The following is a 72089-nucleotide window of genomic DNA, read 5'->3' as shown; positions in this document are numbered from 1 at the left end:
GTTTTCACCATTCTGGAGGTTTTTCCTACATATAGAAGAGGGCAAGGGCATTGTATCACATACACAACACCCTTGGTTGTACCGTCAGATACACCTCGTAATTGAAAAATCCGCCCAGTATTCGGATGGGTGAAGGAGGAGGACACAGAGGTGTGGCTGCACATAGTGCAGTGGTCACACGGACTGTGACCCCCAACCCCCCTTGTGTCTGTCTCATTCCTGAAAAACCTAGTATGGACCAGCTGATCACGGAGGTTCCTACCTCTCTGAAACGTAAACCGTAGGGAACCATGAAACAGAGAAGATAAAGATAAATTTTGCCAGTGTCTGCGTATCATCAAAGCAATGGATTTACTGACTGTTGAAAAAGGTAAGATACAGTTGTAAAAGCTTTCGTCATCCTCCGAAGACGGAGAAAGAGCCAATCACGATTGGTGTATAAAGCCCGTTTAAAGGCTTTTTTCACCACCCAGGAGGGATAGCCTCTATCCAAAAACCTCTTAGTCATTAACTGAGCTTGATATACAAAATCCATGCAAGATGAACACAGACGCCGCAACCGTAGGAACTGTCCAGTGGGGATATTGTCCCTTAGGGGTTTAGGGTGACAGCTGGAATAGGATAACAACGTGTACCAGTACAGGTACCTCCCCAATATCCTCTTCAGTAAATACTGAAGCAAAGAAATCATTTAATCTTTCCGCGATGGCCTTATCTTCTCTAAAGTGCCCCTTTAACCCCTCGATCATCTAACGGTCCAACTGACTCCCTCACAGGCTTTCTGCTTCGGATATATTTAAAAAAAGTTTTTACTGTGAGTTTTTGCCTCTACAGCCAACTTCTTTTCAAATTCTCTCTTAGCCTGTCTTATCAATGTCTTACATTTAACTTGCCAATGTTTATGCTTTATCCTATTTTCTTCTGTTGGATCCTTCTTCCAATTTTTGAATGAAGATCTTTTGGCTAAAATAGCTTCTTTCACCTCCCCTTTTAACCATGCCAGTAATCGTTTTGCCTTCTTTCCACCTTTCTTAATGTGTGGAATACATCTGGACTATGCTTCTTTACTTTTGTAGCTGCTCCTTTCAGTTTTTTTCTAACAATTTTTCTCATTTTATCAAAGTTTCCCTTTTGAAAGTTTAGCACGAGAGCCGTGGATTTGCACACTGTTCCTCTTCCAGTCATTAAATCAAATTTGATCATATTATGATCACTCTGAAAACCCCGGGACTTACGCGAGTCCCGGGGCTCTGCACGCGCCGGTAGGCCTATGTAAAATAGGCGCACCGGCGCGCAGGGCCCTGCTCGCCTAAATCCGCCTGGATTTAGGCGGATTTAGGCGAACAGGGCTCTTAAAATCCGCCCCTAAGTAAACTTGATTAATAGCCGTTAATGGACTTCTCCTCCAAGAACTTATACATTCCTTTTTTGAACCCAGCTACACTAACTGCACTAACCACATCCTCTGGCAACAAATTCCTGTTGGACTCTATGCCATCCCGGACATAAAGCGCCACACTGCCTCCTGGGTGTTCCTCTCTGTCATTGCGATATAATTTAGTACCTCGGTATAGCACTGTCCCATTGGTTGTCCTCCTTCCACCATGTCTCTGAGATGCCAATTAAGTTTATCTCATCATTCACTGCTATACTGCTATATGTCAGTAAAGCTATACTATATGCTATATATATACATATGCTATACTGCTATATATATATATATATATATATATATATATATATATATATACATATGCTATACTGCTATATGTCAGTAAAGCTCCTGAGGGAAGTCCCTCTGATCTATATTGGGTCTATAGACATTCACCAGGGTAAACAATTCCCCCAACAAAGTGCAATCTAGCACCACATACCTACCTTCTGGATCCAGCTAATGTCCTTCAACTTCAAGTTCTATAACACAACCAGCTCATTTAACTGTTCGTTGTAAATATTTAAAATGCTATTAACCTTTTCTTTTTCCTTCCTCTCCCAGTTTAAGCATCCCTGTTTTTTGTAACTGCTTTCTTCCGCACTACAGTTCCAGTTTGTTTTTTCTTTCTGTGCACCACTGTTTTAATGTAAACCAGCATGATGTGATTTTATCATGAATGCCGGTATATAAAAACCTTAAATAAATAAATAAATAAATATACATTCTAATTCTCCCATCTTACTTCTTGCACTTCTGGCATTAGCATACAAACATGTATTTTCATTCTGCTTTTTAATTGATAGGGATAAGTTAGAATTTTTTAGCTCAAGTGAGTTTTAGTTACAGGCACTTGGACTACTTTTCTTATTATTGGAACCTCACTGTCGGGATGCCCTAATTCTAATGCATCATTAGTATCCTTTGAAGATACCTCTCTCTGAACCATGCGCTGCTGAGCGACTGTCGGCTTTCCCCTTTGTTCTAGTTTAAAAACTGCTCTATCTCCTTTTTAAAGGTTTGCGCCAGCAGTCTGGTTCCACCCTGGTTAAGGTGGAGCCCATCCCTTCGGAAGAGACTCTCCCTTCCCCAAAAGGTTCCCCAGTTCCTAACAAAACTGAATCCCTCTTCCTTGCACCATCGTCTCATCCACGCATTGAGACTCCGGAGCTCTGCCTGCCTTTGATGACCTGCGCGTGGAACAGGGAGCATTTCAGAGAATGCTACCCTGGAGGTTCTGGATTTAAGCTTTCTATCTAAGAGCCTAAATTTGGCTTCCAGAACCTCCCTCCCACATTTTCCTATGTCGTTGGTGCCCACATGTACCACGACAGATGGCTCCTCCCCAGCACTGTCTAAAATCCTATCTAGGTGACGTGTGAGGTCCGCCACCTTCGCACCAGGTAGGCATGTTACCAGGCGATCCTCACGCCCACCAGCCACCAACTATGACGGCCGACCTAACCCTTCCCTCCTGGGTAGTAGGCCTTGGGGAGATATCCTCAGTGCGAAAGGACAATGCATCACCTAGAGAGCAGGTCCTTGCTATAGGATCCTTTCCTGCTGCACCAGGTTGATGCTCTCCCATTATGAGACCTTCTTCCTCCAAGGCAGCACCAGGGCTGCCAGACTGAAGTTGGGACTTGGCTACTATGTCCCTGAAGGTCTCATCTCTCTGTCTGCCTCAGCTCCTCCAGGTCTGCCACTCTAGCCTCCAGAGATCGGACTCGTTCTCTGAGAGCCAGGAGCTCTTTGCATCGCATGCACATGTACAACTTCTCACCGGCGGGCAAAAACTCATACATGTGACACTCGATGCAAAAGACTGGGAAGGTCCCCTCTTGCTGCTAGGCTGCTGCCTTCATCTCAATTTTGTTCAGTTCCTAGTTAAGTTTTAGATTGCTATGGGAGTAGGAATGTGTCTAATTAACGTCCTGAAGATGTTCCAGACACACCATGTCACATCATTGATCCCGAGAAAATAGTTGTGGCTGGGGAAAATAGTTTCCCAGATGCTAAGGAAAAAGCTGTTAAAGTGGGCCCAAGACTCACAGTTGTCTGGACACCCAGGAAAAGCCCGTACTCTCACTTCCTTACAGCGATACTATTGGTGGCCGTCTATGAAGAAGGATGTCCAAGTGTACGTGGGATCATGCTCTATATGCACTAGGCAAAAATCTCCTGCCGGCTGTCCTTGGGGCCTTCTCCAGCCATTACTGGTCCCCGACGATCCATGGACGCACATTGCAACCGACTTCATCGTCGACTTACCATTATCAGAGGGGAACAATACTATATGGGTAACTGTGGAATGTTTTTCTAGAATGGCACACTTCGTGGCTCTTCCTGGAGTACCATCTGCCCCAGAACTTGCCAAACTATTCATACAACATATCTTCTGTCTTCATGGTATGCCTAAGCACATCATGTCGGACCGTGGGGTTCAGTTCACCGCCCAGTTCTGGAGGGCACTGTGTCGTAAATTTGACATCACATTAGATTTGATTTAGGCATATCACCCCCAATCTAATGGACAAACGGAGAGAATAAACAGAACCCTCAAGCAGTTCATCCGTGCCTATGTCAACTCCAGGCAGAATGATTGGGCGGAATTACTACCATGGGCAGAATATGCCTTGAACTCACATCCGGCATCTGCTACAGGAGCCACTCCTTTTCAAATTGTTTATGGCCATCAGCCACTTCCACCACTTCCTATACCATTGTCTGGCACGTCACCAGTAGCCCAAGCTACCGCTTATGAGATTCATCAACTCTTGGCTCAAACCAAGGATAGGAAATAGGAGTATACTACCGTCCACCTGGTCAAGATGGTGAGATGGACAGTGAAATGCTAGGATAAATTAGGGAAGCTAACCGAAATGGTAGTGCAGTAATAATGGGAGACTTCAATTACCAAATAGAGCAACAGAAGCAAAGCCTTGCACTAAGCAAGTATTCCACAACACAACGTGCAAGGAAAAGATATACAGTTCCACAAATGTATAAAGTATAATAGTGCAATTTTATTCTCACAGTCAGTCTTAAGCCTTTTGTATCACAGATTCAATCGTATGTCAGGGATTCGTCCCACCTTATATCCATTTTACAGAATTTTCCAGTTCCCCCAGGCGATTTCTTTTTTGTGACCCTTGATGTGATTTCTCTTTACTCTCATTCCGCAATCTGAGGCTTTACAAGTAATTGAGGATATTTTGGAAACCAGACCCGCTCTGCACCGAGTTTCCACCTCATTCCTGACTAAACTTTCTGAATTAGCCTTGACAAAAAATTTTTTTGTATTTGATCAGATCTTTTATCAACAAATTAAAGGTATTTATTTATTTATTTATTTTTAGATTTTTATATACCGGTGTTCCTATATGAAATAAAGATCACATCGGTTTACATTGAAACAGAACATGAAAATTGCCAAAAGGCATTACATAGAACAAGGTTATGAAACTTGGAACAGTGTACATAAGTTCAAAATTTAACAATAACGTTGTAACATTGATGACCAAAAGATAAAGGAGAAAAAAAAAAAGACTTAAACAATTAAGTTGACAGGTCTTATTGAGCATAAAAATTATAACGTATAAGTAAAGGTACTGCCATGGGGGCCACTATGGCCCCCAGCCTGGCGTGTCTCTATATGGACCGTTTTGAGACTTCTTTTATATACCCCTCAGAATGGTTTTCAAGGGTATCATTATGACTACGGTATATAGATGATATTCTGATTATCTGGACAGGATCTGATATACAATTCTTTTTATTTTTTGATTGGCTTAATTCTTTAAATCCCCATATCCAGTTTAATTTTTGTATTCATTCACTGCAAATTTCTTTTCTTGATATTTTAATTAGTGTTGAGAATAACCAATTTGTTACCACCTTATTTCGTAAACCTACTGACCGGAACACGTTACTGTCTTATTCGAGTTGTCACCCTAAACCCCTGAGGGACAATATTCCAACGGGCCAGTTTCTTAGACTGCGCCGTTTATGTTCATCCCGCGTTGATTTTATACACCAATCACAGATCATGTCTCAGAGATTTTTAGACAGAGGGTACCCTCAGCGGGTTGTCAAAAAAGCATTTAAGAGGGCATTATATATTAACCGGGAGTGGCTTTTCCTTCCTTCTCCTGAAGATGATGATAAATCTTTTAATTGTGTATTGCCCTTCTCGGTTATAAGCAAGTCTATATCTTCCATGATCCGCAGACACTGGCATAATCTAGCTTTATCTTCTTTGCTTCAGGTGCTTTACGCTTTTCATTCCGAAAACGTAACCTCCGTGATCAACTTGTACATACGAGGTTTAGCAGGAATGCGATGGTAACTCGGGGGACAGGGTGTCACAGCCCTTGTGGTCGCTGCACAATGTGCAGCCACACTTCTGTTATTTCTGCCTTTAAACATCCTGACTCTGGACAGATTTTTCAACTTCGTGGGGTGTCTGATTGTACAACAAAAGGGGTTGTTTATGTGATACAGTGCCCGTGCCCTCGCTTGTACGTGGGCAAAACCAAAAGAATGGTGAAAACTCGTATTATTGAACACTGTTCTATCATTAGACTTCTAAGAGTTGATGAACCCCTCGTGTCCCATTGGATCCACTCGAGCCACTCTGTCCCTGACCTGTCATTTTTAGTCTTGGAGATTGTTCCCCCCTCAGTGAGGGGTGGAGATTATGCTGAGATGTTAGGGAAGAGAGAACAAAGATGGATTTTTACTCTTAACACCATTCATCCTCACGGGCTTAACAAAGATATTGAATGGCATTTATTTGGTTAAAATAAGGGGGTGGGACTATCTTTGATGCTCTCGCGATGGCATCTGTTTTGGCGCCAAGGCTTCTTCTTTAAATGAGTTGACAGGGTGAGGGCGCTCGCGCTCCATGGTTCAATTTAAAGGTATGACCTTACACTTCAACTTTGATGTTATAGTAGCCTCTTATGTTCTGTTCCACTTTGATTTTATATGTTTGTATTACAGAATTTATAATCACTGTGGTCCCTCCCGATGCAGCCACCAGCGAAACACGGGACCATGTCGGGGGACTGATACTAACCTGTTTATTTATACACTTGTGGAGTTGCCGTCTTCTACTGACTGTGAGAATAAAATTGCACTATTATACTTTATACATTTGTGGAACTGTATATCTTTTCCTTGCACGTTGTGTTGTGGAAGACTTCAATTACCCCAATATTGACTGGGTAAATGTATCATCAGGACACGCCAGAGAGATAATGTTCCTGGATGGAATAAATGATAGCATTATGGAGCAATTGGTTCAGGAACCGACAAGAGAGGGAGCAATTTTAGATCTAATTCTCAGTGGAGCACAGGACTTGGTGAGAGAAGTAACGGTGGTGGGGCCGCTTGGCAATAGTGATCATAATATGTCAAATTTGATTTAATGACTGGAAGAGGAACAGTGTGCAAATCCATGGCTCTTGTGCTAAACTTTCAAAAGGGAAACTTTGATAAAATACCATTCTAAAAGCACAGTCCAGATGTATTCCACACATTAAGAAAGGTGGAAAGAAGGCAAAACGATTACCGGCATGGTTAAAAGGGGAGGTGAAAGAAGCTATTTTAGCCAAAAGATCTTCATTCAAAAATTGGAAGAAGGATCCAACAGAAGAAAACAGGATAAAGCATAAACGTTGGCAAGTTAAATGTAAGACATTGATAAGACAGGCTAAGAGAGAATTTGAAAAGTTGGCCGTAGAGGCAAAAACTCACAGTAAAATCTTTTTTTAAATATATCCGAAGCAGAAAGCCTGTGAGGGAGTCAGTTGGACCATTAGATGATCGAGGGGTTAAAGGGGCACTTAGAGAAGATAAGGCCATCTCGGAAAGATGAAATGATTTCTTTGCTTCGGTGTTTACTGAAGAGGATGTTGGGGAGGTACCCGTAATGGAGAAGGTTTTCATGGGTAATGATTCAGATGGACTGAATCAAATCACGGTGAACCTAGAAGATGTGGTAGACCTGATTGACAAACTGAAGAGTAGTAAATCACCTGGACCGGATGGTATACACCCCAGAGTCCTGAAGGAATTAAAAAATGAAATTTCAGACCTATTAGTAAAAATTTGTAACCTATCATTAAAATCATCCATTGTATCTGAAGACTGGAGGATAGCAAATGTAACCCCAATATTTAAAAAGGGTTCCAGGGGCGATCCGGGAAACTACAGACCGGTTAGCCTGACTTCAGTGCCAGGGAAAATAGTGGAAAGTGTTCTAAACATCAAAATCACAGAACATATAGAAAGACATGGTTTAATTGAACAAAGTCAGCATGGCTTTACACAAGGCAAGTCTTGTCTCACAAATCTGCTTCACTTTTTTGAAGGCGTTAATAAACATGTGGATAAAGGTGAACCGGTAGATGTAGTGTACTTGGATTTTCAGAAGGCGTTTGACAAAGTTCCTTATGAGAGGCTTCTAAGAAAAGTAAAAAGTCATGGGATAGGTGGCAATGTTCTTTCATGGATTACAAACTGGCTAAAAGACAGGAAACAGAGAGTAGGATTAAATGGACAATTTTCTCAGTGGAAGGGAGTGGGCAGTGGAGTGCCTCAGGGATCTGTATTGGGACCCTTACTTTTCAATATATTTATAAATGATCTGGAAAGAAATACGATGAGTGAGATAATCAAATTTGCAGATGATACAAAATTGTTCAGAGTAGTTAAATCACAAGCAGATTGTGAGAAATTGCAGGAAGACCTTGTGAGACTGGAAAATTGGGCATCCAAATGGCAGATGAAATTTAATGTGGATAAGTGCAAGGTGATGCATATAGGGGTAATGATTCAGATGGACTGAACCAAATCACGGTGAACCTAGAAGATGTGGTAGACCTGATTGACAAATTGAAGAGTAGTAAATCACCTGGACCGGATGGTATACACCCCAGAGTTCTGAAGGAACTAAAAAATGAAATTTCAGACCTATTAGTAAAAATTTGTAACCAATTACGAGGTGTATCTGACGGTACAACCAAGGGTGTTGTGTATGTGATACAATGCCCTTGCCCTCTTCTATATGTAGGAAAAACCTCCAGAATGGTGAAAACCCGCATAATCGAACACTGCTCCAATATTCGGCTTTTGAGAATTGATGAATCATTGGTATCTCACTGGGCTCACTCCGGCCATACCATTTCAGAGCTTATCTTTTCAGTATTGGAGATAGTCCCGCCCCCGTTTAGGGGAGGAGACTATGCTGAATTGCTGGGTAGAAGAGAGCAAAGGTGGATCTTTACGTTAGACACGATTCATCCCAGAGGCCTGAATAAAGAAATCGAATGGCACCTGTTTGGTTGAGTGATTGGGGGTGGTGATTGGTCCGAGGATCTCACGATGTAATCTGATTTGGCGCCAATCCTCTTCTTCAAAAAGGTTGACAGTGATGAGGGCATTTGCGCTCCGTGACTTATGCAAAAGGTATGTACAGATAGAATGATTGTTATTAGTAATAAGTAGCCGTATGTATGTTAGTTTCACCAATGCTATACGTTTGTATTGTAGATTATACTGATATTGTGGTCCCTCCCGATGCAGCCACCAGCGAAACACGGGACCGTGTCAGGGGACTTATACAAATTTATTTAGATGAATGTGGAGTTGCCATTTATTACAGTTGTGGAAATAAACATTTACATGATATACTTTAACTCTGGTGGAACTATTAGATTCATCCTTGCACGTCCATTTTGGGGTAATTGAAATCTTCCATTATTATTGCACTGCCAAATTGGTTTGCTTCCCTGATTTCTCTTAGCATTTCATCATCTGTCTGACCATTTTGTCCAGGTGGTATTATACTCCTATCACTATACTCTTACCCAACACACATGGGATTTCTACCCATATAGATTCTACTGAGCATTTAATCTCTTGTATGATCTTTATCTTGTTGGACTCTATACCCTCCCGTACATAAAGTGCCACACCCCCACCAAGTTGATCCTCCCTATCATTGCGATATAATTTGTACCCTGATATAGCACTGTCCCATGGATATCCTCCTTCCACCAAGTCTCTGTGATGCCAATTATGTCAATCTCATCATTTGCTGCTATACACTCTGGGGTAGATTTTTTTAAAAAGTACGCTGGATTTTATAAGATACGCGCGTAGCCACGCGTATCTTCTAAATCCTGGATCGGCGCGCGCAAGGCTGCCGATTTTGGGCAGCCTTGCGCGCGCCGAGCCGCACAGCCTGTCACTGTTCCCTCCGAGGCCGCTCCGAAATCGGAGCGGCCTCGGAGGGAACTTTCTTTCGCCCTCCCCTCACCTTCCCCTCCCTTCCCCTATCTAACCCACCCCCGGCCCTATCTAAACCCCCCCCTACCTTTATCCACGGATTTACGCCTCCCGGAGGGAGACGTAAATCCACGCGCGCCAGCGGGCTGCTGGCGCGCCGAGACTCAACCCGGGGGCGGTTCCGGAGGGCGCGGCCGTGCCCCCGAAACGCCCCGGGCCGAAACCATGCCCCAGGTCCCGCCCCCGAAATGCCGCGTCATCGGGTCCTGCCCCCTCGACACGCCCCCGACACGCCCCCTTCCAAAAACCCCGGGACCAAGTGCGTCCCGGGGCTCTGCGCGCGGCGGCGGCCTATGGAAAATAGGCGCGCCGGCGCGCAAGGCCCTGCTCGCATAAATCTGCCCAGGTTTACGCGAGCAGGGCTTTTAAAATCCGCCCGTCTAACTCTCACATCTTACTACTTAGACTTCTGGCATTGGCATACAGACATTTCAAAGTGTGTTTTTTGCTTGTTTTAACAACCTGCTTTTCAGTTGTTTGGGATAATTCGGAAATCATTAGCTTTGGTGATTTTTTACATATAGGTATATGAACTATGTTTGCATTTATTTATTTATTTATTAACTTTTATTTACCGACATTCGTGAAACACATCATGCCGGTTTACAAAGAACTCAGGCGGGAGATACAGTAAAACAATATGACATTAAAACAATATAAGAATTATTAACAAATATGAAAACAAAAACAGAAGCAAAACAAAACTGAAACAAAAAATAAAACTATAAACTATAAAACAATGAACCAGGGGAGCAGAAACTTTAAGGGAGAAACAGGGGAAAGGAGAGGAGGGGGAGGGTAGGCTGGGGGGTAGGGCGAGGGGAGGGAGGGTATTTAATTTTTTTAATATTTAATATTTCCATTTAATGGAACCTCTCTGTTGGGATGCCCTAACTCTCCTGTTTCATTAGTATCCTTCAAGGATACATTTCTCCGAACCATGCGCTGCTGAGTGACTGTCGGCTTTCCCCCTTGTTCTAGTTAAAAGCTGCTCTATCTCCTTTTTGAAAGTTAGCGCCAGGAGTCTGGTTCCACTCTGGTTAAGGTGGAGCCCATCCTTTCGGAAAAGTCTCCCCTTTCCCCAAAAGTTTCCCCAGTTCCTTACAAAGCTGAATCCCTCTTCCTTGCACCATCGTCTCATCCACGCATTGAGACTCCGGAGCTCTGCCTGCCTCTGGGGACCTGCACGTGGAACAGGGAGCATTTCAGAGAATGGCAACCTGGAGGTTCTGGATTTCAGCTTCCTACCTAAAATCCTAAATTTGGCTTCCAGAACCTCCCTCCCACATTTTCCTATGTTGTTGGTGCCCACATGTACCACGACAGCTGGCTCCTCCCCAGCACTGTCTATAATCCTATCTAGGTGACGCGTGAGGTCTGCCACCTTCGCACCAGGCAGGCAAGTTACCAGGCAATCCTCACGCCCACCAGCCACCCAGCTATCTACATTTCTAATAATTGAATCACCAGCTATGATGGCCGGCCTAACCCTTCCCTCCTGTGCATTAGCCCTGGGAGACTTGTCCTCAGTGCGAGAGGACAATACATCACCTGGAGAGCATGTCCTTGCTACAGGATCACTTCCTGCTACACCAGGGTGATGTTCTCCTACTGGGAGACCTTTCTGATCCAAGGCAGCACTGGGGCTGTCAGACTGGATTTGGGACCTGGCTACTATGTCCCTGAAGGTCTCATCAATGTATCTCTCTGTCTGCCTCAGCTCCTCCAAGTCTGCTACTCTAGCCTCCAGAGATCGGACTCGTTCCCCGAGAGCCAGGAGCTCTTTGCACCGAGTGCACACATACAATCTCTCACTGGTGGGTAAAAAATCATACATGTGACACTCAATGCAAAAGACTGGGAAGCCCCGCCCCCTCGCTGTGGACATCCAGATGCTCTTGTGTTAGGACAAGCAAGTCCAGCATCTGATGGTCTTTGCTATCCGCCATCAGCCTGCAGTCATCTGCCATCTGCACACAGCTAATCTCCTTGTTGCGCCCGTCGGTCGCAGATGGCTGCGACCTTTGCTGCTCACTTCTTTGCTACCCACAGCTCCTAGTCTGGGGAGAATGGCCACCTCTGCCTCACCACGCTGATCTCCAGGGCGTTCCCGGGACGGCATTGGCGCTCCCGGCAGCCGTCTTTCTTCTGGGGTTACCTAAGGCACACGTACGCCTGCCCCCATTTTGACCATGTCATGGCGGGAACCTCGGGGGCGTCCTCACCGCATGACATCATCCACTCACAGTACTTAAACCCAGCTGACCTTCCAAGCTACGAGTTAGCAAGGATTCCCATCCTGCTTAATTCTGCCATTCTGGGACTTCGCATCGCTGTTCCTACGCTCCTGGCTGAATGTTCTCAGTACCCACTCCTCGGGGTCCTTGTCGCACTCAGGGCTATCCACTCCTCGGTGAGCCATTTCCTTTTGCCTCACTTCCACTACCCCGTGAGTCTCTTTGCCATTCCTTCATCGGACCTCCTGTGCTTTCCACCTTGGCTACCATGTCTGCTCTGAGTGAGTACTGGATCTGCTCTACATCTCTGCTTCGCTCTCTGTGTGGATTCTCTGGTTAGCCCGCACTGCGGACCACTACCGGATACATTCTGCACATAACTTCTTCAAGAGGAAGTATCCTCCGGGTTATCCCGTGCTGCGTACCACTACCGGAGACAGCCTACACTACGCTTCTCCAAGAGGAGGTTTCCTCCGGGTTACCCCGCACTGCGGACCACTACCGGAGAGACCAGCTTGCAAACCACCAACTCAGGACTGATTCTTTTTTTTTTTTTTATTGATAATTTTAAGGTAACAGAATATTGATACAAAACAGTGAGTTATGGCTAATACAATGAGAAACCATACACAAAATAAACTTTCAAAAAGAATGTATAATACAATATAAGGAACTGCAGAATATCTACTGTCAACGACTGCAATAAACAATAAACTTTATCCTGTTACAAGTGAGTTTTGTCTTTATGTCCAGAACTCCCTCCCCCCCCCCCCCCCCCCCACACTAGAGTGATAGGGTATCAGCCATAACGACTAACAACTACTAAGCGCTACTAGGTAGCAATCTGCTGCATTTGCAGGTTATCCATGGTTGCCATTGGGTGTCAAATTTAGACATTTGATTATGTCTCACTGCAGTCAATTTGTTTAAATAACAGACCTTTATCAGTCTCGTCTGCACTTGCCTCAAGGAAGGAGCATCTACCTGTTTCCATTGGTAGGCTATTTCTGCCCGTGCTGCCAAAAGCTTTTGGCGGATAAGATACATAGACGGGTATGTTGGTGATGTTGCTGAGACATTAATAGAAAGAAGGCCGGGTCCCTGTTAATACGGACACCAACTACCTCGTAGATCAGCTGTGTTATACCATCCCAATAATGTTTAATTATAGGACATTCCCACCACATGTAGATAGGACCCCTCAGCCCCACACTCTCTCCAGCAGGGTCTGGTAGGCTTGGGTAAAATCTGTGTAACTTGACAGGGGTGATGTGCCATCGATAAAGCATCTTATTCTGTTAAGGCCGCCGAGAATGAGCATTTCCCGATAGATGTGAAACAACGGCACCACGGTGGCGGGGATATAGTAATGTGAAGATCCTTTTCCCAGTGGTTGATATGTGCTGGGGGATGTGAAAGATCAGCGTTGAAGAAAGCATATATCCGAGATATCAACCTTTTAAGTGTCCCTGCTTGGTCACCATAGCCTTCAAACAGTGATTTCCCCCTGGTTAAGTCCATTTGAACATATTTCTGGGATAGATAGTGCCGCAGCTGGCAATAAAAGTAATGATCCGAGGCAGGTAAATTGTAGTTTTTGCCTGAGCTCTGAAAAATCCATTAACTTACCGCTGTACCAAAGATGCTCTAAGCGAGAACATCCTTGTCTCCCCATCTCACTGCCCTGCTTCTAGAGGCACCAGGCAGAAAATCTGGATTATAAAATATCGGAGTCCTAGGGAAATATTGCCTGTGACCCACCAATAAAGTCTTCCATTGGTCCCTTAATTTCAATGTGAGAGCGACCGAGGGGATGGCTCCCGTGTCTTTCTGTCTGTCCTTACTTGGTAGCCATACTTGGGAGGCAGGTGACATCCCGCGTAGCAGGTCCGTTTCCAACCACACCCAGCGCTTATTTGTCCCCTGGTTATGCCAATCAATTACCGTGCGCAGTTGGGATGCGACATAATAGCATTGAAGACATGGATCACTCAGACCTAGAAACAATGCAGCCCTGCTCACTGGAGGTGGGCGTCTTATTTTTTTTAATTATATTTTTATTCATTTCACCATTACTACAAGTACAATCCACAAATGATCAAAATAAATTTACAAAGCATCAAATTTTAACCTATGAAATATTCCTCATATTTTCACTTAAATGAATGTATAATATTTTAGGCAAAATAAAGTAATAGGGGCTTGCAAAAAGCGGTAAAGGAAATTAATTACATTTGCTATCCTAGCAACTTAGCTGGCTGGCAGTACAGTGGCCTCTTTCTACAATGCATCCAACTTATCAGTAATTTCTTACGGGTGGCCTTCCAAAAACTTATGCACATCTGCAGGTTCAAAGAAAACATATCTAATTTCTTTCTATGTCAATATACATTTGCAGGGATATTTAATAACAAATTTACCACCTCCTCTTTCTACTTCAGATTTCTTCCTCCTCTCTTGCGTAGTTCTCGATAAGTCAGGATAGACCCATATCTTGGCACCATAAAACAATTTTAATCTATTGCGCATAAAGAGGTAGATTTTAAAACTATACGCGATCGCGTACTTTTGTTCGCGCACCAGGCGCAAACAAAAGTACGCTGGATTTTATAAGATACGCGCGTAGCCGCGCGTATCTTATAAAATCTGGGGTCGGCGCGCGCAAGTGGGTGCACATTTGTGCAACCTGTGCACGCCGAGCCCAGCGCGCGCTGCCTGTTCCCTCCGAGGGAACTTTCCTTCGCCCTCCCCCCACCCTTCCCCTCCTTCCCTAACCCCCCCCCCCGGCCCTATCTAAACCCCCCCTTACCTTTATTCCATGATTTACGCCTGCGAAAAGCAGACGTAAATCTGCACGCGCCGGCCGGCTGCCCCGCTCCGTGTTTCGGTCCCGGGGGCTGGTCCGGAGGCCGCGGCCACGCCCCCGGAACGCCCCCGGGGCCGAAACCACGCCCGCATCACCGCCCCCAAAATGCCACGTCACGCCCCCGAAATGCCGTGTCATTCTGCCACGCCCCCGACACGCCCCCTCCCGCCCCTTTTAAAAAACCCCGGGACTTACGTGCGTCCCGGGGCTCTGCGTGCGCCGGCGGCCTATGCAAAATAGGCCGCCGGCACGCGAGGGCCCTGCGCGCGTAAATCCGGACGGATTTACGTGCGCAGAGCATTTAAAATCCTCCCCAAAGTGTTTAAACACCAGCTCTCTATCCGTTATCAAGGTAAATGAGACAAATAATGTTCTTCTCTGTTTAATATCAGTTTCTGAAGGTGGTGGGCATCTTAAACTGAAATAGTTTCTGTTGTCATCTCCGAAAGGTGAGATCAGGCACTGCCATGGGTAGTGTCTGAAACAGGTATCCTAATCTAGGTAGAATATTCATTTTAATAGCGGCAATTCTACCAAGCCAGGATAAATCCGTACGTTCCCACTTTTGAAGGGCCACAAGAATTTTCCCCCAGAATCCCTCATAATTTCTCTTATATAAGTCAGCAAGGTTGGGGCCTATTTTCACTCCGAGGTATTTTAATGCGGTTTGTACGATTTTAAAAGGAAACTTCTTTTTAATCTGCCGTAGGTGGTCGCCAGGGAGGGTGACATTCAGAAGTTCAGATTTATCCATGTTCAGTTTGTACCCAGAAACCGCACTAAAAAGTTTAATCTCCTCTATCAACGGCCCTAGGGAGTGAGTCGGCTGGGCTACAGTGAACAAGCTGTCATCCGCAACCATCGTGAGTTTGTAACCATACCCTCCTACAGAGATCCCCTTTATCTCCGCCTCCCCTCGAATTTTCAGGGCCAGGGGCTCTAAATATAGCGCAAAGAGTAGGGGTGACAAGGGGCAGCCCTGCCCAGTGCCCCGTTCAATCCCAAAGGATTTTGAATATCCCCCAGTTACCTTAATACAGGCACTAAGGGAGGAGTAAAGCCTCTTTTTTTTTCAGAATCATTTTTATTTCCAGGACATACAAGTCAGGACACCAAGTGAGCAAAACAGCAATAACAATAAACTGTGGGACAACGTCCACCACTCAGGAGCCCAACCTGCACGCCCTTTTCTTCAGTTAGGGGCGGATTTTCAGAGCCCTGCTCGCGTAAATCCGCCCAAAACCGGGCGGATTTAGGCGAGCAGGGCCCTGCGCGCCGGGAAGCCTATTTTACATAGGCCTCCCGGCGCGCGCAGAGCCCCGGGACTCGCGTAAGTCCCGGGGGTCTCCGAGGGGGGCGGGCCCGGTCGTCGCGGCGTTTCGGGGGCGTGTCGGCAGCATTTTGGGGGCGGGTACGGGGGCGTGGCTACAGCCCGGGGCGGTCCGGGGGCGTGGCCGCGCCCTCCGTACCCGCCCCCAGGTCGCGGCCCGGCACGCAGGAGGCCCGCTGGCACGCGGGGATTTACGCCTCCCAGAGGGAGGCGTAAATCCCCCGACAAAGGTAAGGGGGGGGTTTAGACAGGGCCAGGCGGGTGGGTTAGGTAGGGGAAGGGAGGGGAAGGTGAGGGGAGGGCAAAGGAAAGTTCCCTCCGAGGCCGCTCCGATTTCGGAGCGGCCTCGGAGGGAACGGGGGTAGGCTGCGCGGCTCGGTGCGCGCCGGCTATACAAAATCCATAGCCTTGCGCGCGCCGATCCAGGTTTTTAGCAGATACGCGCGGCTCCGCGCGTATCTGCTAAAATCCAGCGTACTTTTGTTTGCGCCTGGAGCGCAAACAAAAGTAGGCTATTCGCGCGCCTTTTAAAATCCGCCGCTTAGAGCGCAACCACAAACACAACACATCCCCCCTACAAATGTAACCCATACACACACCCACATTCATACTTCACACACCCTTCAGTCCCTAATGAGTCCCCCGCCTTCCCTCGGGAGTCAAAGTAATAGAGACCCTACGGCCTCGTAGAGAAAGTGCACCGTAGTGTCCACAGTGCTACCAGAGAAGGCGAGGGGAGCAGTGTCGCTATTAAGAGTCAGCGCCAGGCTGTTTGACATCCAGTTGCTGTTAAACCGGTTTGTATATCCTGGGGTAGTAGAAGGAAGCAGGCAGACCAATAGTCACAATAAGATTTATCATACGGGCGTGAGTGTGCGAGAACGGCACCGCTACTTATCTATTTATTTAACCTTTTTATATACAGACATTCGTTGCACATCACATCTGTTTACAGAGAACAGTTAAAAGTGAAGGGAAATTACATTTCATGGTTTAATGGAACAAAGTCAGCATGGCTTTAACCCAGGGCAAGTCTTGCCTCACAAATCTGCTTCTCTTTTTTGAAGGAGTTAATAAACATGTGGATAAAGGTGAACCGGTAGATGTAGTATACTTGGATTTTCAGAAGGCATTTGACAAAGGTTCCTCATGAGAGGCTTCTAGGAAAAGTAAAAGTCATGGGATAGATGGCGATGTCCTTTCGTGGATTGCAAACTGTCTAAAAGACAGGAAACAGAGAGTAGGATTAAATGGGCAATTTTCTCAGTGGAAGGGAGTGGGCAGTGGAGTGCCTCAGGGATCTGTATTGGGACCCTTACTGTTCAATATTTATTTATTTATTTTATTAAAGGCTTTTATATACCGGAGTTCATGCACTAGTGCATACCACTTCGGTTTAACACGGAACAAGGAACAGAAAATTACATCAAACAGATTGAACAATTAAACAAATATACAATTACATCCAACAATTGGGGTATAAATAACATGGCTAACTAGTAGGAACTTAGAGTTAGAGGTGAAGGAGAGAAATAGTACCAAGTGGTAATAGAACAATGTTAATAGCTAAATAATAAATATAAATAGTAAATACAAGTTCTTATAATAAATACAGGTGTTTACAGATTACAGTCTTCATGAAAAGTTTACGTCTACAGAATAGGGTCAAGTAAATAAGAACTGGCGGTTATTTCTATAGGAGTGAAGACTTCAAAAACTAAGGTTACATCTGGATTAAGAGGTATTGGTGTAGCATGTTCAAATATTTAATGATTTGGAATTGTGAGACCAAGGATAAAATTAGGAGTTGTTTGATATGATTATAAAAGCGAGAATGATTCAAGTTCTGGGATGTGGTTCTGAGCTAGACCTTTAAGTGTAGGCTTTTGTAAAGAGCCAGGTCTTGGAGTTTCTTTTTGAATGTTCGAGTACACGTTTCGAGGCGAATGTCCGTGGGAGGGCATTCCAATGAAGGGGGCTGGCAGTCGAGAATGCACGTTTCTTGAGTGAGGACTTGGCTGAAGGTACGTGTAAGGGTGCCTAAGTATCTGTTTCTGATTGGTCGTGAAGACTCGTGTAGGCGAAGTGGAAGGCTTAGATCTAGCGACGTTTGTGAATGGATGTTCTTGTGTGTTATAGTTAGCACTTTGAAAATGATTCTGGATCTGATGGGGAGCCAGTGTAAGTGTTTTAGTATGGGTGTTATGTGTTCACTTCTGCTGGTGTTAGTAAGAATCCTTGCGGCGGAGTTCTGCAACATTTGTAGAGGTTTTGTGGTTATGGTTGGAAGGTCTATAAGCAGAGAGTTGCAGTAATCGATTTTGGAAAATAGTATTGTTTGGAGGACTGTTCTGAAGTCCTGAAAATGCAGGAGAGGTTTCAGCTTTTCAGGATATGTAGTTTATAATAGCATTCTTTCGTTGTGTTCTTGACAAATTCTTTGAGGTTCAGCCTTTTGTCTAAGGTGACCCCAAGGTCTCTTACTTGAGTGGAATTGATCATTGGTGGTGAGGTTAGGTTGTTGGTAGGCTGAAGGTTCTCATCTGGAGTGATAAGCAAAAGTTCTGTTTTGACGTATTAAGTACTAGGTTAAGGCTAGATAGGAGTGAGTTTATGGACTGTAGACACTTGTTCCAGAAGTTGATGGTGCTGGAGATGGAGTCAGTGATTGGCAGCAGAATCTGAACATCGTCCGCGTATATGAAGTGTGTGACCTTAAGACTTGAGAGTAGATGACATAGGGGGAGAAGATAGATGTTAAAGAGGGTGGGGGAGAGAGAGGATCCTTGGGGAACTCCGAAAGAGGATTTGACCGGGAGGGAATCCTTGTTGCTGATTCTGACCTTGAAAGTCCTATTGTGTAGGAAGGATCTGAACCATTCCAGGGCTGATCCTGAGATGCCTATGTCTGAGAGCCGGTCGATCAGGATAGAGTGTTTTACGGTATCAAACGCAGCTGATAGGTCGAGGAGAATCAGGAGGTATGGGGTCTTTTTCTCCAGACCTACGAGGACTCTGTCAGTTAGAGAGGTTAGGAGGGATTCCGTACTAAGGGATTTGCGGAATCCGAATTGGGCTGTTGTGAGTATTTTATGCTCTTCTAGGTATTCAGATAACTGTTTGTTGACTATCCTCTCCATAAGTTTGGCTACAAATGGAAGGTTAGCTATGGGGCGAAAATTAGCTGGGTCTGTAGGGTCCAAGTTGGGTTTTTTGAGGAGAGGTTTGAGGGTGGCTAGTTTCAGGATGTCTGGTACTAGTCCTTGGGTTAGCGAGCTATTAATTATCTCTGCTAAGGGCTTCGCTATGATGTTCGGAATGGTGAGTAGGAGTTTAGAAGGGATGGAATCTGTCGGGTGAGTGGAGGGTTTCATCTTTTTGAGAGTCATTTCTATTTCAAGTGAGGAGATAGGTTCGAATGAATCTAGGTTTATGTTCTGGTTGCGTGAAGGAGTGATGATAGAAGGAGGTACTGTGTTACTGGTTGCCAGAGGGGCCATTAGCTTGAGAATTTTGTTTTCAAAAAAATTGAGCAAGTTCTGTGCATCTTGATTGTGCTTGATCATCTGGGATAGTTGGTGAGGTGGGTTTTGTGAGCTCTGAGACATATGTGAACAGCGCTTTGGGATCAAAGGAAAAATTGTGAATTTTGTGGGCATAAAAAATCTCTCTTTGTGCGAAGGATGTTGTTTCTGTAGTTGTGCATGAGGGTTTTGTACTCATTCAGTGTAGTGTTGGAAGGATTCCTCCGCCATGCGTGTTCTTTTTTTCTCAATTCTAATTTGATGGTTTTTAGTTCCTGCGTGAACCATGGTTTTTTGGTTTTGCAGGCTGGGTTGATCTCTTTGGTTTTTTGGGGGCAAAGTTTTTCTGCCACCTTGTTCGTAATGTTGTGCCATGACGAGGTGGCTGTTTCTTCTTCTGCGTCTGAAAGGTCAAGATTGGCGAGTTCCGAAGATAGGAGAGAGGTGAGGTCCTCTCTAGAGCATGAGTTCCTGTAGTGAATTGTGGTTTTGGTGTTTGGAGATATGGGGTTGTCCTTGATACAGAGATTAGTTGTTATCATCAGGTGATCTGACCATGGGATAGGGGAGCATTGTGGTGGGGAAGATTGTGAAAGGCCTGAGTTGATGAATATAAGGTCCAGAGTGTGCCCTGCTTTGTGTGTGGGACCTTTAACAATTTGAGAGAAGCCCATAGCCTTAAAAGAAGATAGTAGCATATCGCAATTAGCGGATAAAGGGATCACGTCTGTGTGAATGTTAAAGTCCTAACCTCTTTAGTCTTTCCTCATATTTCCTCATATTTATAAATGATCTGGAAAGAAATACGACGAGTGAGATAATCAAATTTGGAGATGACAAAAAAATGTTGAGAGTAGTTAAATCACAAGCAGATTGTGAGAAATTGCAGGAAGACCTTGTGAGACTGGAAAATTGGGCATCCAAATGGCAGATGAAATTTAATGTGGATAAGAGCAAGGTGATGCATATAGGGAAAAATAACCATGCTATAATTACACAATGTTGGGTTCCATATTAGGTGCTACAACCCAAGAAAGAGATCTATGCGTCATAGTGGATAACACATTGAAATCGTCGGTTCAGTGTGCTGCAGCAGTCAAAAAAGCAAGCAGAATGTTGGGAATTATTAGAAAGGGAATGGTGAATAAAACGGAAAATGTCATCATGTCTCTGTATCGCTCCATGGTGAGACCGCACCTTGAATACTGTGTACAATTCTGGTCGCTGCTTCTCAAAAAAGATATAATTGCAATGGAGAAGGTACAGAGAAGGGCTACCAAAATGATAAGGGGAATGGAACAGCTCCCCTATGAGGAAAGACTAAAGAGGTTAGGACTTTTCAGCTTGGAGAAGAGACGGCTGAGGGGGGATATGATAGAGATGTTTAAAATCATGAGAGGTCTAGAACGGGTAGATGTGAATCGGTTATTTATTCTTTTGGATAGTAGAAAGACTAGGGGGCACTCCATGAAGTTAGCATGGGGCACATTTAAAACAAATCGGCGAAAGTTCTTTTCACTCAACGCACAATTAAACTCTGGAATTTGTTGCCAGAGGATGTGGTTAGTGCAGTTAGTATAGCTGTGTTTAAAAAAGGATTGGATAAGTTCTTGGAGGAGAAGTCCATTACCTGCTATTAAGTTCACTTAGAGTATAGCCACTGCCATTAGCAATGGTAACATGGAATAGACTTAGTTTTTGGGTACTAGCCAGGTTCTTATGGCCTGGATTGGCCACTGTTGGAAACAGGATGCTGGGCTTGATGGACCCTTGGTCTGACCCAGTATGGCATGTTCTTATGTTCTTATGTTCTTATGTTCTCTCCATTTGCATAGCCAAGGCAAGTCGAAGGTGCCAGGCGTGAAGTGCAGGACATGTAGCCGGTTCGATCCATGGAGCTAGTATCGTGCGGCAGGCTAGAAGGATGGTGGTGCGTCCAGACCTGTCCATTGCCCCATCTACCGCAACTACGCTTCCCCATAGCCCGGCCAAAAGAAGTCGGCTGGACCTTTGGAGATTAATCCGTAAGCATTGGGCTATGAGTGTGAAGACCCCATCCCAAAATACTTGCAAGGTCGAGCAATTGAAAAGTCTGTGAGCCAGAGTGCCCAAGTCCAATCCGCATTTAATACACTGAGCAGATGGCAAGCGGCCCATTCAGTATCGTCGCACATCATCACAGATAAGATGGTGTAAGATGCAAAATTGTAGCTCGCGGAGGGTAATATCTGGTATTGTTTTATACAGTGATTTAAAACAAGTGAGGATAGTTGAAACCGAGAGTTCCTCCCCCAAGCTTCAGTCCAACATCGAGCCACTGAGCGGACATGATTAGGTTCCCTATATTCCTTGCCCAGTGCACTCCATCCTTTGGATTGAGTTCTGTCTGAGAGCAACATGAAAAATCCGTTGGGCAAAGGTCGATTCCAGACGAAAGCTCTCCGGAGTCCACTGAAAGGAATGAAGGTAGTGGCGAGCCTGGAGATAGGCAAAGAAATGCCGGTGGGGGATTGCATCGTCCCGTTGCAGAGAGGCAAAATCCACCACTGTGGGCGAGTCACGTTGGTAAGAGTGAAAAAGGAATGGCAGTCCTCTTTGCAACCAGTCATCAAATATGACTCGGTAATCCCTTCCCGGTACAAAGCTCCTGTTGCCCAAGAGCGGGAGCAACAGGGAGGTTGCGCCTACCAGGTGCGCCTGGGCCCGAAGCCATCTCCACGCCAGGCGGCAGGGCCAAAGAAGCCACAGGGAAACATCCAGGGTGCGAAGTGCTGTAGAGTCCACTTGTAACAGAAACAGAGGGGCCCAGGGGGCGGTGATATTAGTTAGCAGGCCCTCTTCACAGTACACATATTGATCGAGTATCCACTCCCCCACAAACCTAAGTTGACACGCTACATTATATAAGCGGAAGTCAGGCAACCCCAGTCCCTCCATATCCCTGGAATGCATCATAATTGGATATCTCAATCGAGCCTTCCCCCCAGCCCACAGAAATGTCTGGAAGGTGTGTTGTAACCAAAGAACATCTTTGTTAAGGAGCCAGTGTGGGAGCATATGGAGTGTATAGAGTAATTTGGGAATGATTGTCATCTTAAGGAAGGTGCAACGTCCAAAAAACGAAAGTGGCAGAGGGCCCCAGGCCTTCAACTGGGCCCCCAGACCAAGCAATGTGGTTTTAATATTGAGGGCATAGAGCTCTGACAAGTCCCGTGGGATCCATACCCCCAGCTATTTCATCTTGCCAGGCGCCCAAGTGAAGGGGAACTCCCCGGGCCAGCTATGCGGCAAGTGGGGGTCAAGCGAGAGGGCTTCTGATTTGGAAAAATTTATGGTGAGTCCCGCAATCTCTTTAAAGAGAGTAAAGCTCTTAAGAATATTCGGGACACTCTGCCGTGGCTGGCCCACAAACAACAGTATATTATCTGCAAATAGCGCTATTTTCATTTGATGCCTCCCAATACGAAGGCCCCAAAACTCCTTGTCCTGGCGAAGGTGAATAGCTAGGGGCTCCAGGGCTAACACAAATAAAAGGGGGGACAGGGGACATCCCTGGCGGACCCCACAGTGTAGGGGAAAGGGTTCAGTCAACACGCCATTAATCAGAATCTTGGCACTGGGGCCCGCATACAAGGCCTGAGCCAAGTCAGAAAATTCCCCTCAAAGCCATCATTTTGTAAACCCCAGAAAGATACTCCCAGGAGAGAGAGTCGAAAGTCCTTTCGGCATCTAGACTCAAAATAAGGGCCCCGACACGAGGATGGTAGCTCAAGGCCGCAATCAGTTGCCAAACGTTTTTAACCCCCTGACGTCCCCGGATAAATCCGGTTTGATCAGAGTGTATAAGGGTAGGGAGAATCACGCTCAGCCGGGCTGCCAACACTGCTGTGAATATCTTTACATCATTGTTTCTCAAGGAGATGGGGCGGTAAGAACCCACCTCCTGGGGATCTTTCCCAGGCTTGGGGAGCAGGATTATGGTGGACTGGTTTTCTGCTGCGCTAACCAATGTCCCAAGAGTAGGCCATTAAGGTATTGCCCTAGAACAAGGAGCACTGGGAACTTTAAGATCTTATAAAAATTCAGGACCCAGGCCGTCAGGTCCCGCCGCCTTTCCGGGCTTCAAGCCGTGAATGACCGCATGGAGTTCACTATCTCGAATAGGGGCCATTCAACCACAGCTGGTGATCACGTGTCAGCCTGGGCCAAGAAAAAGCTTTAAGGAACTGAGAGGATGCTTCTAAACTGCTAGGTTTTGCAGCGTATAAGCCCCGGTAGTATCTAAAGATCTCTCAGCAATATCCGACACCGTAGGTTTAGGGACCCCCCTCCCATCCTTTATACAGGTAATAAGCGACTTAGGCCCCCTCACCTTGATCAACCGCGCCAGCAGCTTACTGGGCCGGTTCCCATGTTGATAGAGTTGAAATTTATAGTAACAGAGAGACTTCGAGGCCCGCTGGGGCAGCAGAGTATTTAGCCTTTCTTTAATGCCATAAACTATCTGTTTAGTGGCGGCCGACAAGGCTTGCATGTGCTGTAATTGGGCTCGTTTAAGGTCAGCAGTGAGGGCCAAAATCTCCTGGTTACGCTTTTTGTTTTGGGTCGCAACATAAGCAGCAATAGCGCCCTCCTAACTGCCTTCCCTGCGTCCCAAAGCACAGCAGGGGAGACGTCCGCTTGTGAGTTATTGGGTATCTATTCCTCCCGCTGCTCAGTATTGATGAAAACTCCTATCCAGCATGAGACCCGGGGGCATGCGCCATTTATTTATTTTTATTTATTTAGGTTTTTTATATACCGGCATTCATGATAAAATCAGGTTTTTTATATACCGGCATTCATGATAAAATCACATCATGCCGGTTTACATTAGAACAAGGGGTGCAGGATAACATAAAACTGAAACTCGTGTATAGGAAATGAAGTTACAATGAACAAGGTTAATGGAACTAGGAGAAGAGAGAGAAAGGCATGAGTAGGTTAACATCATAGTTAATTATTTACAGTGCCGGAGTGGAACACTCTTAGAGTAGAAGAGATGAGATTTAAGATTGTTCTTAAATCTCATGAAAAAAGCCATGAAAAGGGGGGTTTCAGGGGAGGCCCAATCCCTATGCTTACCGGAAAGCGCTATCGCGCCGATAGAGGCTATGGTCTCTCGGGGGCAGAAGGACTCGGAAATCAGGAAATAATCTAACCGAGAGCAGGTATTGTGAGGCTGTGAAAACAAAGTGTAAATCCCTCTCCCCCGGGTGAAGGGCCCTCCAAATATCCATCAAGCCCAGTTCTTGACACAGAAAGTTTGCTCCCTGGCAGTGACCTTGACGGTCTATTACTTTGGGGGGGTTGCAGTCCTCCTGCTTATTTGGTACAAAATTAAAGTCGCCCCCAAGCAGCAGGTCGTAGTGAGTAAGCCCGGCCAAGATCCCCACCAGTTTAGCAAAAAACGCCTGAGAGTATACATTCGGCGCATGCATGTTACACAGAGCTCTCCCTGCCTTCATCATCCTGCCACTCTCTGTCCTCCTGAAAGGGTCATTGTTTGGGAAGCAAAATAGCTCACCCCGTTTCCGTGAGGAATAAGAGGAAGAAAAGCAGAGCCCCACCCACTCCCTGCGCAGCTTGGCATGTTCTGTGCTCGGCAGGTGAGTCTCCTGAAGGAACACCCCCTGGGAGCCAAGTCTCTTAAAGGCTGTTAGCAACTTTTGCCTTTTAATAGGAGAGTGGACGCCATCCACATTCAAAGAAAGCAAATGTTGCTTACCTGTAACAGGTGTTCTCACAGGACAGCAGGATGTTAGTCCTCACATATGGGTGACATCATCAGGATGGAGCCCAATCACAGAAAACTTCTGTCAAAGTTTCCAGAACTTTGACTGGGCATGCCCAGTCAAAGTTCTGGGCATGCCCAGCATGGCACTAACCCTACAGCCAGCAGGGGTCCCCCTTCAGTCTTATTTTATAGCTACAGGCAGTGCCGAAAAATTAAAACAACAAACGTTACGAACCCAACATCGTGGGGCGGCGGGCGGGTTTCGTGAGGTCTAACATCCTGCTGTCCTGTGAGAACACCTGTTACAGGTAAGCAACATGTGCTTTCTCACAGGACAAGCAGGATGGTAGTCCTCACATATGGGTGAGTACCGAGCTGAGGATGTCCGAACATGCACCAAATGTACCCAACGGCGTGCAACAGGCACAACAACTGGGGTGGAATTTGGTAGAGGGCATCCACACCCTACCAGGCAGGCGGAAGGGTGTTGGTACATCACGTTGGAAACAGGTTACGCAGGACAGATTGGCCGAAGATGGAATAGTGGGCTGCGAAAGTGTGGAGTGAGCTCCAGGTAGCAGCTCTGCAGATGTCAGGAAGCGGCACCGATCGTAGGTGTGCTACTGAAGTCGCCATGGCCCTCACAGAGTGTGCTTTAACACGGTCTTTAAAAGGAATGCCTGCTTGCTGATAGCAGAAGGAGATGCAGTCCGCCAACCAGGAGGAAAGAGCCTGCTTACCCACGGTTTGCCCAAATTTGTTTGGATGGAAAGAGACGAATAACTGAGTGCTCTTCCTGTGGGCAACTGTATGGTCTAGATAGAAAGCTAGAGCCTGTTTACAGTCCAGGGTGTGCGGAGCCTGTTCCCCTGGGTTGGAGTGAGGCCTGGGAAAGAAGGTAGGTAGTATGATGGATTGATTAATGTGAAACTCCAAAACTACCTTGGGCAAAAACTTAGGGTGAGTGCGGAGTACCGCCCGGTCCTGCAGGAGTTTAGTGTAAGGCGGATAGGTGACTAAGGCCTGTAACTCACTAACTCTGCGAGCAGAAGTGATAGCTAAAAGGAATAACACTTTCCATGTGAGGTATTTAAGGTCACAGGAGTGGAGAGGTTCGAAAGGTGGTTTCATGAGCCGACCGAGAACCAGATTAAGGTCCCAAGAAGGGGCCGGAGGACGTAAAGGTGGCTTGATATGGAGCAAGCCTTTAAGAAATCGTGTTACGAGGGGTTGTACCGAATTAGGGACATCCCCGATTCCTTTATGGAAGGCGGCTACCGCGCTGACATGCATTCTAATGGAAGAGGTCTTTAGATCGGATTCTGATAAATGCCAGAGATAGTCCAAGAATTTTGGGATTGGACAGGAAAAGGGATCAAGGGACTGGGAAGTGCACCATGATGTGTACCTTTTCCATTTATAGGAATAAGATTCTCTCATGGAAGGCTTCCGTGAAGCAATCAGGACACGAGAAACTGATTCAGAAAGGTTAAGTGGTTGAAGGATTAACCTTTCAACATCCATGCCGTCAGGGACAAGGCTTGAAGATTGGGATGGAGTAGACATCCGTCGTTTTGAGTGATCAGATGCGGGTCCGTTCCCAAGGGAATGTGCGTGCGGATGGAGAGATCCTGGAGTATGGGAAACCACACTTGGCGCAGCCAGTGAGGTGCTATCAGGATCATGGTTCCCTTGTCCTGACGAAGCTTCACGAGAGTCTTTGAGAGAAGAGGAAGTGGAGGGAATGCATAAAGCAGACCGGTTGCCCACTTGAGGGAGAATGCATCTCTGGGTCGAGAGTGCTTGCTCCGAATTAGGGAGCAGTAATTTTCCACTTTGTGGTTCTGAGGGGACGCAAAGAGGTCTATTTGGGGATAACCCCATTGCTGAAAAAGAGAGGTCGCTACCGATGGATTGAGCAACCACTCGTGCGGTTGGAAGACACGGCTCAGTTTGTCTGCCAAGACATTGTTCACTCATAGAAACATAGAAACATAGAAATGACGGCAGAAGAAGACCAAATGGCCCATCCAGTCTGCCCAGCAAGCTTCACACATTTTTTTCTCTCATACTTATCTGTTTCTCTTAGCTCTTGGTTCTATTTCCCTTGCACCCCCACCATTAATGCAGAGAGCGGTGATGGAGCTGCATCCAAGTGAAATATCTAGCTTGATTAGTTAGAGGTAGTAGGGGCAGTAACCGCCGCAATAAGCAAGCTACACCCATGCCCATTTGTTTTTACCCAGATTATGTTATACAGCCCTTATTAGTTGTTTATCTTCTCCCCTGCCGTTGAAGCAGGGAGCTATGCTGGATATGCATCGAAAGTGAAGTATCAGGCACATTTGGTTTGGGGTAGTAACCGCCGTAACAAGCCAGCTATTCCCCGCTTTGTGAGTGTGAATCCTTTTTCCTTCTCCCCTGCCGTTGAAGTTATGCTGGATATGCGTGAAGTATCAGTTTTTCTTTTCCCCTGCCGTTGAAGCAGAGAGCTATGCTGGAAATTCGTGATGTATCAGTCTTCTCCCATGCCGTTGAAGCAGAGAGCCATGCTGGAAATTCGTGATGTATCAGTCTTCTCCGATGCCGTTGAAGCAGAGAGCCATGCTGGATATGCGTCGAGAGTGAAGTATCAGGTACATTTGGTTTGGGGAAGTAACCGCCGTAACAAGCCAGCTACTCCCCGCTTTGTGAGTGCGAACCCTTTTTTCTTCTCCCCTGCCATTGAAGCAGAGAGCTCTGCTGGATGTGTGAAGTAACAGTTTTTCTTCTCCCCTGCCGTTGAAGCAGAGAACTATACTGGATATGCATTGAAAGTGAAGTATAAGAATGGAGTGATCAAGCTAGTTGAAAGGCATCAGGAATAGAGGAAGGTGGAGGTAGTAATTTGGTTATTTGGTTTGGGGTAGTAACCGCCGTAACAAGCCAGCTACTCCCGTCTTTGTGAGTGCAAATCCTTTTTTCCACATTTCCTCTTGCTGTTGAAGCTTAGAGCGATGTTGGAGTCACAGTAACCATGTGTATGTTTATTGAATAAGGGTATTGTCTCCAGGCAGTAGCCATCATTCTGGCGAGTCACCTACTCTTCATTGGCGGCCTCTTGACTTTATGGATCCACAGTGTTTATCCCATGCCCCTTTGAAGTCCTTCACAGTTCTGGTCTTCACCACATCCTCCGGAAGGACATTCCAGGCATCCACCACCCTCTCCGTGAAGAAATACTTCCTGACATTGGTTCTGAATCTTCCTCCCTGGAGCTTCAAATCGTGACCCCTGGTTCTGCTGATTTTTTTCCTATGGAAAAGGTTTGTCGTTGCCTTTGGATCATTAAAACCTTTCAAGTATCTGAAAGTCTGTATCATATCACCTCTGCTCCTCCTTTCCTCCAGGGTGTACATATTTAGATTCTTCAATCTCTCCTCGTACGTCATCCGATGGAGATCCTCCACCTTCCTGGTCGCCCTTCTCTGTACCGCTTCCATCTTGTCTTTGTCTTTTTGTAGATACGGTCTCCAGAACTGAACACAGTACTCCAGGTGAGGCCTCACCAAGGACCTGTACAAGGGAATAATCACTTCCCTTTTCTTACTCTATATTCCTCTCTCTATGCAGCCCAGCATTCTTCTGGCTTTTGCTATCGCCTTGTCGCATTGTTTCGCAGACTTCATATCATTTGACACTATCACCCCAAGGTCCCTCTCCTGCTCCGTGCACATCAGCCTTTCCCCCCCCATCGAATACAGTTCATTCGGATTTCCACTCCCCATATGCATGACTTTGCACTTCCTGGCATTGAATCTCAGCTGCCATATCTTCGACCACTCTTCCAGTTTCCTTAGATCCCGTCTCATTCTCTCCACTCCTTCCGGCGTGTCCACTCTGTTGCAGATCTTAGTGTCATCCGCAAAAAGACAAACCTTACCTTCTATCCTGTCCGCAATGTCACTCACAAAGATATTGAACAGGAACGGTCCCAACACCGATCCTTGCGGTACACCACTTAAAACCGCTCTCTCTTCAGAGAAGGTTCCATTTACCATCACACATTGTCTTCTGTCCGTCAACCAATTTGCAATCCAGGTCACCACCTCGGCACTCACTCCTAAGCTTCTCGTTTTATTCACCAGTCTCCTGTGCGGAACCGTATCAAAAGCTTTGCTGAAATCCAAGTATATGACATCGAGCGCTCTTCCTTGATCCAATTCCTTGGTTACCCAGTCAAAAAAGTCGATCAGATTTGTCTGACAGGATCTTCCCCTGGTGAATCCATGTTGCCTCTGGTCCATCAATTCTCCGGACTGTAGATAGTTCACTATTCTCTCTTTCAGCAGAGACTCCATTACTTTTCCCACCACCGAAGTGAGGCTAACCGGTCTGTAGTTGCCAGCCTCCTCCCTGTTCCCACTCTTGTGTAGCGGGACCACCACCGCTCTTCTCCAATCTCTCGGCACCACTCCCGTTTCTAGGGATCTATTGAACAGGTCACACAGCGGACCCGCCAGAACATCTCTGAGCTCCCTCAATATCCTTGGATGAATCCCATCAGGCCCCATGGCTTTGTCCACTTTCAGGTTCTTTAGCTCTTCCCACACATTTTCTACTGTAAAAGGATTTTCATCTATTCCACTTCCCTCCAGTTTTTTGTTGTGTAGAGATGGTCCTTCTCCAGGGTCTTCTTTAGTGAACACAGAGCTGAAGTATTCATTCACCTACGTCCTGTTGACGAGTTACTATTATTATTATTATCTATGTAATATTTAATTTAATCTATTATTAATATCCATATGTTATAGGTTATATGCTAAATGCAATATGTTATACGTTATATGTTAAGAAACGCTGTTCCATGTAACGCCTTTTGTGCGAAAGTTTTGTTATATGTAAACCGACCTGATTCGATACTTGTATTGAGAATGTCGGTATATAAAAATCCGAAATAAATAAATAAATAAATAAATAAATTTAATATTTCTGCCATTTCTTCGTCTGTCTCCACACATTGATCATTACCACCTTTCAATTTCACTATACCACTTTGGACCTTTCTCTTTTCGCTGATGTATCTGAAAAATGTTTTGTCACCATTTTTTATCTCCTTGGCAATCCTCTCTTCCGTTTGATTTTTTGCCAACTTGATTGTTTTCTTCGTCTCCCTCAGTTGATACAAATATTCTTCTTTGTGCTCCTCCCTTTGGGATCCTTTATATTTCTTGAAAGCTGTTCTTTTAGCTTTAATTTTGTCAGCCACCTCCTTTGAGAACCAGATAGGTTTCAATTTTCTTTTGCTTTTCTTTATGTTTCTAACATATAGAGCAGTTGCCTTGGTGATTGCTCCTTTTAGATTGGTCCACTGCTGATCCACATCTCTCTCGTTCTCCCATCCTTTAAGTTCTTCCTCCAGGTACTTTCCCATTTCCTCAAAGTCTGTGTTTTTGAACTGTAAAACTCGGGTCTTTGTGGTTCTTTTCCCTATTCTATTAGTGATATTAAACCATACCGTTTGATGATCACTGCTGCTGAGGTGGGCGCCCACCTGGACATCGGAGACATTATCTGCATTAGTGAGCAATAAGTCGAGTATAGCACCTTCTCTCGTGGGTTCCAACACCATTTGTTTGAACAAAGATTCTTGCATGGCATCCATTATTGCTCTACTATTTTTAGTTTCTGCAGATGGGATTTTCCAGTCTACATCTGGCATATTAAAGTCACCCACGATCACCACTTCTCCCTTCCTACCTATCTTATGGATGTCTTCAATCAGATCTCTGTCCAGCTCTTCCTTTTGATTTGGAGGCCTGTAAACCACTCCAATATAAATGGACACTCCGTCATCTTTTTTTAGGTCGACCCATAGAGCTTCTTCTTTACCCCAACTTCCTTGTAGCTCAGATGCTTGGATGTTGTTTCTGACATAAAGAGCCACACCTTCCCCTTTTCTATCCTTTCTGTCCTTCCTTAACAAGTTGTAGCCTGGTATTGTTGTATCCCATTCATGAGATTCTGTGAACCATGTTTCTGTGATAGCAACAATGTCCAATTCTGCCTCAGCCATTAGGGCCTGCAGATCTGGGATTTTATTTCCCAAACTATGAGCATTTGAGCTGGCAAGTAGGTGGCCCTGAGGTACATCGAGCGGGAGAGCGCTTCCGCCCAAATCTGCGCAGCTTCCTGACACAGAAGGAAGGAGCCTGTGCCTCCCTGTTTGTTGATGTACCAAATGGCCACCTGGTTGTCCGTCTGAATCAGGATTACGTGATTTGATAGGCAATCCTGAAAAGCTCTGAGAGCATATCGCATTGCTCGAAGCTCCAGGAAATTTATCTGGTGTTTGGCTTCCTCTGGAGACCAAGATCCTTGCGTCTGTAGATTGTTTACATGAGCTCCCCAACCAATGTTGGAAGCGTCGGTGGTGAGAATGATTTGAGGATCTGGTAGTTGAAAAGGCAGTCCCTGGAGGAGATTGGTGTGATCTTTCCACCAGGTGAGAGATAGACGGAGTGCATCGGTGATGTAAACAATGGTTGACAGAGGCTGAGTGGCCTGAATCCATTGTGACGTCAGAGTCCAATGCATGACTCTTATGGCCAGGCAGGCCATTGGTGTCACATAGACTGAGGACGCCATGTGCCCCAGCAGGACCAGGAATTGGCGAGCTGTTGCTGTGTGTTGAGACTGCAACTGGTGAGCTAGAGACACGAGGGTTTGAACTCGCTGTTGAGGGAGAAAGGTGTCCAAGTCTGCCCCAATGAAGGATAAGGTTTGAGATGGGAGTAAATAGGATTTCTCGTAATTGACAAGAAATCCTAGAGATATTAGAGTGTGAATGGTCAGGTTCAGGGAGGACCGAGCGATTTGCTGGGATGGGGCCCTGATCAGCCAGTCATCCAGATAGGGGTAGACATGGATACCTTCCTTCCTGAGAAAGGCTGCGACAACTATGAGGCATTTGGTGAAAACTCATGTGCCGATGCTAGGCCGAAAGGGAGCATTCGATATTGGTAGTGCTTTTGGCCTACTAAAAAGCGGAGATACTTGCGATGAGCCGGAGCTATTGCAATGTGGGTGTAAGCGTCTCGAAGGTCTAGAGAGCAGAGCCAGTCTCCTCTTTGTAGCAGAGGTAGAAGAGAGCCTAAGGTTACCATTTTGAACTTCTCTCTTTGAAGGTACTTGTTGAGGGCTCGTAGGTCCAGAATTGGACGAAGTCCTCCTGACTTTTTTGGGATCAGAAAGTACCGGGAATAGAACCCTAGGCCTTGTTGAGAAAGAGGGACAGGTTCTATTGCGTTTGACTGAAGAAGGAGGGAAACCTCCTGCTCCAGAAGGATAGAATGGCCAGTTAGTCCCCATGTTTGCAAAGGTGGGGAGTCCGGTGGAAGAGTTAGGAAGTTTAGGTGGTAACCCTGAGCAATGATTGCTAATACCCATTGGTCGGTTGTGATTGAGTGCCACTTTTCGTGAAAGTGTACTAATCGACCTCCCACTGGTATGCTTTGTAGAGGGATCTGGCTTCCGCTCTCTAAGTGGAAGTCAAAAACCCGAAGCAGGCCCTGGCTGGGGAGCTGCTTGCAGTTTTTGCTTTCGAGGCTGGCAAGACTGAGATTTTTTATACGGCCTTGTTGGTCTTGATCCTGTTGGTGGGGGATAATACTTCCGTGTACGGAAGAATGATTTCTTAGAGTCCTTTTTGAAGGGCTGTTTAGAAGGGAAATCAGAAGGTATCGATGAGAGCTGCTTGAGAGTCTCATGATGGTCCTTTAATTCAGCAACTATTTGTTGAATTTGTTCTCCAAATAGATTATCCCCTAAGCAGGGCAGGTCAGAAAGTCTGTCTTGGGCTTCTGGGCAAAGATCAGAAGACCTGAGCCAGGCCTAGCGTCTTGCCAAAATGGCAGCTGCAGACACTCTAGTGGAAGTGTCAAATATATCATAAGCTGTTCTAATTTCATGTTTTCCTGCCTCAAAACCCTTAGTGACAAGGGATTGAAGATGTTGTTGGAATTGTTCAGACAGGGTTTCAGAGAAATCCTGTATTTGCTTGAAAATGACCCTATTGTATTGGGTCATGTACAGCTGATAAGAAGCTATCCTGGAGATGAGCATGGCCCCTTGGTATACTCGTCGACCAATATTATCTAAGAACTTATGTTCTTTGATAGGAGGTATAGATGAGTATGGCTTCACCCTTTTTGCTTTCTTTTGGGCTAATTCAACCACTACTGAGTGGTGGTCAAGTTGAGGTTTTTGAAAGCCAGGTGCTGACTGTACTAGATAAGTAGAGTCAGCTTTCTTATGTACTGGAGCAATGGATCCAGGATTCTCCCAATTCTTTTTTAGAAGGTCAAGAAAAACCTGAGGAATTGGAATGGAAGTAATCACTTTAGGGGCATCCAGGAATTGGAGAAGCTCCATCATCTGCTGCCTGTCATCTTGCTCCGTTTGAAGCTGAAAAGGGACCAATTCCGACATTTCCTTCACAAAATTGATGAAAGAGAGGTCCTCTGGAGGAGAACGCTTTCTACTTTCAGTAGGAGAAGGTGGTGAAGGTAAATCATCGGTGTCTGTGGACGTATCATCCCCCCAGGTGTCATAAGGATCAGCAGGCTGACCTGTAGGACCAGGAGGGGGTTGGATACCCAAAGGTCCCGGCTGAGGCTCCGAGAAACTCGAAGGAATCACCGGGGGCACCGAAAAAACCCTGGCGGGCATCGGTGCCGATATCGAAGGCATCGATGGCGCCGATGTGCGGATCGCCCCCGATGAATGAATCGGTGGCGAGGGACGACACAGCATCGATGGATGAGGCACAACTCCCGAAGGAGGAATGCGAAACGGTGTTTCTCCAACCAATGAAGCTGTCATCGGGGAGCGCACCGGGGCTGTCGGTGACCCAGGAATCACCGGTGGAAGGGCGGTCATGAGCGCTTCCATCCGGGAAAGCAGAGGTGCCAGCGCTGCTGGAATTGGGTCGGTGACCGGTTCCAGTCTCGGCGCCAGAGTCGGTGCTGGAGGGACCTGGAACCGTTGCATCGCCTTATCGATGGCCTCCTGGACCAGCCGGTTCAGTTCTTCCAGGAGACCTGGGGTAACAAGACCCGGCTCCGTAGCGGAAGAGGGAGGCTGAGGCAGAGCCAGAGGGACCACTTTTACAGGCGGAATCGCGACTCCCAAACCCTGATCGGGTGAGGGTTGCCTCGATGTCCCGGTCGCAGGAGTGGACGGTGCCGCTTCTGGCCGGGATTTTTTCGATGGAGGCTCGGATGGTATTGAGGTCGATGACTTCGGTTCCTCGATGGTCTGAGACTTGCAATGCTGATGGCGATGTTTCTCCCTCCGATTCCCTCGATCTTCGGGGGAAGGGACGGGAGTCTATGGCCGTGGAGACGTCGATGGCGGACGGTCACTGGAGGATTGTCGACGATGGTGCAACTTCGACGGTGCCGGTTCTGAAGACGTAGATGCAATGGACGGTGTCGGGGTGTGAGCACGGAAAAGGAGTCCCATCTTCTCCACTCTGGTTTTGCGACCTTTAGGTGTCATCAAGGCACATTTGGTGCAAGTCAGGACCTCATGCTCACTACCTAAACACAATACAAAGTCTCTGTGAGGGTCTGTGATAGACATGGTGCGAGTACAAGCTGGGCACCGACGGAAACCCGACGCCATGGCCATGAGAAAAAATTTCTGCTGCGGTACGGTCGACGGCCAGTAGGCCGCGAGGGCCAAACTCAACGGTAATCGACGAAAAAACAGCAAAAAACTTACCGAAGTACCGCGGACTGAGAAAAGAAAGTGGAGGGACCCCTGTGGGGCAATTTTAATCTTAAGAAGTCCGTGAAGAAATTCCTGTTAGGAATGTGGTCAGAGCTCCTTAACCGCGAGGCTACTGCTGCGCGGAAAAAAGAAGACTGAAGGGGGACCCCTGCTGGCTGCAGGGTTAGTGCTATGCTGGGCATGCCCAGTAGGGGCCAGTCAAAGTTCTGGAAACTTTGACAGAAGATTTCCGTGATTGGGCTCCATCCTGATGATGTCACCCATATGAGGACTACCATCTTGCTTGTCCTGAGAGAAGTATATTTTATAGTAGCCATTGGTATCAACCAGGCCGGGAGCCCCCTCCCAGGGTAAAATGCAGGCAGAATCTGGAACTTGAAGTCCTGCGGCTCCCCAGCCTAAGCCGCCAGGATCATAAAGAGTAGTAGACACAGTCCGGCATGAAAATCTCGGCATGGTCTCATGGTGCAGCACTTTACATGATATACTCCCCCCGTGCCCTCCCACCCTCCCCCTTCTACACCCATCCCCCGCAACCATACACACATCTCTGCAAAACAGCCATTCATACCCATGAACTCCAAGAGCCACAGGCCACTAGCGCTCCCCCTTGAAGAGTACCGGCAGCCCCCTCTGACCACCCCCCCCCCACAGCAGATCAAAAACACAGAAAAGTGAACAGTAACAACGAAATTTAACCAATTAATCTTGATAGACAACTGGAAAACAAGGGATGAACTGAGAACCCCTCCGCAGATAATAGAGGCCCGTTCCAAGCAAACGAGAGCTGGGACAGAGTTCAGGCCTTTTGTGGTTCCATCGCCCTCCGTCTCTCTGCGCAAATGGAGAGACTAAGGAACTTTCCCCTCAACACAGAAGGAGATTCAAAAAGTCAGTAAAGAGACCCCAGCCGGCACGTGGCATGTAACAGGAGTAATAGTGACCACGAGCCTACTGAACGCGGCAAGGCTGAAGTACGTCTTGTCTGTAGTATTCCGCATTCTCAGTATCTCCAGACCGCAGAAGTCAGATGCTCAGGCAGGGCCCTCTGGTGGCAGAGTGGTTAGGAAGTGAGACGCTTCCTCCTTGGTAGTCAGGAACAGTGTCCGATTTGAGTGCTGTATGCGCCGCCGCACCAGATAGAGCAGCGCGAAAGTGATTCCGCGTTTATGTAGCTCTGTACACGCCAGGGCCAGAGCTTTACGTTGTATAGTTACCGCGGCCGAGAAATCATTGAAAAGAAGAATTCTACTGCCCAAGTACTCCAGGACAGGATGTTTCCTATATTCTCTCATGATATGAACTTTATGACTCCAATTCAGAATGCGGGCCATCACAGGACGCGAGTGTCCGCCCATCCTGTGGACCCACGAGCTGTGCCAGGCCCAATTTATTTGGAAGCCAGTCCTCCAAGAATACATAAATTTCTGGATCTGACACCGATTCCGGCAAGCCGACGATTCTAAGATTACTAGAGCAGATAGAGGACCAAGAAAATAGAAATCACAGCAATAAGAGTAGCTTGTTGATTAAGCAAAAGCTGTACCTGCTGTTCCGAGGCCACGAGGGGATCATCTTGTTCCCCCACGCGCTGCTCCACGCCGTCCAGCCTCTTTGCCTGGCCCTCTACTGCGGCCTTTACATCATCCATGGTCGTTTTTATTTTTATTAGTCTGTTGTCGAGAGCCGCGGAGACTCTTGCCGAGATCTGGAGCAGCACGTCTTCAGAGATAGACGCTAGCTGTTTCGGGCTGTCTGCCCCAGCCGCCATTTTGGGTATGAGGCTTCGCTGCTCCGTAGCAGTGTCGGCACGGCGATGGCGCATACCGCGTTCCCCGGCGCCAATTTCGCCTGCAGACACGGCGTTTCAACGCTCCAGGCGAGAAGGACCCTGCCGGTTGCCACCGGGTGCACGGGGAATTGTTTTGCACGGTGATGGTAAAGGATTTGAAGGAGGGGGTCGCAGAGCTCATTCCTTAGGCTTCCGCCACGTGTGACGTCATCCCCGGAAGTCAGAGTAAAGCCTCTTAATCCATGTTAAGAAAATACCCCCATCCCCATTTTCTCTAAAACCAAAAATAAATATTCCCAATGGACTAAGTCAAAGCTTTTTCTGCATCTACTGTGAGTAAGATCATAGGAAGCTGAGTTGCCTTAGCATGACCTAGGATGTCTATTACCCTTCTCACATTATCTGCTGCTAAGCAACCAGGCCCAAAGCCGGTCTGATCTCGGTGGATCAGTAGGGTAGCTACTCTTCCCAAACGAGTCGCTAAGATTTTTGCTAAGATTTTTAAATCCAAGTTTATTAAAGAGATGTGTCTATACGATCCACAATGAGTGTTGTCTCTATGCAGCTTAGCTAAAATAGTAATTCCTGCTTTGTTAGCATGAGTGGTAATTTGACCATCTTCCAATAGACTATTAAATGCTGTCAGCAAAGGTTGAGATAGCACCTTGGTCAGTATTTTTTATAGAAGCAGGCTGTAAAGCCATCTATACCTGGTGATTTTCCCAATTTTAAATCTTTAATGGCTTAGAGTACCTCCAACTCTGTGATAGCTTGATTTAGTGTCCCAGCTCGAGATTCATCCAAACGAGGAAGTGGTATATCAGCTAAATAGTTTTATATGCCTTGTTTGGTGATATCAGATCTCCCAGTGTACAGTTGCTGATAAAACTGGGTAAATTGATTACATATACTATCATTGTCTGTGACGACTTCTCCGGTTTCCAACCGAATTTTCAGTATTTGATTATGAATCATCCTAGCTCTCAAGTTCCTAGTTAACTGGCTTCCAGCCTTATTACACCCCTCGAAAAACACTTGTTTAGCCTTGTCCAATTGAAAGGCAACATCCTGTAAGGATAAATCCTTTAATTCACTGCGTAAATGCTCTAGCTGTTGGCCCGTTCTAAAGTCTATTCCCCGCTTGTGTCCAGTTTCTAATTTACCAATTCTTTGTAGTATACTTAAATGTTTTTCATTTGTTTTTTTCTGCAAATATGAAGCCCTTGCTACCAGTTTACCCCGAGCCACTGTTTTAAAGCATTCCCAAACTGTGGCTGCTGTTACATCTTCCGTAGTATTTTCCTGTAAATATTGTGTCATTTCCCGTTCCAAAACGTCACAATATTCTTGGTCGTTTAGAAGGCTTTCATTAAGTCTCCAATATCGCTCCCCAGATTGAACCCCCAAGCCCTTTAGTATGATCCAGATGGCAGCATGGTCTGACCAGGTTATGGGCGCTATTCCCATATCCTGTACTTTATTCACCAGAGCTTTGTCAACTAAGAAACAGTCAATCCGGGAATAAGACTGGTGCACCTTAGAATAAAATGCCATGCGTCAATTAAGTTCCATTCTTGCAGGAGGAATTTTAATCCCTTTCTGTTAGCTCCCGAATAACCATCAGGTCCCTTACTAGAATCTAGGAACGGATATCTAGTCAAATTAAAATCACCTCCAATTAGGAGTTTGCCCTCACTCATTGCTTCATAGTAGTGGACAGTTGTATCAAGAATGGCCCTTGCCCAGAATTTGGTGCATACACGTTAATCAATGTATATATGGCCGAGCACAACATAAATTTAAGGATAAGGTATCTACCCTCGGTATCACGCACAACCGAGAGTACGTTCACAGTAACAGATTTAGCAAAAAGGATCCTTACCCCACCATATTTATTATCCTTAGTTGCCGCTGAGAAATATTGATTGGGAAAATGGGTGGAGAACATTCATTTTTTGTATTTTTTCCTCAAATGTGTTTCCTGGCATAACAGGATATCTACCCGGTCCCAGATTGCAACTTGTAGTAGGCATTTTCTCTTACGGTGGATATTTAGACCTTTAACAATTCAAGAACATATTTTGAGTTCTCCCATATTAGCGGCAAATTACATAGTATGCGATTCTGTCACCCACTGTACAAAGCACAAGATACACCATACCCCATATATACATAATGACAATCCTTCCGTTATATAGACACTCGTAGCCTCCCTAATAACTGCCCTACGATCCTGCTGTGGTGAGTCCCCAAAAGGCTCCTCCCTGTGGGTGGAGTCAACTCTTGCCACAGTCTAAGGGCCCACATTCTAGTTCAACACACACAGAACGTAACACTCCTAACCCTGCCCACAAAACTGAATGGGGAAAGGGACCCTGTTCACTGTGCTCTGTGTATGGAAGTTGCAGAGCAAAAAACACTCTGAACCACTCAATGAGTGATGACACTCACCCCACGCACTGAGCCTGATGATGCCACCTCTGCCACCAGAAAAAAAAACCAGAGGTCTATTGTGTAACGCCACTTGCCATCCCTAAGATTCACTCAGGGTAACACTATGGTCACTTGGAAGATCCCGCCAAGCACTGCCCAGGCCAGCCTACACCAGCATGGCAATTTCTTATGTTCTTACACTGACACCTGCCACCTGAATTCCCGTTTGCCTCTGGGCAGACTCCCCACCCAGAGGTTTCTAGGGACACTGAGGCCCTTCACAACAGTCACACAGTTCATAGAAATACACCCACAGACCAACAATACACATTATTGGGATCATTAGTTCAAGACAGGGAGAGCTAACAAACCAATAAGTTTATTAAGAAAAAGTAGGAACAGTGACCAGATAAAAGATTTAAACTGTAAACAGAAATAGGCAAAAAAGACGATACTGCAAAAGTTAACTGAACACTTTCGAATACTTAGCAGGGGAGGTCAGGAAAAAGGCTGTCCACTCTCGTTTGTTTGGAACGGGTCCACAGAAGCTGAACAGGGCCTCAGCACAGAGATCTTCTTCCTCTTCACTGCTAGCTGAGGCTGGAGAGTTCCAGAACCCTCAGGATAAGTTCTCTGTCTCCAGGGCCAAGCAGGAAACACAGTATTAACAGTGACCTTTCTGGCCAATGGCTCTGCAGGGTGTGTTTCAGTGTTACATGTACTCAGGGCTGCTGGGATGTGAATGCTGATCAAGCCACCTTCAGTCAAGGCTGCATCCAAAGCCTCTGCCTGAACTACAGTGCAGCGGTCAAACACTACCTGCAAGCCAGCACACAGGGAATGAGCTCTCTGGGGAAAAGTGTCACAGGGCAAAAAAATAAACTACAAATCATGCAAAACCCCCATGTTGCCAAAATCGCTACTTAGCTGAATAACATATTCAGCTAAGTAGCACTGCTCCGATCCACCCACTGCCCACCCATAACTTACTCAGCCATTGAACATAACTGGATATTCAGTAGCAGTAAGATAGATTGATAAGTCCTACTTATCCAGTTTTCTGACATCTGAATATCAACCTCCCTGATTCTTATAGCTTATCTGATGGAAATGGAGAAGTTTTATTGTTCTTGCATCCAGCATTTTAATATCTTTATTAGGCCAGTCTTCTATTCCAAAACTATATGAACGCATGTTAACTGAATATGACTCCTGTGCAACTTTTCTGGTGGCTTGCAAGGTCTTCCTTTCTACTGATGTTTTTACCAGACACAGTACATTAACTTGATTTTCCTCCAGTATGAATTCTCTGATGCTGCATGAGAGATGGCTACCGACTAAAGCTTTTACCACACTCAGTACATTTAAATGGTTTCTATCCAATATGGATTCTCTGATGCTTCATGAGAGAGCGCTTCCGACTAAAGCATTTACCACAGTCAGTACATTTAAATGGTTTCCCTCTAGTATGGCTTCTCTGATGTAATATAAGAGATATTTGGTCACTGAAGCCTTTACCACATTCAGTACATTCAAAATGTTTCTCTCCAGTATGGATTATTCCGATGCCGCATGAGAGATCGCCTCCGACAAAAGCTTTTACCACATTCAGTACATTTAAATGGTTTTTCTCCAGTATGGATTCTCTGATGCAATGTAAGATATGTCTTGGAACTGAAGCATTTACCACATTCAGTACACATAAATGGTTTTTCTCCAGTATGGATTCTCTGATGCTGCACGAGAGATGCCTTCCGACTAAAGCTTTTACCACATTCAGTACATTTAAAATGTATTTCTCCTGTATGGAGTCTCTGATGCTGCATGAGAGATGCCTTCCGACTAAAGCTTTTACCACATTCAGTACATTTAAAATGTATTTCTTCTTTATGGACTCTCTGATGCAATATAAGAGATGTCTTGGAACTGAAGCCTTTACCACATTCAATACATGTAAATGGTTTTTCTCCAGCATGTATTCCCTGATGCGAAATGAAATGCGCCTTCCGAGTGAATCTTTTACCACATTCAGGACAATTAAATGGTTTTTCTCCAGTATGAATTTTCTGATGCTCCATCAGAGATGCCTTCCGACTAAAGCTTTTACCACATTCAGTACATTTAAATGGTTTCTCTCCTGTATGGACTCTCTGATGCTGCATGAGAGATGTTTGGCCACTGAAGCCTTTACCACATTCAGTACAATTAAATGGTTTCTCTCCAGTGTGGATTTTCTGATGCTTCATGATAGATGCCTTCCGACTAAAGCTTTTACCACATTCGGTACATTTAAAAGGCTTTTCTCCTGTATGGACTCTCTGATGCAATGTGAGAGATTTCTTGGAAGTGAAGCCTTTACCACATTCAGTACATTTAAATGGTTGTTCTCCAGTATGAATTTTCTGATGCTGCATGAGAGTTTGCTTGTAACCAAAGTCTTTACCACATTCAGTACATTTAAATGGTTTTTCTCCTGTATGGACTCTCTGATGCAATATGAAATTGTCTTTCTGAGTGAATCTTTTACCGCATTCAGTACATTTAAATGGTTGTTCTCCAGTATGAATTTTCTGATGCTGCATGAGAGTTTGCTTGTAACCGAAGTCTTTACCACATTCAGTACATTTAAATGGTTTTTCTCCTGTATGGACTCTCTGATGCTGCATGAGAGATGTTTGGTCACTGAAGCCTTTACCACATTCAGTACAATTAAATGTTTTTTCTCCAGTATGGATTTTCTGATGCTGCATGATAGATGACTTCCAACTAAAGCTTTTACCACATTCAGTACATTTAAAAGGCTTTTCTCCTATATGGACTCTCTGATGCAGTGTGACAGATTTCTTGGAACTGAAGCTTTTACCATATTCAATACATTTTAATGTTTTTTCTCCGGTGTGGATTCGCTGGTGGATTATGAGTTTGCACTTCTGGCTGAAGCTTTTACCACACTCAGTGCATATAAATTGAGTTTCCACTTTGGGGATTTTCTTCTGTTCTGAGTCAACTGCCTTACCACGGAAATTTTTTTCAGACTGAATGAAAGACAATGGTCTTTCATCAGTAAGTTTTCTTCTGCCTCTTAAAATGACTTCCCCCTCACATAAACTTTTATTGCATTCATTACTTGAAAATGCTCTCTCTACTGGTTGGAATTTTCGTTGTCTTGTGAAGTTTCCTTTCTGATTGAAGTTTCTGTCACCATCCGTACTAATGAATAATTCTTCTCTCTGTATTTCTTGATTTATTATTAGCTCTTGTATTTGAATGTTTTTTCCACTTTCAGAACATAAACATGTTCTCTCTTCGGTCTCCATTTTCTGGTGATGTAATAAAGAGAACTCAGAACTGTAAGATTCTCCATCTTGAGGGCATTGAGAGGGTCTCTTACCTGTGTGCGTTTTTTGGTGTATTACTAAGGATTCCCTGCAAGAAAAGGTTTTCTTGCATTCAATACAAGTGAAAGTGCTCCCTTCAGGGTGGACTCTCTGGTGTAATTTCAGGGTTAACTTCTGTTTGCATGGAAAAGGTCTCACTGCTGGGTGACTTCTCTGGTGCAACACAAAATGACACTTTCTATTAAAGTTTTTCCCACAGGTGACACAGTGAAAGGATTTCTTCCCTTTCTCCTCTTTCTGCTGGAAGTCAGAAGCTACTTGATCACTGTTATTACTTTGGAAGGGATTCTCTCTTCTCAGATGTCTCTGGTGCTCAGGGATGTCTGTGAACTCCCTGTCACTTCTCTCACAAGCAGTGACTCCATCCGGTGAGTCTCCTGCAGAGTCTTGCTGCTGCTTCTCTGATTCCTGCTGTCTTTGGCTAATGTCTCCCCCCTCAGTCCTCTGGGCAAGATTCTCACAGAAATTTCCTGATTGTCTTGGTGTAAGTGCCAATACTATAGGGTGTTCTTCTCGATTCTCCTCCCTCTTCTCTTTCTGTATGACCTCATTGTCTGCTGGATATAAAAAGGAATTAATCATGTGTAACTGACAATGGCATGGAAAGCTACCAATAACCTGAGATGAGACGTTCAGAAGGATCACATAATGAGCGCATGGGATCTCTGATATTAAAGAATTCTGTGACTTAGCAGAAAGCTTTATGTGATACCTATGAAAACTTCTCTAAGCTGTCTTTATAGAAATATTCAGAGAAGTTAAGAAAATCAATGGGTTCTCTCTACCATATTGTGTAGGATGCAGAAATAAAGCTGATGCAATACAGGAACTTTGGAGATTACACAAGTCCCTCCTTTAGGATTCCTGCAGGTCTGGTTCCTCTGGGCTTATCTACTATTTATTTAATAACATTTATAATCTGCTTATAGTAGATCTGCCAAACTAAACATTACAATAGCAAATTAAAATAATAATCATGGACCATTAAACTTCAGCGATCTAAAAACAAGGGTTAAAATTTAATCCACTGCTAGAGCAGCAACCAAAGTAATTCACGCAGCAGTAGAGTTGCATGATCCCAAGGAAAGCTTCTTATAACTAAACGGCCGTGGACGTTTGGAGCGTCTGCAAGGCTCACAGGCTAGAGTGAGGCAGACCAATACCTAACTTGATGCCATCATCAACTGTAGAGGGCAAAATAGATTGTATATCCAGACTGCCTCTCCCAGCTCCTACAGAGGATTCAGAAACCCAGGAATAAATGGGTTACAGTGGGCTCTGGTAGAACAAGACCTGTAACTCAGACACCCAATTTCTCCAACTTTGCAGCATCCTGTATATCCACCCCACTACTCCCACACAGAAGTCAGACATCCAGGATTCAAAAACCCAGGAAGGTGAAATTACTACTCAGCTGATAATTTTCTTTCCTCTAGGACAGGCAAGCCTGTCCACATAAGTGGGTTATGCACCCCTACCAGCAGATGGAGACAGAAACCAACTGACTCGCTGTCACCCTCATATAGCTCTGTACTGACGTCAGTGTGCCAGTATTCCGCAAAAGCCAAATGTGGCAACTAATTAACACTAGAACTGTAAGTCCAGAGTTAAAAACACTTCCTCCCCACTCATTCACTTCTTTGTTTCTTCCAGTGAGCAAAGCCATAACAGACAAAGAAGGCAAACACTTACAAGGCCCTTAGATGACCCGAAGATCTGCATAGGCCTACGAATTCTACCTCCAATAATGTCCCTGAGAAAGGACAAATAGAAAAAATCAGTACAGTCCTGTAGAGGCAGCTCAGGGCAGGATTGTGGATTGGCCTGCCTCTCAGAGAGGAAAGGAAATTATCAGGTAAGTAGTAATTTCACCTTCCTCTGCATCCAGGCAGGCCAGTCCACACAAGAGGGATGTACCAAAGCTACTTCCTCGTAAGGAAGGAGGCTGCTCAAGTTCTCTTCAACCCCGTTCTGGCAAAAGACGCAACTTCTCGAACCCCAACAACCATACAATAATGCTTGGAGAAGGGATATAAATAAGACAATGTCACTGCTAGGCAAATCTTCAACAAAGAAAGAAACTATAACTCTGCCCAAGATACCAGTTCCTACATGTAATCCACTTTGAAATGCTGAAAAAAGTGCAAAAAGTGGAATATAAATCTAAATAAATAAATACCGTTAGCACTGTCGTCGAACGAGCCCTAATTAGCCTGGGTAATGGCAGATCCACATCCACCTAAGCCGCTGTGATCACATCTTTAATCCAAACTGCCACTGTGGTACGAGAAGCTGTTTCTCATGAAGTACGAAGAGACGATCTGTTCTCCGCAAGGCCTCAGTAACCCTAAGTTAATGAAACAGATGTCTCCACACATCAAAGGGATGCCACATCCACCGCTCCATCCGAGGGCAACAATATGGACAGATTGAAAGAAAAAGTCAGGTACCACCTTGGAAATGAAGGAAGGTAAAGATAAATATTGAATTGTACTCACTTATATTATCACTTATATTATGTACTCACTTATATTATCATTTTTTTGGATCCTTATATAATCATATATACATACATTCATGTTGACAATCATATTACCATGTTATTTACTTATTAACTCGCATGTTTATTAGCTGTTTAGTAATATACATTAATTTGTTACTTCGGTTAATCTGTTCAATGTAAACCGCTAAATGAAGCGATAGTTACTGTTCCTTGTAAACCGGGGTGATATGTATACTATACAGGAACCTCCGGTATATAAATCCTTAAATAAAAATAAAATAAGGTACAGTCCTAACCTGTACTCTGTCCAGTGTAAGCACCAGAAACGGGAAGCTACCGAAGAGGAAGAAATGTGGGGCCTGCCAAAAAGGTCAGCACCAAGGTCAGGTCCTAAAGCATACAAGTGTCCACAGTGGCAGTCAAACAGGCTTAACACCCTTAAAAAATCTAGACCCTTCTGGATGCAATGAAAAAAGGTCTCCCTTGAACTCGACCCCTATACCAAGCCAAAGCTGCAACTTCTAACTTCAGCGTACTTAGCACCAGCCCGTTAGTCAAACCTTCCTGCTGAAATACCAAAATCAAAGAAATCACCGCTGTGGTGGGAACAGAGAACCATTCCCAAAGAACCTCCAGAGACGCACATTCACCAAGGACACTGAATCTACTCCTCTGGCCGAGGTACGGACCAATTCACAGCCCGCATCTGCTAAAAAGAGGGCAGAGAGTTCCATAACCGTTCTGGAATTCACTCCAGAATCATCAACTTCCTGAGAGAGGAGCAGATAAGATTGTGCCACTAGGGCGCAACAGGAAGCAATCTGTAAAGTCAACACCACTGCTTCAAAGGCCTGCTTAAGGATAGCCTCAAGCCCCCAATCATGCTCAACCTTCAAGTCCACTCCTCCCTCCACAGAGATAATCGTCCGATTAGAGATGGCACAGACAAGCGCATCCACTTTGGGAAAATAAACGCTCTCTCGCCGCTGGATCAGGAGATACAGGCGTTCCAATGTACGACACCCTTTAAAATTTGCCTCTGCAGTGCCCCATTCAAGATCAATCATAGAAACATAGAAATGACGGCAGAAAAGGACCAAATGGGGGCGCGCTGACGTCACACACCAAGATGGACGCATAATTCGGGAGCGCCCACAATCTCCCGCTATATGTAGCAGTATCTACACCCATCCGAGGCAGCATGCGTTTTAATTGTGCATTTTTGGCAGCATGAACTATCAGCATGACCGCTAAAAAGAAAAATGTGGATCTTCAGCGTTTTTCCTTTTCGAAAGACGGAGCCCGTGCCCTTTCAGCTTTTCCTGACCGCGAGGTAGGGGATCAAGATGGCGCCGAGCCGGGCTCTCCTGACTCTGACCTAACTAGCGGCCCCAGCGAGTCGCTGCCTGCTCTCGATTCGGCCCACCCCACCCGCGCGGAATTCCGCGAGTGGTTCTCCCTCCTCCGTGCAGATATTAAAACCTACCGTAAGGAGCTGTACGAATGGATGGAGGAGATGAGGGAAGACCTTACAGGCCTTGGGCGCAGGGTGGACGAGATGGACACTCGCATGGAGGGTCAGGCCGAGATAACCGCTGCCAATAAACAATCCTGCGCTACCTTGAGCTCTGAAACCCTGGCTCTCACTACTAAGATAGCGGACTTAGAAAACCGTATGAGGCGCAATAATCTCAGATTCAGGGGATTTCCTGAGACCGAGGGCTCCGAGAACTGTGCGGAATTAATTATTAAATTCTGCTCTCATTTATTGATGGAGTCAAACCGCTCGGATGACTACGTTCCCCCAGACATATGACTTGATCGGGCGCATAGGGCCTTGAGAGCTCCGCAACCGAATCGCTGCCGGGATATCATTGTGTGCTTTGCAGATTTTACCATCAAGGAACAAATAGCGCAGGCGGCTCGGGCGCGCAACGCATGGGCCTGGGAGGCACACGATATCCTCATCTTCCCGGATCTCTCCGCCGCCACCTTGCAAAGCCGGAAGTCATTTCGCGAGATTACCACCTTTCTAAGCAGCAAAAACACCAAGTACCGCTGGCTGCACCCCTTCGGTTTGTCCTACACCATGGAAGGCATAACACATAAATATATTCATCCGTTGGAGGCCGTGCCCCACCTTTCCTCCTGTGGGTTTGTTGCCTCCTCAACTTTGCCCAAGTCATCTGGAGAGCGCTCTTCTCGGCTGTCTGTACCAGCATGGCAGAGAGTGGGCAAACGTAATAGTAGGCTCCGACGCCACTCTGGGAGCTCCCACTCCCGCCAAGATCCAACCTGATGCTCCTGCCTTCTTTTACTGGGCCATCCAACTGCGAGTGCTGCAAGTGCTGCAGGATCACCTAAAGTCATCGGCTCATTAGTGTTTCCCTTTTGTGCTTCCCAATAGCTGTACTTTCTCTACCAAAAGCGTATTATTGGGTTTACATACCGATTTCTTCATGCTTGTATGGGTGTACTGATTACTATTTTCGTTTTACCCTAAGAGATCCGCTGGAATAGCGGACGCGGGAGAGGGTGTTGCTCCTTCTCCTCATTTTCTTTTGTTTTCATTTTTCTTTTTCAGAATCTGGTTGTGCCGTTATCCCCCCCCCCCCCCCCACAGGGGGTGTTTTACACCTGCATGGAGGATAAGGCAGGTGTTTGTTCTTCTTCGAGGACACCTTTTAGTCCTCAGGGGTGTCATGCTACTCAAATGTTTTTTTTTGTACAGTCCCATGTTAGGTATTGCTTGCTGGATGTGCTTACTCCCTATGCTCTGCTGCACGGATGGCTTACCATCTCCTATGGTCCGTGTTCACTTATTATGTTGCACCATGTACTGGCGGGGGCTACCATTGATGGTATTCCTTTTCAGTTTCCTTATTATGGGCGCTTGCATTCCGCGCTATGTCCCTCTCATTTCAGGTTATGGCGAATCTAAACCTTCTCTCAGTAAATACTAAAGGTTTAAACTCGCCACAAAAACGGGCCTTGTTTTATAGAGAATTGGCTTCTTCTAAACCTGATGTAGTTTTTATACAGGAGACCCATCTTAAGGCCCGACATGAATCCCTTATGAAGTCCCACCAATTTAACCATCAATACTACTCCCCGGCATCTAAAAATGCTAAGTATGCTGGTGTTGGTATATTATTTGCCTCTCATATTGTGTTTGAATGTAAATTCTGTCTTCGAGATCCTGGGGGTCGATACCTACTGCTATGTATTACTATTCATAATTGTGATTTTACATTGGTTAATATCTATGCACCAACACGGGAGCAGGCTGCTTTTTTCCAAGCTTTACGCCCCCTCCTCATTCAACATACGGTAGGTCACCTAGTGTTTGCAGGTGACTTCAATGTTACTATATCTCCTTCCCTGGATAACTCTAAGGGCCACTCCCACACGCCCCCAATCCATACTAGAGCTCTTAAGGACCTGATGGAGGCTCATAATCTGATCGACCCTTGGAGGGTGACATACCCTCATTCTCGTTCATACTCCTTCTACTCTACAGCCCATAATTCATACTCCCGTATTGACCATATCCTCCTGGATAAATCTTTATATCATATGGTTACATACACTGATCTGGGCATCATTTCCTGGTCAGACCACGCTCCCGTACGCCTCACTTTGAGACTGCAGGGGGACGATCATGGTACCCGTTTTTGGAGATTAAACGACTCCATTTTACAAGACCCATTATATATACAGTCCTCCACGCAGCTTATTCTGGACTACTTTCAGGATAACATGCATTCGGTACAATCCCCAGTCCTCCTTTGGGAAAGCTTTAAAGCCTTCATCAGAGGCCACTTTATTTCCTGAACCTCCTATCTCAAAAAGCAGAGAGAGGCGGCCTGCTCCACCCTTCGGGATCGAATCGCTGTGTTGACCGCCCGACATGTCAGTGCAGGTACTCCCCAGATTCTTGCTCAGCTCACCAAAGCCAGGGAGGATCTACATAGATTGGAGGTCGACCATATAGCACACGCCATGAATATTACCCGCCAACGTTACTTTGAGGGTGGCAACAAAGCAGGGAAACTGTTAGCACATCAGCTAAAGAAAGTCTCCTGTCAAAATCACATTCTTAAGATAAAGGATGCTCAGGGTCATTTGCAAACTACCAACAAAAATATCACGACCCAATTTCTTAATTTCTATAAAAAACTATATGCAGCTGAAACGCAAATCCGGAGAGCAGATATCGATCAATACTTGCAATCTATTGATCTCCCCTCCCTGACCCCGGAAATGCGGGACTCTCTTAATGCTACAATTACGAGCCCCGAGATTCTACAGGCTATCAAAAACCTCACGGTGGGAAAGGCCCCAGGTCCCGACGGCCTCACGGCCAAATTTTATAAACTCTATGGTCCGGCTGTGGTCACACACCTTCAGAATCATTTTAACTACCTTCGTGAAGGGGGAGCCCTATTACCCGAATCCAATAAGGCCGGTATCTCCATCATCGCTAAACCGGGTCGTGATCCTACCTTGTGCGCCTCATACAGACCCATCTCCCTGATCAATTTAGATCTCAAACTATTAGCTAAAATCCTTGCCGACCGCATGAATGGTTTTATTGGCCAGATCATTCATCCGGATCAAGCCAGCTTTATACCCGGTCGCATGGCCAGCGACAATGTGCGCAAGATCATGGATATTCTATGGGGCGTCTCTAAACAGGATCAGGCTCATGTACTTTTAGCTATTGACGCCGAAAAGGCATTCGACATGGTCCATTGGCCTTTCCTGTTTGGGACCCTCACTCATATGGGATTCGGCTCCTTTTTCTTTAATTGGATTCGGGCTCTCTATTCCTCCCCCTCGGCCTGTCTAAAAATCAATGGCACTTATTCAGATTCCTTTGTAGTTCAGAGGGGAACCAGACAGGGGTGCCCCCTTTCTCCCTTGTTGTTTGCCATATTTCTCGAGCCCATGGCCATACGTATTAGACATAACTCCCGTGTTCAAGGGTACTCCTTAAATTCTCATCAATATAAGCTGTCATTATTTGCTGACGATATTATGTTTACCATGAGTGATCCCCAGAGGTCCCTAAAGGAAATTGAAGACGAACTAGCCCGTTTTAGTACTGTATCTGGTTTCAAGATAAACTGGGATAAGTCCGAAATTCTTAATATCTCTTGCTCTCCGGATTTGGTTCAGACGCTCCAAAGTTCCCATCCATTTAAATGGGCCCCTGCTAAATTAAAATATCTAGGCGTCAATATTGGCCGGGACCTCTCTAATTTATTCCAGCTTAATTACCTACCTCTTATCCAAAAGATTGATCACGATTTTATCCGATGGAACTCCCAGCCCTTGACCTGGCTGGGTCGTCTTGCCACCCTCAAAATGAATGTGCTCCCCGCTTCCTGTACCTCTTCCAAACATTACCTATACCGATCCGCCCGGATATCCTGAAAACCTGGCAACGGAAGCTGTTACGGTTCTTATGGAGGAGCAGACCCCCTCGCGTGGCACGAACGGTTTTGTACCAGTCCAAAGCGCAGGGAGGTTTGGCTCTGCCCAACCTACTCTGGTATTACGGGGCTGCCCAACTGCGGCCTCTTATTGATTGGCATCGCCCACTCGACGACAAGCCCTGGGTTCAACTCGAGCAAGCTTGGCTATCTTCTATGCCGTTGTCGGCGTTGATTTGGCAACCCAATAAAACTTGGAGGTCGCCTGTGACACTTACCCCCTGCGCCCGACAAACTCTCAACGTTTGGCGTCAGTGGAAACGTCAGCTGGTGGGTCCGGAGTTCTACTTTTTACAGAGTTCTCTCTTCCAAAACTCTCTTTCCATCGGGTCTTCCATGTCACGCATACCTACCTTGGAAGACGAGAGGTATCTCTACATTCTCCCAGGTACTCCATCATGGCGCAATTCTCTCCTTCACTCAATTGCGGGACATTTTTCATCTCTCCAGTGCCGAATTCCTACCCTACATGCAAATGCGCCACTTTCTACTTCAACTACAATCCCAGGGGTTGTTATCGACTCGGCGCTCCCTCTTTGAAGGCTATTGTTCCACTACTCAGCTGCCAAGGGGACTTGTCTCTAAACTTTACAAGCTATTGGCGTCCCGCCCTACGACCAAACCGGTGCACCTGAGAGCTTGGGAAGCGGACCTGGGTAGGTCCCTCTCTGATGAAGAATGGGACATTGTCTTTCTTCGAATGTCACGGGGTCTAGTCTCCGCTCGGATATCGGAGGCTAACTACAAGCTCCTATATAGGTGGCATTTCACCCCTCTGCGTCTCCACCGCTTCTCAACCAATCACGATCCCAACTGCTGGCGCAATTGCCGTCACTTAGGCACCTTCTTTCACATGTGGTGGGACTGTGCCCTGATACAGAAAGTGTGGACCTATGTTTCGCAGATGGTTTCTGAGATCCTGGGCCGAACAATCGCTCTTCAACCTGCTCAGGCCCTTCTTCATCTCCCAGATGAGGACCTTCCAACACCGGCGCAGACATTTATTCAGTTGGTGTGCACGTCGACTGCTATGGAAATTGCCTACTCATGGAAGAGGGCTCAACCGCCTACGCCCACTGAGATACTGTCACGTTTGGATAAGACGTGTACTTTGTATCGCCTAACTGCGTTTAAATGTCATTGCCTCGCTAAATTCTATCACATATGGAACCCCTACATTTCGTGGAGGCCGCTACCGCTACCGCCACTTTATTTTTAGATCAGACTGCTTGCTGTGGCTAAACCTTCAGGGGAGGCTTCTCTCCTGGATCCCTTTTCTGTAATATAAGTCTCAGGAATCTCACAGGAAGACTTTTTCTTTTTAGAATTTTACAGATAATTCATCTTTTATTAGTATTGAATCACAACAGCAAGCATACGTTTCATTCTATGTAAATAGGTTATAAGTATTCCAGTATAACTGTAATAATGGTCGTCTTCCTGGGGAGAAGGGTCCAACGCAATGTACCTGCTGAGAGAGTGCAGGCCTTCTCCCAGTGTCCGGGGCTCCAACCACCCCTTATATACAGGTTTTTCTCTCTCTCTGACCTCAAGCCCTCTGCATGCAGTCAGCAGTCATCCTACTGACCGCCAGGACACACATTTTCCTTCGTTCTACAAATAGCTTAACTTCTCCCATCTGTTTCCCCTTTGGTGCTCTCCGGCACGGTTCCCACAGATAAAACAAAACTTTGGGGTCACGGTGATTCACAGGCACATGCACCCGCCCTCTGCCAGATCCCAGGTTTCCCTGAGTTGCTGCAAAGGAACAAGAACAGTACAAGTTTCCACAGTTTTGCAGCCCTTAGGCCTCAAAAGGTCATAGGTCGTTGCAAAACTGTTACAAGGGTCAGGTCTTGTCTCTACATTTCCCTCTTGAGGAATTCCAGAATTAGGGATTCCTCACTATTAGGGAAAAATGAAAGAGCAATGGGAGCACGGGTAGGCAGGGCTCTTCAGCAGTGATTATAGATTATTCAGAGGGGATCTGGGAAATCCTCACCACCACTTTTCTTCTCCTGGTGCTGCTGGTTTATCTCCCTTGCTACCTGCTCCATTGATGGCGCCGTGGCTGCAGTGATTGCCCCCGTGCTGTGAGTGTCCTTGCCCCTCCTTTGCTGCCTGTAGCCCCTCTTCCTGCTTTGGGTGATGTTCAGATGCAACGTAATGATTCCCGGAGCCCCAGTAATCTTATAATATATAGAGACAATAAAATAGGTTTCCCAATCTTACTTGTGTCTGTAGAAATTCTCTCGCTTTTACTGGTTGAGGAAAAGGGACCTCAGGTATCAGCACAGGGAGGAGATCTCAGGGATGGGAGGGAGAGGGAAAGAGTATGAGAAGGCCAGGGATGGGGTGAGAATAAGGAGAGAGGATTAAGGACAGGAGATTAGAAAGTTTGAAAAAGAGGGGGAGGCTTGGAAATCTAGGATGGGGGAAGAGGAGGAAGGAGAAGAGGGGAGGATCTGGGATGGGGGAGCAGGGGAGAGGTAGGAAGGAGAGGAGAGGAGGTTCCACTACCTGCAGACAGAATCTGAGATCCAGGGAGGGAGATCCAAATTGCTATTGCTGTAGTGGGGAGTGGGAGAGTGGCCCAGAAAAGAGAAGGAGATACTCCATGCCGCAGGAGACGGAGGGCTCTGGGATACACTGGGCTGCTTCATTCTTACAGCATCAGTGATCAGCTGCCAATTCTTATCAGGGGGTTCACCCCAGCTCTGTCTGCCTCAATCCCGCCCTTCCTGTTCCCTACACAAGAGAGGAGGGAAATCCAGGGCTGTGTGCACATTTACTGTGAGGCGCTGACCCAATGATGTTTAGTAAAACATCCTCCGTGTAAACTAGAAATGCAGACAATGCAATCCTTACCTAGACCCAGGGAGCTCAGGGTCTCATAATTCTCCTTCATCACCTCCCTGTAAAGCTCCTTCTGTCCTTCATCTAAATACCCCCACTCCTCCTGGGAGAAAGAGACAGCGATGTCCTCAAACGTCACCCGCACCTGAAACACAAACCAGAAACACTCAGGGACACGTGGAGGGGCTCAGCTGCTTTAACCTCTTAACATTTTATCATGGAAGAGAGGACACCAGGACCCCTCATCCCCAGGAACTGCCAGACTTGTTCCCCTGGAGTCAGTTTCCTTTCTGGACCTCGGGGTTTACAAGTCTAATCCCAGGACAGAGAATATCAAAGGTCTCTGCCTGGATAAATCAATGAATAATAAACCCAGGATCTAACAGAGCATTACCCAGAACATCAGGAACATCTGATTCTGTCACATCAGGAGGGCTCACTGTGCTCTCATCCTCCTGACTGCTCAGCCCCTAACCTTCGGTCATCTTTGATGCTGTTCCTTCCCTCTGTACATCCAAAACACTGCTAAAGTGAGTCCGTTCCTCCTCTATAACACTGCTTAAATCTCTCCCTTCCTCCTCGAGCCTGCCACCAAAACCCTCCTCCCCTCTCTTATCTCCTCCTGCTTAGACTTCTGTAACTCGCTCTTTGCTGGCCTCCCGCTGAATCGTTTTTCTCCCCTGCAATCTCTTCCACATTCAGCTGCATGACTTCTCTTTCTTTAACCTCGCTGTGATCTTCTCAGCTCGCTACATTGGCTCTCTGTCCACTTCCACCTACAGCTCAAGCTTCTCTCCCTGCCCTCACTCTGCAGCTCCTCATTTCTTTCTTTTCTCTCCCTTCCTCGTGATCGCCGTTCATCAGGCAAGTTGCCCTTATCTCTCTTTCTCCACCACTTTTCAATTCTGTGCTTTCCACCCTGCTTTGCCGAGTGCCTGGAAGAGACTTCCTGAGTCCATGTGTACTGCTCCCTCTCTGGCCATATTCAAATCCAGTTTAAAAACTCGCCTTCTTGGGGGCGGATCCAAGATGGCCGCAGAGATAGACTCGCTCGGCATTGGATCCCTCGGGCGGGTTTACTTTGAGTCTCTTTTCTGGCTGAATTTTACCTGCGATGGGGAGAAAACGCAAACCAAGGTCTGAACCTTACCCTGCGGTTCCTCCGACGTTGCCTTTCTCTGGCCCGATGCGCAGCGACACGAGGTCAGGGCTTCAGCCGCTGGAGAGTGGGGGAGGGGAATTCGAGCTCCCCTCTCTCCCTGGCTCAATATCGCCACTCAGCCCCGCCGGGGGAACGCCGCCGGATGACCCTGCCCCGATGAGAGGGGCCCCGGAAGCGAGGGAAAACGCCGCCAGACCAAAGTGCCGAGGGCGGTGCCCTGCAGGGAGCCCAGAATTATCCCCTGGTCAAACCGGCGTGGGAAGAGCGGCGCTGCTGGAGGCGCTGCTGGTGCTGCCGGAGAATCTCCCGTGCTGAGAATACCTACCGGGGTAAGAGCTGCAGTTTTCCCCCTTGAGACTCGATGGGAAAGCAGAGTGGAGATGAGAATTTCTATTCTGCAGCAGCTACTCCCAGTAAATACTAAAATTAAAGAGGTGGAAGATAAAAGAAAAGTGATGTCTAATACAGCTGAGAACTGGAAAAACAAGAGTCTGTTATCAGAGCTCAAGTTAATGGCATCCAGCGGGTCCAGGCAGCAAGGACTGGAGAAAGAAAACCTGTCCTTGAAAATCGAAAATGGGGTCAGAAATAGAAATGTGAGACTTGTACATTTTCCTCAGATCCCGTTCATCTCCCCTAAGGAGCTGCTCAGGAGATCTCTTATGGAAACGCTTCAGGTTACTGAGAATTTAATTCCACCAATCTCACAAAATCTTCTTTTCCCCAAAGTTTAAAACAAGGGAGGAACAAAGCGAAGGAACAGCCACCTTGATCCCAGTTCGAGAGCAAAACCTGGAGACTTCAGCTCTTTTGGAGACTTCGGGTCCTGAAGGGGCAGTTCCTGCAGCGTTGATAGCGACTTTAGCCCTTGAAGCGGATAAAGGCTGGGGAATGAGACTGTGATTTAGGCACAGGAAGGATTGTTCCTGGGATGGAAAGTCAGAGGATTCCCAGGCGTCTCACGCCAGACTCAGAAGAGGAGGAAAGCTTTTCTGCTACTGAGGCCGCGGCTCTTACAAACTGGAGGGGCTTTTGTTTCCAAGGTAAAATATAACAAGAACAGGGAGGGATTTTCTGACCCAGCACAATTACCACAGTTCTTCATAGGTGAAACTCCTGTGATACCAGCAGTGTCCCGTCCAAATGCACCGAGTGCCCCCATAGATGGAAACGGCTGCTCTCGTTCTATTGAGGAATTTCTTTGGTTAAAACATTTTTTCCTTACGTTGGGGAAGTTTCACCTCCCCCTTATATGAGGACTTTATATTAGAGAAAGGAATAAGGAACTGACTGGAGAATTACTTGTGAGAAAATGTATCCTATTCTCTGTATTTCTGTATCAAGATGAATCTTGGAAATTATGAAAATGTATAAATAAGAAAATTAAAAAAACACCTCGCCTTCTTGATGCTGCTTTTAAATCCTAAGTTCTCTCTGAGACGCTTCTTCAATATTCTGGTTTGTTGTACATGTTTGCCTTGATTAGACTGTAAGCTCGCTGGAGCAGGGACCGTCTCCTGTGTGTGTCTATACAGTGCTGGGTACACCTAGTAGTGCTTTAAACATGATAAATAGTAGCAGTAGTGCTAAATCCTAACATAGAGTTAGACATTTCAATGTCCGACTGCACATCGCTTTAAGATGTTTCTTTCAAATTAGGAGACGATCAAAATACAATCAATCAATCAAATAAAGAGCAGGGCAGGAAGAGTTTGGGGTCCTGGCCAGTAACCTGGCTCCCATTTCCAGTTACTTCCATGGCTCACATGCCGGTTGATTAAGTGACGCATCCCATTTCAGTAGAGCTTACAATCTAATCAAGACAAAGAGCCAGGGAAAAAAACACTTGGGGAATTTATTTTATTAACAAAATAGTTAAAATTAATGAGGCTGTAGAGGAGGAAGTGACATCATCAGGCTTGATGGCTGCCTGAGCCACGAGCTCCGCAGCTAATTTTCTACAAAAATCAAAAACGGGAGCGAGAAAGAAATTTAATATTGCCGAAATGCACAAGAACCCGGTCTGAACACTTGGGCGATGGCTGCAAAATGAAAAACGGTAGATTTCCAATGGTTTTCATACCGGAAGATGGGAGACCGAGGGGACGAGACTGCCGACCAGGACACCGGCGGAGAACCCTCAGAGGACGCCTTTAATATAACCTCGGAGGAGGCGCCTACAAGAGCAGAATTTCGAGACTGGTTCTGCAGCCTCCAGCAAGACCGAAACACAAGAAATACTGGGCGAGTTCCACGAAGAATTAGCTGCACTGGGGCAAAGGGTGGATGACAGACACTCAAATGGATGCACAAGCAGAAAGCAGCAAACGGCTTCACGAGGCCTATTCTGAACTACAGGAAGAAAATCTGAGTGTGCGGGCCAAGTTGGCTGATCTGGAAAACAGGGCCAGAAGAGGAAACGTACGTTTCAGAGGATTTCATGAATCGAAGGAAAACGCTGACTGCACCGATACCATCCGCAGGTTCTGTGCATTCTTGCTGGAAGCATCCCCAGAACGTGAGGGGGGCCCAGCAGGCAACCATAAAACTAGATAGGGCCCGTAGAGCCTTGAGAGCACCAGGTAATGGGCAACCAAGAGACATTATAGGATGCTTCCATGACTATAGCATAAAAGAACAAATAGCGGGAGCTGCACGGAAGGAAATGAGATGGACTTGGGAAAACCAGGAGATATCTGTATACGTGGATCTGTCTCAAGTCACACTCCAAAATAGACAGGAACTGAAAGAGGGGACTGCATTTCTTAGAAAAGAGAACATAAAATAGAGATGCACCCCTTCGGCTTAACATATACCTGGAATGGCGAATCGCACGCCTCTTAAATATAGCGGACGCCATAAGAACCTTGAAGGACCGAGGATTCACTGCGACAACTGCGCAAGCAGTGGGTAATAAAAAATACCTACCTAAGGATCAACAGCCCCGATAGCAAAGGGCAAATACCAGAAATGGAGAAATTACTTAACTGATAATTTCGTTTTCCTTAGTGTAGCAGATGGACTTAGGACCAATGGGTATAGTGTACTCCTGTTAGCAGTTGGAGACGGATCAGGTTTCAATCTGATGTCAGCCCCTAGTACATATACCCCTGCAGGAAGTGCAGCTCCTCAGTATTCTCCTCGAAAAGCATTGTGGATATATGTGTGACTGAGTAATTTGATTAACTTAAGTAACTTGATTAACTTGCATAACTTCATAACTTGGTTAAACGTTATAACTTGATTAACTTGATTAAATGATTGGTTGATTGACTATAGCTGGAGACCGCCGATGTCCTTAACCGGTAAGCGTCGACACCCGGTAGGGTGGGTGCCCTGGGTGAATGAAAGCATGGCTTACCCTTGAAACATTTGAAATTCCATGTGTAACGGCAGCCAAGGGTGGGATGCTGAGTCCATCTGTCTACACTAAGGAAAACAAAATTATCAGGTAAGTAATTTCTCCATTTCCTAGCGTGTAGCAGATGGACTCAGGACCAATGGGATGTATAAAAGCTACACCCGAACCGGGTGGAAGGCTGCCCGTGACCCACTTAGTACTGCCCTTGCAAATGCCGTATCCTCCCGAGCCTGAACATCCAGACGGTAGAATCTGGAGAAGGTATGGAGGACCATGTCGCCGCCCTGCAGATCTCGGCGGGTGACAGCATTCTGGTTTCTGCCCAGGACACCGCCTGGGCTCTAGTAGAATGGGCCTTGACCTGTAGAGGTGGCGGCTTTCCTGCTTCTACGTAGGCCGCCTTGATGACTTCCTTGATCCAGCGGGCTATGGTAGCCCGCGAGGCTGCTTCCCCTTGTCTCTTCCCGCTGTGAAGGACGAAAAGGTGGTCCGTTTTTCGTACGGGTTCCAACATTTCCAGGTATATGGATAGGAGTCTGCCAATGTTGAGGTGGCTTGGACTACGAGCTTCTTCCGAATTCCTGAAGTCATCCGGCAATGGTAGCGAGATGGTTTGGTTAAGATGGAAGTGTGATACCACTTTGGGAAGAAACGAAGGGACCGTGCGTAGCTGGATGGATCCTGGGGTGAGCCTGAGGAACGGATCACGGCAGGACAGTGCTTGTAGTTCTGAAATGCGACGGGCTGAGCAAACAATCTTTAAAGTTAACAGACGGAGGGACAGACCTCAGAGGGGTCTGAAGGAGGTTCCTGCTAAGAAATCCAGGACCAGGTTGAAATTCCACAGAGGTACTGGCCACTTTAGTGGTGGGCGGATGTGTTTGACTACTTTCAGGAAACGTGCCACGTCCGGGTGAGAAGCTATGCTGTCGCCTCCGTTCTTGGGGCCGTAGCATGACAATGCAGCCACCTGTACCTTGATAGAGTTGAGGGACAGCCCCTTCTGTAGCCCGTTCTGTAAGAATTCCAGGATCACGAGAACTTTAATTGAGCGTGGCTTGATGTCATGGTCTTTGCACCAGGCTTCAAATACTCTCCAAATCCTTATGTACGTTAGAGATGTGGAGAACTTGCGTGCTCGGAGTAGGGTGTCGATTACAGTCCCCGAGTATCCGCTCTTCCTCAGGCAAGTCCTCTCAATGGCCAGGCCGTAAGAGAGAATCCTCGTGAAGGATCAGGCCTTGCTGTAGCAGGTCCCTGTGTGGAGGCAGTGGTAGGGGGTTCCCTGCCAGTATTCTTCTCATGTCTGGTACCACAGTCTTCTTGGCCAGTCCGGAGCCACCAGAAGAACTAATCCCCTGTGTAGCTGTATCTTGTGAATGATTGTGCCCAATAGGGGCCACGGCGGGAAGGCGTATATTAGGGTCCCCTGTGGCCAGGTCTGTACCAGGGGGTCGATCCCCTGGGACTGAGGTTCCTGCCTGCGGCTGAAGTACCTGGGTACTTGGGCGTTGGACCGGTTTGCCAGAAGATCCATGTCTGGTGTCCCCCACCGGTTCACTATCATTTGGAACGCTGCGGGCGACAGCTTCCATTCTCCTGGGTCTAGCCTTTCCCTGCTGATGTAGTCTGCCGTGATGTTGTCTTTCCCGGCGATGTGGACGGCCGGGATCTCCTGGAGGTGTACTTCCGCCCACGTCATTAGGGGGTCTATTTCCAGAGACACCTGTTGGCTTCTGGTTCCCCCCTGCCGGTTGATGTAGGCCACTGTTGTGGCATTGTCTGACCGCTTTGTCACGGAGTCTGTGAGCGAATCATAGGCAGGCTAGTCTGACTGCCCGGGCTTCTAGGCGGTTGATGTTCCATTCCGACTCTTCTGCGTTCCACTGCCCTTGGGCAGTTAATTCCTCGCAGTGTGCTCCCCATCCTCATAAGCTGGCATCTGTGGTGAGCAGGGTCCAGGTTGGGGAGGATAGTCTTGTTCCGTGGCTCAGGTGGCTGGCCAGTAGCCACCACCATAGCTGGGTCCGGACTCTGCCCGGGAATGATAGACGTACGGCGTAGTTCTGAGACAGCAGATTCCATCGTGATAGAAGTGAGCGCTGCAGGGGTCTCATGTGAGCTCGCGCCCATGGTACTACTTCCAGTGTGGATGCCATCAGGCCGAGGACTTGTAGGTAATCCCATGCTGTGGGGCGGGATTCGCTCAACAGGGCTTGTAAGCGGTTCCACAGTTTTGATCTCCTTGTGGGGGTCAGGCTGACTTTGCCTTCTTTGGTGTTGAATCGGACTCCTAGGTATTCTAGAGACTGTGAGGGCTGCAGACAACTTTTGTTTGTATTGACCACCCATCCTAGGCTCTCCAGTAGAGTTTTGACTCGGTTGGTTGCTTTCCTCTGGGGATTTCGCCCTGATCAGCCAGTGTCTAGGTAAGGATGTATGAGGATTCCTTCCTTCCTCAGTGTTGCCGCCACCACCACTATGATTTTGGTGAACATCCGGAGTGCTGTGGCTAACCCGAAGGGTAGTGCCTGGAACTGCTAGTGACGGTCCAGGATTTTGAAGCGTAGATAACTCTGGTGTTCCTGATGAATTGGGATGTGTAGGTAGGCCTCCGAAAGATCCAGGGATGTGAGAAACTCTCCCGGTTGTATCGCCTTTATTACGGAGCATAGGGTTTCCATGCAAAAGCAGGGAATTCTCAGGTGGCAGTTGACCAACTTGAGGTCCAGGATGGGCCTGAACGTCCCCTCTTTCTTGGGGATGATAAAATAAATGGAACATAAGAAATTGCCATGCTGGATCAGACCAAGGGTCATCAAGCCCAGCATCCTGTTTCCAACAGAGGCCAAAACCAGGCCACAAGAACCTGGCAAATTCCCAAACACTAAGAAGATCCCATGCTACTGATGCAATTAATAGCAGTGGCTATTCCCTAAGTAAAATTGATTAATAGCCATTAATTGACTTCTCCTCCAAGAACTTATCCAAACCTTTTTTGAACCCAGCTACACTAACTGCACTAACCACATCCTCTGGCAACAAATTCCAGAGCTTTATTGTGCCCAGTATTTATTTCTTGAGCAGGCACTGGGGTTATGGCCTCGGGGGCCAGTAGTCTGGTCAGTGTAGCTTCCACTGCTGCCCTCTTGGCGAGGTCGTGGCAGGGGGACTCCACAAACTTGTCCGGAGGGTTTAGTATGAAATCCAGTTAGTACCCCTCTCGAATGATGGCTAGGACCCACTTGTCCGAAGTTATCTCGACACATCTGCGGTAGAATAGGGCTAGTCTGCCCCCTATGGCTTCTTCCCTTGGACAGGTCGGCTGAATCTCATTGTGAGGTACGGCTGGGGCCTGTACCCGAGCTGGTTCCTCTCTTGTTGTGCTTATTCCGAAAGGACTGGTTCCTGCCCATAGGGCAGGGCGCTTGGTAGTTGCTTCTGTATGGATTGAAGCACTGTGAACTTCTGCCCCTGGAGGACCTGGGGAAGGGTTGCTGGTTTCTCTTCATCCTATCCTCCGTTAGGTGCGGCAATGGGGACTCGCCCCATTTGTTGGCCAGATTCTCTAGCTCGCTGCCGAACAGAAGGGATCCTTTGAAGGGCATCCTTGTGAGGCAAGTTTTGGAAGATGCATCGGCTGACCAGCTTCGGAGCCAGAGTTGCCTCCTGGCACCCACCGCAGATGACACTCCTCTGGCCGCTGTGCGCACCAGATCGGAAGCAGCGTCCGCAAGGAATGATACTGCTGGTTCCATGACTTCTCCAGGGGTGTTGCTCCTGGTCTGAGATAAGCAGGCACGTGTCACCACGGTGCAGCAGGCCGCTATTTGTAGGGACATAGCGGCTACGTCAAAGGACTGATTAAGGATGGATTCCAGGCGCCGGTCATGTGCATCTTTGAGCACTGCTCCTCCCTCCACTGGGATAGTAGTGCGCTTGGAGACCGCACAGACCATGGCATCAACTCTTGGGCATGCAAGAAGGTCTTTGGCCGCCGGGTCCAGGGAGTATATGGCTGCCATAGCTCGTCCCCCTTTGAATGTGGACTCTGGAGCGCTCCATTCCAGGTCAATTAGCTGCTGGACGGCTTGTAACAGAGGGAAATGACGGGAGGTCTGGTGGAGGCCCTCCAGCAGGGGATTCGGCTTAGGCTCCCCCTAAGCATCTGGGCCCAGGATAACGAGCTCCTTCAAGCTGTGGGTGACCAGGTCAGGGAGTTCGTCCTTGGTGAAGAAGCATCTCATGGTTAAGTGAGGCTCTTTCCCCGGGGGGGGGGGGGGAGTTCCCCTTCTTCTAGGGGCTTGGCTTCCTCTTCAGAGTAGTCCGTGTCCCCATAGTTGGGGCTCCTGTGTGGTGGAAACCTTTGTTTAGGCCTCGATGGGCCTGGGGCATAAAGGTCCTCTGGCGGAGGATGTAGCTGGTCAGCCAGGGGTTCCGTTTGCAAGTGAACAAAGGTGTGTAGCCCTTTGAAGAACTCCACCCATGAGATAGACGCTGGATCCAAGCTGAGGGGTGTTGGGTCCCTGGGGGCCCCGGTCTGCGGGGGGTGTCCCGCTGGGATTTGCTAGGTCCGGAATACCCACTGAGGAGCTATTATTTGGCCCTGGGTGGGACTGGCCCTGGGCTGGATCTCCCAGGGCCTCCTCGCACTGAGTGCACAGGGCATTGGCCTCCTCGCTTTGTGCAGCTCTGATATGGCATGCTGGGCAGAGTCCTTGAGCCTTTATCTCCGTTTCTGGTGGTGCCATGGTTGTTGGCGCGTAAACCCTTATGCGCTCTGGCGCGTCTAAGATGTGCGTGTGGGTTGTGCGCCCAAGTCGTGGGTATGCGCTCAGCCCGGTAGGTGTGCGACGTGCGTATATCTTATGCGCACGGCCCTTGTGCGTGTAACGTTATGCGCACAAGGATTATGTGCGTGTAACGTTATGCGCACATGTAGTTTGTGCGCCTAGCTACTCTTGTGCACTTGGGTCGATATGACAAACGGAGCGACGAATAGGGCCAAAATGGCGACGGCCACTAAACGGGCAATATGGCAACCACCTCGGAGGGTCTCCACGTGGGTAGACCCTTGAAACTACCCGCGGCCTGGCCCTGCTAGGGCGGATCAACCCGGTGGCACTGGTCCTGGCCGGCGACCTGTGCGACTCCTCGAACCTCGGAGCCCGGAGTCAACACTGAAGATTTCTACCTTTCCTTGTCTTCGGCGCGTCCCGGTTTCATTCCGGGCGGTCTCCAGCTGCGGGGGGAGAAGGCAAATACCTTCACCGCCGCGCTCGAGGGTGCACCCGCTGCCTCTCAGCCACTCCCGGGATCGGGGGCTAGGTCTTCACCACGAATCGGCCGCCGGATCGAGGCTCACCTCCGAGGGACCACGGAAATCACCTCGGGAAATCTCAACTGGGGGGGGGGGGGGGGGGGGACCCGAGGGTATCACTGCAGGAGAGCGGGGCTCGTCTTAAGAGGTAGGTTTTTCTTCAAATTTGGGTTTTCTTCGTTGAATTGGTTCTAACGCTGTGAGAGCGTGCAGATAGTCCCCAACTGCTATGGAGACGGAAAATACTGAAGAGCTGCACTTCCTGCAGGGGTATATGTACTAGGGCTGATGTCAGATTGAAATCTGATCCGTCTCCAAGTGCTATCAGGAGTACACTATACCCTTTGGTCCTGAGTCCATCTGCTACATGCTAGGAAAGTGCTGTTTTTTTCAGCTCCCATTCCAGGTCCTGCTTCCAGACATAGACGTCTTGGGGTACCCGCTCCTCAGGGGCCCTCTCCTTGTTTTGGCTATCCACTCCTCGGAGGGCCTTTCGCTTGGGACATCTGCCTGCCCCATTCCCCGGGGCTTCCCTGGAACCTTAAGCCACACTTCCATGAGTACCACACTCCGCAGACTACTTCCTGTGCTACCGAGGATTCCTCTGGTGTACCCCGCTTCACGGACCATTACCATCCTTACTGAGGTCCTCACTGGTGTTCCCTGCTCAGCGGATCACTATCATCTCTACTGAGGATCTTCACCTGAGTACCCCGCTCCGAGGGCCTTACCACCTCCATTAAAGGGCCTCATCAGCGCTCCCTGCTCTGCGGACCGCTATCAGCACTACTGAAGACATCATCAGTATACCTCGCTCTGCGGATCCATCATCTACACTACAGAGGTATCCACTCGGGATATTCTCCTATCCGTGGACCCGGTGTATCTGGGTCTGTGAGACCTTCTCTCTGACACCCCCCCACTTTGCGGGTTGTGTCACCCTTTCTTTTTAATAAAGACTCTAGCCTGATACTGTGTCTGACCTCACTGTGACCTCGCCTCCCGACGGGGAGGATCACGGGGCTCCTCCCTGTGGGCGGTACCATCTCTCACCTCGGCCCAGGGCCCACACACGAACTAATCCTAACTCAGAGGAGTTCGTCTCTACTTACCCGGCTCAGCGCTTACCGGCTGAGTACAGATACGGTCTCTGGCTGCAGGGGAGAGGGCTTAGGCCTTAAGCGCCGCACTCGGCTTCCTGCACCCGCTGCCTTTCAGCTGCTTCAGCAGCAAAGTCCATGCCAGGAACCGGCTACCAGACCAAGGCAACCTCTGAGGGATCTCGGAAATCGCCTCAGGATTTCTCAACTGGGGGAGGGACCTTTAGGTATCACCACAGGAGAACGGGGCTCGATCTTTCTTCAATTGGTATGGAGATAGCACCTGCACATCTGCTGGGAGATGGAGAGATACTGGATGGCTGATGTCACTGCAGGAGTGTATCTAGGGTGACGTCAGCTTTCAAACCTGACTCTGTCTCCATCTGTTGGCAGGGGAGCACATAACCCATTGGTCCTGGGTCCATCCGGCTACACGCTAGGAAATTTATGTTTTTTAAATTGACTTTGTTGTTCATTTTAGTTTATTATCCATAGATGTTTTTACTATTTATGTTGTAACATTTATATTGAATTTAATGTTTTGTTTTTAATCATTTATAGTTTGTTATTGAATTTATTTATATTTATACTGTGAACTGTTATGACTATTATCAGAATAACGGTATATACAATAATATAAACAAAATAAATAAATAAAAGCGGGGGAGGGAGAGGTATAGACGTGACCTGACTGAGAAGTGAACACTAAAAATGACCAAGGTTTAGAAAATTAGTTTTTGGATTCAACTTCTTCTTCCTTGAAATTTGTGGACCAGCAACAAGAGACAGAAGATCTTTATACATTTAATTTTCATTAGAAAAGAAATGTTCTTAACTGGAGGAAAAGATTCCTTAGATATTTGCAGAACCTCCCCTAAATAATGATTAGTCGTCTCCCTGGTGAAATATTTCTTCTTGGGAAAGTTGATAATTATAAAATATTTTTCTTTTGGCAACATTTTCCATATTCTTTATTTTTCTTCTGACAAACTTTATCCTGAATGGACATAGGAGAATTAATGAGTACATTTCCCACCTTGTTCTCCAGTGCCTGCAGCCGCTTAGCATGAGCAGAGATTTTCTTCTCCCGGGTCACTGAGGAGATTTCCTCTTCAGTCCTTCCCAACTCGCTGCTCATTGTTGCCTCCAGCCGCTCCACAACCAAAGTCCTGGGCTGCAGTGGATCCAGAGCCAGCTCTGCCCCCTCCTCTGATCCTGGGGGCTCTGCCAGGGGCTGCACCGAGGAGGGATCTGGCTCCACTGAAGTCCCAGAACCCATAAAGCCATCCATCGGCTCGACAGGAACATCCATAAGAGACGGGCAAGATTTAGACTTTCCCTTTCTATTCGATGTAGTCAGCATCAAAGACAGGTCGGGCTGAGGACGCGAGAAAGAGAGAATTTGGAGAGTTAATTCCCTCCTATACCGGGCACTTTGTGAATTAACAGAAAACCCTCTCAGCACCTTTGTATCAAACCCATCACATTTAAACAGTGCTAACTCCCAAAACTCACATAGCAACAATCCTATCTCTGAAATAACAAAACCGGAAAGGAGGTAACATGCCCTAAAGCAGCGATATAATGAACTTTTTGTAATGGAGAAATTACTTACCTGATAATTTCGTTTTCCTTAGTGTAGGCAGATGGACTCAGGGCCAATGGGTATTGTGCTCTCCTGATAGCTGATGGGAGACGGAGTCAGATTTCAAAGCTGACGTCAGCCTACATAAACCCGTGCAGCGTGCTTAGCTCTTCAGTATTCTCCTCGAAAAGCCTCGAAGAGGGTGGATATATGTTGCTTAATACTTGATTAACTTTGAACAGCTTCAACTGATTATATATATATATATATATAGAAACATAGAAACATAGAAATGACGGCAGAAGAAGACCAAATGGCCCATCCAGTCTGCCCAGCAGACTGGATGGGCCAGTGCCAAAACATGTTTTGGCACTGGAGACCGCCGGTACGCTGAAACAATAAATGCCGACACCTAGGTAACTGTGGGTGTCTTAACAGAAAGGTAGGCTGAGGCTTACCCGTACAGTCTCGAGATTGATATCTGAGGTTCTCTATTTCAGGAGCAGCCATGGGTGGGGTACTGAGTCCATCTGTCTACACTAAGGAAAACGAAATTATCAGGTAAGTAATTTCTCCATTTCCTAGCGTGTAGCCAGATGGACTCAGGACCAGTGGGATAAACAAAAGCTACTCCCCTACAGGGTGGGAGACTGCCCGTGGCCCACTTAGTGCTGCCCTTGCGAAGGCTGTATCCTCCCTGGCCTGGACATCCAGGCGGTAGAACCTGGAGAAGGTGTGTAGGGAGGACCATGTTGCTGCCCGACAGATCTCGGCTGGTGAAAGCAGCCTGGTTTCAGCCCAGGAGACTGCCTGGGGCCTTGTAGAATGCACCTTGACCTGTAGAGGTAATGGACTTCCTGCCTCTATGTAGGCAGCGTTGATTACTTCTTTGATCCAGCAGGCTATGGTCGCCCGCGATGCCGTTTCCCCTTGTTTCTTCCCGCTGTGGAGAACGAGCAGGTGATCAGTTTTGCGCAAGGATTCCGATCTCTTGAGGTATCGGACTAGGATTCTTCCGTCATTCAGGTGGCGAAGGAGACGTGAGTCTTCCGAATCTCTGTGTTCATCTGGTGATGGTAAGGATATGGTCTGGTTCATATGGAACTGGGAAACCATTTTCGGAAGGAAGGATGGTACCGTACATAAGAACATAAGAAATTGCCATGCTGGGTCAGACCAAGGGTTCATCAAGCCCAGCATCCTGTTTCCAACGGAGGCCAAACCAGGCCACAAGAACTTGGCAATTACCCAAACACTAAGAAGATCCCATGCTACTGATGCAATTAATAGCAGTGGCTATTCCCTAAGTAAACTTGATTAATAGCCGTATGCAGCTGTATGGTGCCTGGGGTAAACCTGAGGAACGGTTCTCGACAGGATAATGCTTGAAGTATGGAGATGCACCGAGCTGAGCATATTGCGATCAAGAATGCAGTCTTTAAGCTCAAGAGGCGTAGAGACAGGCCGCTTGTTGGGCTGAAGGACTCCCCTGCTAGGAAGCATAGTACTAAGTTGAGGTTCCATAGAGGCACCGGCCAATTTAAAGGTGGTCGAAGTTATTTAACTCCTTTCAGGGAGCGAGACACATCAGGATGAGTTGACAGTCTGATGCCATCCGCTTCGGGCCTAAAACAGGCCAGTGCTGCGACTTGAACCTTGAGGGAGTTGAGTCAACCCCTTCTGCATGCCATCCTGTAGGAATTCTAGGATCGTGGGAATCTTGGCTGTCCTCGGAAGGAGGGCGCGGTCTTCACACCAGGCTTCAAATACTCTCCAGATCCGTATGTAAGACAGAGATGTGGAGAACTTGCTTGCTCGGAGCAGGGTGTCAATCACGGCTTTTGAGTAGCTGCACTTCTTTAGGTTAGTCCTCTCAAGGGCCATACCGTAAGAGAGAATTGAGCCGGGTCTTCGTGGGAGATCGGTCCCTGCTGAAGAAGGTCCCTGTATGGCGGTAGACGCAGAGGATTCCCCGCCAATAGTCTTCGCATGTCTGCGTACCATGGTCTTCTTGGCCAATCTGCGGCGACTAGTAGGACTAGTCCCCTGTTGTGCTCTATGTTGTGAATGACCCTGCCCAGAAGCGGCCAGGGTGGGAAGGAATACAGGAGGTCTTCCTCTGGCCAGCTCTGGACGAGAGCGTTGATTCCTTGAGACTGTGGTTCTCGTCTGCGGCTGAAGAATCTGGAGGCCTGGGCATTGTGATGAGTTGCTAGGAGACCCCATTGATTCACTATCATCTGGAAGGCTGTGTTCGCCAGTGACCATTCCCCCGGGTCTAGGCTCTCTCTGCTGAGGTAATCCACTGAGTTGTTGCATTTTCCCGCAATGTGGGAGGCCGAGATCCCTTGCAGGTTTGTTTCTGCCCACTTCATGAGAGGATCTATTTCCAGAGACACCTGCTGGCTCCTGGTTCCTCCCTGGCAGTTGTTGTAGGCCACAGTTGTGGCATTGTCTGACATGACTCTGACAGACTCACCTTGGAGTCTGTGGCTGAATCGCAGGCAGGCTAGTCTGACCACTCGAGCTTCCAGGCGGTTTATGTTCCATTCCGCCTCTTCTTTGTTCAATTGCCCCTGGGCTGTTAGTTCCTGACAGTGGGCTCCGCACCATCGCAGACTCGCGTCCGTGGTGAGCAAGATCCACTTCGGTGCAGATAGGTTTACGCTTCTGCTTAGGTGTTCCTATTATAGCCACCACTGAAGCTGATGCCGAACCACTGTTGGTAGCTGGAGGCGAATTGAGTAGTTCTGGGACACTGGATTCCATCGTGACAGTAGGGAGCGTTGCAGTGGTCGCATATGGGCCCTTGCCCACAGAACAACTTCCAGAGTTGAGGTCATGAGGCCGAGGACTTGAAGGTAGTCCCATACCTTGGGGCAAATCGAGTTCATCAGGTTTTGCAATTGACCCATCAGTTTCCTTCTCCTTGGAGGGGGAAGATAGACCTTGTCCAGCTTGGTATCGAACCGGACTCCCAGGTATTCCAGTGACTGGAGGGCTGTAGGCAGCTCTTGGCTGTGTTCACGACCCACCCGAGCTCTTGTAGTAAGTTCTTGACTCTGGTGGTCGTGTGGCGTCTCTCCTCCGGAGACTTTGCTCTGATCAGCCAATCGTCCAAGTAAGGATATACCAGAACTCCTTCCTTCCTCAGTGCAGCCCCTACTACCACCTGATAAGATCTGATAGGCTTTTTAAAAAAGCCTATCAGATCTCTGATTGATCCATATAAACCCTACCCTTCAATCAGTCTATCCCATATTACCAGAATCCCAGTGTAAAGACCATCACTCTGCCTTATTCATCATACTCTTCCTATTTTAGCCTCAATTTTTCCAGCCCATGACCACCTTTAGTCTTGCCTTTAATTTTGTACATATTGTAAATATTATCCTGTAATTTTGTTTTTTGTACCTATTGCTATATTTTTCTTCTTGCTTCCTCCTCTCCCAGTTGTATTTTCCTTGTTTTATTGTAACTGCTATTCCTGCACCTGTTCAGTTCATCTAGTTTTTATGTTCATTACACTAAATGTTAAATGTAAACCGGGTTGATGCGACTACCAGTCGTGAAAGCCGGTATAGAAAATAATAAATAAATAAAATAAATAATTTTGGTGAAGGCTCTGGGAGCGGTGGCTAGTCCAAAGGGTAGCATTCGAAATTGGTAATGATTGCCCAGTATCGCGAAGCGCAGGAAGCGCTGGTGGTTCTGATGGACCGGAATGTGAAGGTAGGCTTCGGATAGGTCCAGGGAGGTTAAGAATTCTCCCAGTTGCACTGCCATTATGACGGAGCGTAGGGTTTCCATGCGGAAGTGTGGTACCTTCAGGTAACGCTCAACAGCCTTGAGGTCCAGGGTGGGTCGAAATGTTCCTTCTTTCTTGGGAACAATAAAATAGATGAAATAGTGACCAGTATTTTGTTGAGACGTAGGCACCGGAGTTATTGCCTTCAGGTTGAGTAGTCTTGCTAGCGTGGTTTCCACTGCCAGTCTCTTGGAGTGGGAGTGGCATGGTGATCTCATAAATTTGTCTGGGGGGATGCTTTGGAATTCCAGGGCGTACCCCTCTCGAATGATCGTTAGGATCCATTTGTCCAATGTTACTTTGACCCATCTTTGGTAGAAGAGGGTAAGTCTGTCCCTATGTCTTCTTCCTGTGGATGGGTCTGCGTCTTCTCATTGTGGGGCATGGCCGGAGCCTGCCCGAGCTTGCTCCTCTCTTAATGTGTTTGTTCCGAAAGGACTGAAACCTTCCTGAAGTACGAGGTGCTTGGGACTGTGTGTTCCTGTAAGGTTTAAAACGCTGCAATCCTCTACCCTTGGTTCTTTGAGGGGAGGAGTGCTGATATGTTTTTTAGTTCCTGTCTTCAGGTAATCGGGGTATTGGAGATTCGCCCCATTTGTTGGCTAACTTCTCCAGTTCGCTTCCGAATAGGAGAGATCCTTTAAAAGGCATTTTTGTGAGATTCGCCTTGGAAGTCGCGTAAGCCGACCAGTTTCGGAGCCATAATTGTCTTCTGGCCGCCACTGCTGCGGACACCCCTGGACGATGTGCAAACGAGGTCAGCGGTAGTATCGGTGAGTAAGGAGACCGCAGGTTCCATCGCTTCTCCGGGCGTGGTAGCGTCTCTGGAGAGGATCAAACAGGAACGTGCCACCAAGGCGCAGCAGGAGGCAATTTGTAGCGTCAATGCTGAAACATCAAAGGACTGTTTAAGGATGGCTTCCAGCCTTCTGCCTTTGGCGTCCTTCAGTGCTGCTCCTCCCTCCACAGGGATTGTGGTTCGTTTTGAGACACCACAGATCATAGCGTCCACTTCAGGGAAGCGTAGAAGTTCCTTGGCCGTGGGTTCCAGCTGGTATAGGGCTTCTAATGCCCGTCCCCCCTTCAAAACTGGCCTCTGGAGCATTCCATTCCAGGTCAATCAGTTCCTTGATGGGCTCCAACATAGGAAAATAGCATGAGACTTTATGGAGGTACACCAACATGGGATTCTTTTTAGGTTCCACTGTAGGGTTCATGCCTGGGAGACCCAGTGTCTTCATAGTTTGGGATACGAGGGCTGGTAATTCGTCTTTGTGGAAGAATCGGAGCATGGTCCAGTATGGCTCCATCCCTGGGGGGATTTCCCCTTCTTCCAGGGAGTCTGTTTCCTCCTCTGCGGTGTCTGGATCCCCATCCGGGATGATCTTGGATAGGAGAGGCATGTCTCGAGAGCCTCGGGAGGTGCTGGGAAGGGCTTGTGCTTCCTGCAGAGTTTGAGGCAAGTGGATAGCCGGGGCTGATTCCGCCTGGACAAAGGTTTGCAGCCCTTTGAAAAATTCCACCCAGGAGAAGGTTCCTGGGTCCATGATGATGCCAGGAGGGATTGTAGTGGTAGCCCCAGAGGAACTTTCCTGTGGGGCTGCGAATTGGACATAGCTAGGTCCAGGGTGCCATCATCAGTGGTTATAGATCCCGCTCCTGGCTGTGGGAGGTCTTAATTGGGCTCTCCCTGGTTCTGTTCGCACTGCTGGCACAGAAGGGATTCTAAATCAGGCTGCGCAGCTCTCAAATGGCAGACTGGGCAAAGGAAGGGTCCCTTGTCCTTCTTGGACGGTGGTGCCATTGTTTGCGCACGTGTAGAGCTTGAAAACTCGTCCATGCGAAAGTTATGTGCGCGGATGCTCTTAGTTGTGCGTGTCAGGTGGCGCAGAAGTTATGCGCAGTACGTTTGCACAAGTTATGCGTGCAGGCGGCGGATTCTGTGCGCGTGGCACAGTTATGCACGCAGTTGTGCACGC

At 47.1% G+C, this 72089-nt stretch overlaps 1 protein-coding gene across 1 annotated transcript; it reads right to left on the bottom strand.

The window, feature by feature from the left end:
* Nucleotides 1–39861: 39861 nt before the first annotated feature.
* On the bottom strand, nt 39862–53840 carry LOC115083548 (zinc finger protein 271-like). The gene is given in 3 exon segments (XM_029587436.1): nt 39862–41080; nt 41082–43474; nt 53787–53840. Coding segments are annotated over 3 exon segments (2664 nt in total). The 5' UTR covers nt 53827–53840; the 3' UTR covers nt 39862–40849.
* Between the last annotated feature and the right edge of the window lie 18249 nt (nt 53841–72089).

Source organism: Rhinatrema bivittatum, chromosome 2 (genome assembly GCF_901001135.1).
Source record: "Rhinatrema bivittatum chromosome 2, aRhiBiv1.1, whole genome shotgun sequence".
NCBI lineage: Eukaryota > Metazoa > Chordata > Amphibia > Gymnophiona > Rhinatrematidae > Rhinatrema > Rhinatrema bivittatum.
The sequence above is the reverse complement of the archived record's forward strand: the minus strand, read 5'-3'. Positions and strand labels throughout refer to the sequence as shown.